The following is a 72,089-nucleotide window of genomic DNA, read 5'->3' as shown; positions in this document are numbered from 1 at the left end:
TCCAGAATTAGTGAACACGTGTTTCTTCATTTTGGCTGGGACAGAATAGATAGGGGAAGGGCGTGTAACTTTTCCTGGTCATATGACCTGAGTTCATCCCTGTCTACCTAGAGAATTGCTTCACTGCCATGTACTCCAATGAGCTCAGGGGCCAGTGCCTCCTTTGGGGCCATCTTGCCCTTGGACAGCAGCATTCATCTCTTACACAACCAGGACTAGCCAGGGAAGCTCAACCACAGGGCCTCCCTCTGTCCAATTAGGTGACTAGGGCAACTGCCATTTTGATGTGGGCTTTATAAGAAACATTATGTCCATTCTTCAGTGTTTTAAGGACAAGAATCATATAAAAAATGTCCAGCGCTGTACCTTAAACACTCAGGTCCTGTGTATTCTGGACATTCAAATTTCCTGAACATCTTCATGAGATAAAAATATTGAGACCTAATATTGTTTCCATGTGCATAAAAGTCACAGTGTACAGAGATTTTTCTGACCATACTTTTGATTTCATAGGTCAAGTAGCAGTCTTCTCTCCAATAGTAAATTTAGATTTCAAATTGTTCAGGGACTAATTTTCTCGACTCTCTCCCCTAGTCTGCTGCACTGTGGGGATTTTTCCAAAGCTGCCTAAGTCTTAATCGAAATCCAAATGTTTATAGTTCTTGGTGGGTTTTTTTGGATCTATAATGGTCTTTAAGATTATCACACACATCTAAATAGAGGTTTTTTTTTTTTCAAATTAAGATCAGTATAGTACTTTTCCTCTCTATTAAATGTAATTATTTTTATAAAAACAACATAGGGGCACCTGGGTGGCTCAGTGGGTTAGGCCTCTGCCTTCAGCTCGGGTCAAGGTCTCAGGGTCCTGGGATCGAGTCCCGCATCGGGCTCTCTGCTTGGCGGGGAGCCTGCTTCCTCCCTCTCACTCTGCCTGCCTCTCTGCCTACTTGTGATCTCTCTCTGTAAAATAAATAAATAAAATATTTAAAAAAAACACATAAACTGTTTTATTCCAAATCTAGCATGATGCTTTGGGAAGTGACTCCAAAGATATTCTTTTCAGTGGTAACTCCTCAGTGCCTAGTGTCTGGATTCTGGCTTGCATTCTCTTTATTGTTTCTGGTTTTCATTTACCAAATCTACAGAGATGAAAAATAAACTTTCCATACCCGGGAAGTCATTACAGAGTATAAAGAAATTGAATCTCTTTTCTCATTTTTGTCTGGACCTTTTCAGAGAATGCTATGCTTTCCCTTCCCCTATTCCTTGTGATGCTCCTCTAGCTAGATCTTCTTAGAACTCTTGGGTCCTCACCATCTGGGGTTCTATTTAGACTTGCTTTAGACTGTATGTAATTTATTTCTTTGGACAAATACGCATGTGTTTTCAGTAGATTCACATGCCTAGGAAGACTGTGGGCCCCAAGTGGAAAGCCTGTGGCTTTCAAACCTCTTTCTTTCCTCCATGTGTGATGACTTCTAGGTGGCGCAGAGGCAGACTCCAACCAGTGAAGGAGTCTCCTGTTCTTCTACTCCTATGCTCAACAGGGGCCATTTACTCATTCATTCGTTCTCTCAAGAAAGATTCATTGAGTGTCCACTGTTTCCTCAGAGTTAGGCGGGGTCAACAGAAAACAGCAATCTGTCTTTGGCCACAATGTACATTTAGCCTCGGTCAGTGTTCTTTCTCTTAATTGTAGAGGGATCCAGATAATGAGATATGGAAGGTCAGATTGTGGTCATCACAAACATCAGCAAATAAAATATGTATAAACTCAACTCACATGCTGTGCACCACCATTACAGTCATTATCTTCAATATTTTTGTCAAATTATTACATTAAGTGCTTGCAGACACACCAAGTTCTCATGGTTATGGAGTATATGAATTAAAATATGGAGAGAGAGAGACATGGCAGACACCAAAGACAGAGATGCATAGACTTATGGAAGGCAAACATTTGTTCTTCATTGAGGTCATTTCCAAATGACATGATACAATAATTTGTTTCCTGCAGGTGAAATCCAGGATGAACTCGTGAATTAATGAAAACACCATATGGCTCAATGCAAACTTTTGGCATATTTGACATGTGTATGATAAATCAAACCGTACTGTAGAATTCTGTCTGCTAGATATATGTATTGGTTTTTATCTTCAAAATAAGTTTTGAGACTCTTCTTCTTCTTCTTCTTCTTCTTTTTTTTTTAAGATTTTATTTATTTATTTGACAGAGAGAGAGCACAAGCAGAGGAGCAGCAGGCAGAGGGAGAGGGAGAAGCAGACTTCCCACAGAGCAGGGAGCTCATTCCTGGGATCCTGGGATCATGACCTGAGCCGAAGGTAGATGCCTCACCGACTGAGCCACCCAGGTGCCCCTGAGACTCTTCTTAATAGCATAATTGCTTCAGTCTCTGTCTTCTTCTCTATATGTGTGTGTATATATATACACAAACATAAGGTAGATATATAGGCTTATGTATTTTTATGGACACATGGATCCTTCGTGAGTACCTTGTTTTCCAAAACCAGTGTTTGTGTTGTAATTTTTAAAAAGGTATTTGTTCTTAGCTAAATGATTGCATTAAAAAAAAAAAAAAGCTGCAGCAATGTAACAGACTTATTTTTTTAAATTTACTTTTTGGTTATCAAAAAGTCCCTATAATGGCAATAAGTGGCTCTATAAAAACTTGTACAAATTAGACAAAATACAAATCTGGGCTTTTTAATATCACTAACTAACAAGCTATAAAATAACCAAGTGGCTCTGTTAGCAAGGGTAGAGCAAAAAACTTCCTATTGGGTAATATTGGAAATTATCCGTCTGTCAGTCCAACTCTACCAGTGGTGCCCATACTGCTATTTTCCTCTTCCTGGTATAAGATTGCACCATCTTTATCAAACAACATCTTATGCTGTTTTCAGGCCACTTTTTTGGCCACATCTTCTTTAACTTTTACTTTATTCTTCAACCTGTTGTACATGGTAAATAGGGGACCTCTCAACAAATTACTCAAGTTTTTGAAGAATCTCCTTTCCCAAGGATCTTGGCTAGCAGGTTCGCATGGCGAACTTCAAGATTTTGTGAAAATGTATTGTAATGACAAAACCCTCATCCACTGAATTTCAAAAATGGCATCAAGAACTCACCACAGACCATTGGGAAGGCTGGAGCATGGATTTGTGAAAGTTAATTTTCTGACCTTCTACCAAGTTATGGGACTTATTTTATTTCTAACTTCTAGGTGGGTGAGTGGATGTGATCCCTATGCTAATTAGTATTTTTAAAGTTATTATTATTCCTGTAAATCCTAGGTGGAATGACTTCTGCTGTGCCCAGAGTGAGAGAGCCCTTCTCTTAAGTGATTTATTTTCATTTACTGTCTATCCCTCTTTACCAGTTTGCTATAATCTAATTTAGATTAATGACACGTCGATAAGTAAGCCAGGGGAAAACTTCTTTTCCTTATGGGACCATATGAAGGGGTTCAGGGCAATGACAACTCCAAGGAGAGCCTAACTGGGCTTGAAAGGAGAGCTCCTATCACCGCCAGCCTCCCTGGCACTTGACCATTGTATCCAGAGCCGTTTCTGAGAACATCACAGCGGGTTGTCCCCGATTGTCAGTACATTCTTCAAAAGGTGGGGCAAGGGAAGGAGAGCATTTGCCATGATGCCATCTCTAGTGAGATGACTCCAGATGAAGGTTGTCCCTTTAACAGTCATGTTTAGCAGCTCTTCAGCAGATACCACAATGCATTTTATAAAACACACCAAGATGGCAAAACAGTTCAATCCCATTGGAAGAGAGTCTTTATTTTATATTTCCCCCCCTTATCTAAAATGGGCAATTGCTTTTCTGCCAAATAGGCTCAAAAGGGCCATGAAAACTCAAGTCCTTCAAAGCTGTTAAATGCATCCTCAAATTTACAATAAAATGCAACATGACAAATCTTCCAGTAAAAATCTCTGGAGCCTCATCGCAGCCCTTAAACAGTTTTTCTTTAAGTTAATATTTCAGTATTCAGCACCTTGAGGAACAGGGAAGGCAAACGTGGGCAAGGAGAGCAAAACAAAACAAAAACCAAAACAGGAAAAAAAAAAAGCCACCAACAAAGACAGTGGGGAAAAAATGCAAACAACCACGCCAGCTATTAAACATATGCCAAAGTAAACAATCGGTGTGGGTTTGCCACCGTTGTGCCCTGCAGGTAGACGACAGGCAGCACGGGAGCAAATGGAAGGGAAAAGAGAAAGACGAATGGAAGGGAAAAGAGAAAGAGGAGTGGAGGTGCCGCGCAGCCTAAGAGCAGGACGGCCTGATTGTGAGCCTCAAGACACACCATCAGCCATGCAAAACAGGACATACCTTTCTGGCTTGCTGGTTCTGTCGGCTGAGACAAAGCAGTCCTATTCACAGCGGGAGGCCAAATCAAAATGAAATTTTATTTAGTCTGCACTGTCCCCAGATTGGGTTTCAGAATGACTGCTTTAGGAGATAGCATGGATGTGGCTGATGCATGCTTTGCATATGAAACTGCAGTAGGAAAAGAAATCTACATAATCAAAAAAATCTGTGCTCTGTGTATGTGACAAAAACCCCGGACGCCAGTGATTTCACTGCAGTGTGGGTTTTCAGGCAGGCCCTTTTGGGGTGAAACACATTTAAAAAAAAAGTCTCATACAATATTAGCAACAAATAGTAAGAAATTTGTAATGCTCGATGAAAAGATATAGATTCCTGCTTACAACTCTGCCACATCGGAATCAGCGTGATTTTTCAGTACGATTATGAAGGCATCAAAAATTTGTGGGGGAGACCAGATCGAATTTCAAAATACGAACAGATTATTTTGAGGGGGTTTGTTCTGATGCTTACTCTATCTCTGAACCTCCACAAAATAATGAAAAGCTGATGCAATACTGAAATTAACACTGAGAGCCCCCTTGGACTTTTCTCTGGGAAGACATTTAACTCATTCATATTTAAAGACTATTTTTAAAAACAGGGAAATATCTTTCAAAATGCTGTTTAGCTGTTGGAAATATTTTTAAAAATCAGGAAAAGGGATTGTAAAATGTGTACAGAATGCATATCAGGGAATCTTTGAAAAAATAATAATATATATATTATCTTTGAGAAGATAATATATAGTCTTTGAAAAAATTACACACACACACACACACACACACACACACACGCAGATAAACTATGTTCTTAATACAGGGTTATCACTGGCCTTGACCAGGAAAGGGAAGTGCTATGCAAAGTATAGTGAAACAAGGGGGCAGAATAGAGCTTCTTGATAAATATATATTATTTCTCAAAGAAATACTTATCCCAGCTTGATTTTGATAGATCAGTTCCTTGAGGTTAGATGCTGCCAATCATTTTCTCCAAAGAGGAAAAAAAAAATAAAAATGAAAAAGAGATTGAAAGAAAGAAAACCTACCTGTATAAAATGGTAGCAAAAAAGACCAGGCAGTCTCTCCCACTGCACAGTGCTCTGAAAAACATGGACAATCATCATTGTTTTACGAAGTATTCCTAAGGACAGGAGGAATAAGAAATCTGCCCATGTGAGCTCTGAGGAGGTCGTCTCCAAGCCAGAACCCAGAGCAGCAGAAAAACTTCTCTCAATAATGAGATACAAATAGCTCAAATAGTATGCTGCCACACAGCCCCAGCAGAAATCCCCAACTACGGAACTATGGACGGATCCCCCCACCCCCTTAGAGAAACAGTCAAGATTAATTCTGTGATTCAGGTTTGGACCTAATTTCTTAGAAAAGCTTTCCCCTGCTCCAGCTTAGATTGGCGACCTGTCAATAATAATATTTACAAATGTAAAGGTCTCTTTAAATTGATAATTTTGCATTCGGTAAGATGGCATCGTGTTCGGCTGTGCACGCCACTAGCATAATTAAAGCCTAAAATCCAAATAGAGCAAGGCATTTGTATCCTTTTACGCTCCAGGACCACGGCATCCAGGTCTCCCAATAACAAGGGCACTGCAGTCCTTCTCTGTTGCTTGCAGGCAAGACCCTCTCTTGCCTTGGTTTTCTATTATATCATAATTATGCAGATAGTTATGAGGCAGGAGTTTTGCCTGCGTAGTATTTTTAGTGACAAGACACCCCTTTTCTGAGGAACGGAAAGATGTTAATTCTTAACAAATCCTATATCCCCCAAATTCAGTGCACCTGGCATTCACTTTCTACCTAATAAGCATCCGTGAATATGCAAATGTTCAGTGTCTCAGTAACCTCATTAATTTATTCCTCAGGCAATCATAGAATGTGAACCAGTCCTGTGCCACCAGTGCTAGAAACGGTGTGGATCAGGGCGATGAGAATCAGCTGAAAGCTCAGGCTGCATATTCAAACACTGTTTCATCTTTATTCCGTCCTTTGGCACTCTAATTCAAACAAAGGCTCTTACCTTCCTCTACTTAGCTGACAGCAAAAAGCAAAAGTAGAAAAAAAAAAAAATGCCAAGGGATAATCATTAAGATCTCCCCCTTCACCACCAAATACAAACCAGAGGTGATTCATGGTTGGAGCAAAATCTTCACAGCAAAACTGTTTCCAAACTGTCCAAGTTCTCTGGTTTTGTTATTTATTGGGGGGCGGGTGGGGAGGGGGTAGAGGGCGACCTGCTTTCCATACTACAATGCAGTTGAATCATCTTTCTCTTTGCCCACATTAAAAGCCCTGAATAATGTTTATAAAATGTTAGGGAATCCCGGTAGGTTTCCTATTTAACAAGCCATGTATGACAAATCACAGTGTAATGTACTACGTTCTTAATCTTTAATTAGAATGTGAATATCTGCTAGAGAACGCAGTTAACTTTGACACGTTAAATCTTCTGGTTAAAGTGCCTTACAGGGAGAGCAAAGATGAAACACTGGAACAGTCTCCTGCTTCTCTCCATTCACCCAGACAGTTGGGGAAGGATGATAACATCTTGTAATACCTGCTCTGTAGTAATTAATCGCTGTGGTATTTAGGACCATTCAAGTAGACAAATATGACAGAGACAGGGACAATTAGGAACCTTGTTCAAGCTACATTAACTTTTCCAGCTATTACAACACAGCAGCTCAAGTTTGCTTGTAAAAGCTGCAGAGGGATTGCTATGCATTAGCCGTGCGATTATTAATGAAAGAAAAGGAGAATTGTGTTTATTGTAGTTTGAAAATTGCAAATAAATTTCAATTATCTGCTATGTCATTTTGTTAAACATGCATTCTGGAAATGCCTTTGTACTCTAAATCATGAGCTACTTATAGCAAACTAATACCAGAAACCCTCAGGGAGCTAGGAAGTCAATATTTTTGTTGAAATGCCTTTTTTTCCCCTTTCCTTTCCTTTCCTTTTCCTTTTTTTTTTTTTTTTTTTTTTTTTTTTGGGGTAAGTGAAACCGGAGATGGGCAAAACCACCTGAATGGGTTTCAGGTAGCAAGCTCTGTGGCATCCTGACATTCATTCGGCTGCACCATTTGCAAATAGACCTTGAGTCAGATGTCCCAGGCAGACATCAGGGCAATCAGAACCACACTGTTAAAAGAAACCAGTTCTCCTTCCTTTGGGAACATCCTCAAAACAATTATAAGAAACCGGTTATGATAAATAAATAACTTCTGCCATCTTGCCATCTCTGTCCCTCCCAATAACAAAGTGAGTTTTTTTTTTTTTTTTCCGGGGGGAGGAGACACCTACAGAGGGGGTTTCTCAGCTGTGGAGGTGATGGAGAGTCACTCTTTCTAGAGAATGGTTCATGTCTCTTCTCTTTCATGAGGACAACTGCCAATCACTTTGAATGGCAAACTTGATCTTGAGAGGAAAAAAAAAAAGGAAAAAAAAAACCCAAAAAAAACCAAAAACAACAACAAGAAGCCACACTTGGGAAGCAGAAATAAACACACCCGTTTCTCTACTGCCTTTTGTGAAACTGTTCATTTCTCGAAGCACTCAGACATGTATATCTAGTACCAAACCTCCCCTCGGGGTCTCCCACCCAAACCTTCCCGCAGGTGCACTGGCAAGGGGCTGGCAAGATGTACGTCCGGTGGCCCAGAAGACGTCTCAAGTCTAAACTTCCCATGTACCCCGCTCTGTTCCTACTACCCAGGACCGGCCCATGCCCCATTTCTACCCAATTGTGCAAATTATCCAATTTTACTGGCCATCAGGAACTGAACATGTAAGAATAATTCTGGGATGTCCAGGAGCTGGGGACCTAGTCCAATTGTCTTCTGTAAATCAAAGAAAGACCAGCTTAGCATGGCACAAATCTGCATCCCCACCCCAGAATCTGTTGTCACACACACACAAAAAAGCCGCTCAGTGCTGAGGAACAATCTCCCCTCTCAGCCGAGCTGCGATGATGTCAGCTTTCTGATTACAAACTGCTTATTTATGCTTCAACAGCTGCCAAGAGGAGCAAATAAGTGGCTAAAAGAGTGTCTAGACCAGGCTTTCAGTCCGCTATTGTCTGGGGGTTGTTACCTGGTTGACAGCGATGGGTCCAGCTGCCTGGTGTGAAAGGGAGCAGGGATGGGGAGGCAGTGATTGACAGAAGGGCCCTCCGGGTCAGCCCGGATGGCCCCACGTCTTTATATTCCCAGCTCCAAAGGGAAAGCCAGGGCCCTGCCTTGAGGTTGGAGGTGAAAGGAAATGTTGGAGGGTAATGAAAAAAATCTTTTGGCCAAATTTGCGATCATGAACACTTCCCCGGGGGGATCGAAGCCAGTCCAAGTGGCCTCCGAGTAGCCAGCAGTGGGCACCTGGAGCTAAGGGAGCGGCCATTTCTGGTGAAGCTCACAGGCCCCTGGGCGGGGGTGGGGGAGGGCGCGGGGATACACATACGTTCACTTTCTTCTTTTTTTTTAGCTTCTTGTTTTCATTTTGTTCTCTGGTATGGGGTACTTGGTCCCCAGCGAATGCATCTGGGGCCACCTTTTAAATTCACTGTCCCGAGAGTTCCATGAGGGTTTCAGAAACCTCCCCTCTTTTAGGACTTTCAATTGAAGACTGACAGAACAAGAAACACTCCAACATTTGGGAAAAACAAGGAGCTTTGCAAGCTGACGTAAATGTCTAATTAGAATTTTCCACCACCACTTGCAACCTTTGAATCTTGCTTTCCCATTTGTTTCCAGCCACGCTCTCCATTTTAACACTTTTCAGGGTAGATTTGAATGTACCAAATCGCTCCCTTCATCCCCGTGTCTCACGATTCACTGCCGTTGATTGGCATCAAACATTTGTGGCTTTCAGGCTGCTCCTCCCCTCGCCCCCATTTTATAGTTTGGGGTTCTGGCAGAAGAAAGAATACTGTTCCATATTGATCACCAAGAGGCACTCATTTGAATATAATAATAATAACAAGAATGAAATCTCTTCTTCCATGATGCCCAGCCCCTACTTACTGCTACTCAGATACCGTGTGCCTTCTCGGGGATTGGATAGCATTGTTGTTTCGACACCACTGTTCCTATAAGGACAATTAAGAAGTACTGCTCCCAGGGGGTGACGACTGATGTTTCCCCTTCCACATTTATATTCCTATTTACTTTTTCCCAAGGATTTAAAAAAAAAAAAGAAAAAGAAAAAAAAAAGATTTCTTCCAAATGTTGGCCGTGATCAGTGAGGCAAGGAGAACAAATCTGATGGTTCTCTAGCTTTAAAAATGGTTGCATTAAAGAAAGAAAAAGACGAAGAGTCGGCTTTCTACCATGTGAAAAATAACATCCATTTAACATCATGGTAATCCCTAGAAGTGCCAGACTTGAATGAAATGCAAGAGAGCACCTGAGGAGTCAAAGCTTAATTTGTGTATACAGTTGGCTTTCTCTATAATATCTGATTCAGACTCTGTAACGAAAATGAAATCACGTTAAATTAACTGTAAAAAATAAGTTGATTTAATTAAGCACAGAAAGACTTAATAGATATAATAAAATGTTAAAAAGTCAAATGATGTGCAGTTACATTTCAGTTAACACTGCTCAACAAATATACTAAATTTATTCCTTTCAATAATGACGTGTTTTGAACATTTAATTAGATAAATAATGTCTAATCACTTCAGCAAATCTGAACTGGAAGAATCCTTGTCATCAAAGGTGACTCATGCTCGTTACATCTACCTTTTAAGGGAAGGTAAAGCGGCAAACTTCAGCTCTTTTCAAGGAGATGCGTGGAAACGAAGGTAAAGTCTGTCTTTCAAGGCTCATTAAAATTCAGGGTTTGCTAAACAAACTATTATTTACAGTAAGATGAGTGTTATTCGAAATAGACTTCTACTTGTTTGCCTTTTTTTCAGCATCAGAAACTATAAGCAGCTGATAAGAAAAGGTATTCAGTGTTAGATGTCCTATAATTCATCATAATACTGTTTCCTTTAATAACTACTTTGCTCAAGTGATTGGCATGATTACAAGAAAATTACTTCAAATTATTCATCTCTTATCTTTCCTCTAAGATGTCCTAAGTTGGATGATAGTTAGCATAATGGGGCCCTATTAATTGCTAATGTGGAAAGTCCTTCACAATTTGGATAGAGTTTGTAGCCCAAATAAAGAAAATAGTGCCAAAAGCAACCTTACATCATCTGCTCCTTAAGATGGTGCCACCCACTGTCTATTAAACGGAATGTCAAGGACGTTTATTTCTTCATTTAGAATTTGCTATGATGAACTCAGCCAGCTTATGGAGCGCGGACTCACGCTCAGCATCTATCTATGCACACTCACACATATGCACATGCACAGATACACACGCAAGAGCACATTTGTGCATTGCACGGAAGTATCGATGCACTCTGAGATGTGGAAGATGATTAACATAAAATTACCATTTCAAGCTTCTGGTGTTAATCCATCCATATATTTCTGGGAAAACAAAAAACAAAAAACAAAAACCTTGGTACAGAAACTTTCCACTTAGGATATTGCCTCAAATGATTTGTTTTGAGATATCTACCTATAAATCTATGGAGTTCATCCCAAGCCATAAAGTCGTATGAAATTCTGTTAAACCCTGAGACTATTGTGAATTTATTGAGAGATCATGGTTAAAAGCATTGTTAAAAACTTCCTTTACTTGGAAGGAGAGCGGCTGCATAAATAGAACCCAAAGTAAACATAAAACTCAGAATTTTCATCCGTATTCATTCCAGTCACCCTGTTTTAAATTTTGTTTGTGTGTGTGTGTGTGTGTGTGTTGTTGTTGTTTATCATTTTGTTTTGTTTTTTCCCTACACTCTGCTCTCTGAGATATTTGTCTTTTAGGGCTGCTTATTTTCTATTTTTAAAAAAGTCTTTATTTTTCCTCTGATTATATGAATTTTTATAAACCAATGCTGAGAATCCAGGAGCATGGAAGGTCAAGCCCAGCAAGGTTGGCAACGGAAATCTAAAGGTTATTTTGTATGTAAATAACGACGTTGGCTTTTGGGGGGTAATTGTATCTGCTTGTTAAGTTTCTGACTTAAAGAATCCTTGGAACTTTTCACCTTTTTAATGCATACTTAAATATTCTAAGTGGTTTCTCTCCACATTTGTAGTACCTAGAACAAGCATACTCACATGGAGACAGATCTCAGCATAAAAAACAGAGTCCTGATCAACACTCACAGAGAGCTAACAAGAAAAACTAATATCACTGGTTATACTCATTGGACTTCGAGTGCTTTACTCTCTTATTTCTCACCACAGACTTCATTTTGCTTGCTCCGGCCGTCTAGCAATCGCTGGGCTTTTCATCTCTGGGGACGCTTCTTGAGGTCTCTCTCAGTGTTCTGTCTTGCCACAGTGTTGCTCAGATTTGGGACTAGAAATGGAAAGCTGTGGGATGTAAAATGTACTTCGGTGTATACATCGTGATCAAATATACCATACGGCCAAATGTTTGAGAAGTTGTAGTTTAAGACACAAACACGACTCCCAGTATGGTTGATTTGTTCAGATGTCTGTCACGTAGGTAGCATTTTTCCAAGAGTCATGGGGGAGACAAGAAAATGTTAAAAAAAAAAAATCATAATTGATGGGTCATCTGGGTGGTTCAGTTAGTTGGGTGATGGACTCTTGATTTCTGCTCTAGTTGTGGTCTTGGGGTTGGGATTGTGATCAAGTGCCCCTTGGGGTTCCATGCTCAGCAGGGTGTCTGCTTTTCTCACCCTTCCTCTCCCTCTGCTCTCGTTCTCTCCCGAAAGTGGATAAATGAGTCTTCAAAAAAAAGAAACCCAAAAACTCATAGTTGAGCATAAAACACAAACAAGGGAAATAGTCACACATTATACATTGGTAATGCAGACCACAAAACCTACACACAGGCAAAAATATTTTTATCTCCTAATAGGCACAATGCATCCTGCAATGTAATTTTAATGTGAAAAAGGTGTTCTTTTTGGTTTCATTCTAGTCATTTGCCTGCTTATTTGTCCATCTGTGTGCCTATACTATAGGATTTTGCACAGTAAAAACTTGGAATTTTATGCTTACTTGCAGCAATTTAAGACTTCTATTTAAAATTCAGGAAAGTAGTCTTGTTTGGGTTGCCTTTTCATGTGTAAGTTGCATAGTCTGGAACTTGGCCCTTCTCTGGAATAATTAAGTTCCAAAGTCCAAGCGGGCTTGTGCCCAATCATGAATGGCCCCAAGCAGATCATTAAGTCACTCTCTGCCTCAGTTTCTTCCTTTACAAATGATAGTGTCTGACCCATCTTTTCTAGCAAAACTATTTTTAAAACTCACACTTATGATAGACTAATGTGCCTTGGAAAAAAGACAGTATGTATTGCTAAAGCTCACTATTTTAGAACATAAGAATATGAAAAAATATAGAAGAAAAGAAAAACTGAATTTTATGTATTCTTTGAATGGCCTGATTTAAACTACTTGACATTTCTGTTCATGGTGTCCATTAACTAACTAACTAACAACTAACTAAATAATAATAATAGGAAGAAAGGAAGGAAGAAAACAGGAAAGAAGGAAGGAAGGCGAGAAGAGAACGAAAGAAAAAAAAAAGAAAAGAAAAAAAGAAGAAAGGAAGGATGGAAGGAAAGAAGGAAGAAAAAAAGAGAAAGAAGAAAGGAAGGAAGGGAGGAAAGAAAAAGAAAAAGAAAAGAAAAGAAAAGAAAAAAAGAAAGAAAAGAAAAGAAAGAAAGAAAGAAACAAACAAACAAAAAAATGTGAACTAGGAGGATTTAAGGCCAAAAGACTGGGTTGACAACCAAGAGCCCGCAAATTCTTCCCTAGTGACATACACTTGTGCTGTCCTTGGGAAGTTATTCCACTAATCATTCCTCCACATCATTCCTCCACCTGTACGTTCTGTTCCAATAGGGATATACATGACACCTGAGCTTGAACTAAAAGCAAAGCATAAGGTAACAAAGAGGTGCAAATTTAGACTTTTTTTTTTTTTAAAGACTACAGCTGGTTAAAATATCATGCTTCCTATTTCACAAATGGGCAAACCTAAGCAAGGCCACAGGAAAAATATTTGTGCAGCCCAAATCAGGAAAGTAGAATAAACACAGGATCGTTATGAATTTTACAGAATCTACTAAAAGTACTTTGAAATATTCATTTCAAGTTCGTGGCATGAAGAAGTCTTCAGAAAGCAATGCTAGGTAAGACGGTATTTCAAATTGGATCCTCGCCAGCCACTTCAACTGGGAAGCTTTGGATAACCACTGTGACCCACAGTCAGGATTCCGCTAAAATCTGTTTTTGGGTAGAAGGCATCCAATGAGATATTATGACCCTCCTAAGCAAAGAATTCATAGTAAATTCCTCTTGGTGGAGAGGTTACACACTAATTCCATTTGCCACTGGCACTCCTAGTGTGGTAACAGGGATGAATAAAAGACCCCCCAATTTTTTTCAATTATAAAGACCCAAAGGGGTTATGACATTGGTATAAAGTTTTATCTCCATATTCCTTCTCTACCTGGGAAAACAAGTTTCCTTAAGTCCTCCCTAGGAAAGGAAGAACACCCCCATGTGTCAAAAGGAGTCCATTTGTTTCATTTCTAAGAATAAAAAAAAAGTCACACAGATCAAATATTAGATTGATTTAGAATTGTTAAGTCTGTACATTTTATTATCAAATTTATGCCTCCATTACTTTATTAATGAACACATCTGGATAACCATCTTATAGATGGTAAATAAATAATAGGATCTCTGCATACATTTATTCATTGGGATATAGAACAGTCACTTAACATAGAGCTATTAAGTTAAAATTCAGAATGAACATGATGGCTAAGCTTTCATCTAACATCATTAGTGATCTGATGTTATAGATTTATGTTTATAGTATACTAATATACCTATATTATTAATATATAACATATTATATATATAATATATGACAGCATTATCCAATATCAGCCAAAATGAGAGAGCTGATTTAAACAAAATTTTATCTGTGTGTTTGGCCAATTAGATACAGAGATAAAAGAGTATTTGAAGGGAGCTGGTTACATAAGGTCCATATGATATCAGGGTATCAATAGCCTCTTGTATATTTTTGGGACAAGAAGTGGCACTTCTTATTTTTCCTATTTTCCTATTGCTCATGTTTGTGAGGTATACTGTAATTTAAATAAATCTTGATGATATAATCTGATAAATAAAATCAGATGTACATCTATGGCTCTGTGACACTAGAGGGGAGGGTCCTGAGGTTTGAAGTCAGAAAAGACAGTCTCCTGGTCGGCAAGGGGGTAAAGGGTACTCCAGGCTGAAGTCAAGTTTAGAGAGGTTGGCCACCAAAGAGAGAAGTAGCCAGATGTCTTAGACCTGGGAAAGCCATCCCCGGAGTGTAGGATGTCTGTTTGCGAATCATGATCCTGGTTAGGAAGCTGGCATCCAAAAGGTTGGGCCCAGTGAAAGGTCTGGGCATCAAAACTGAGAAAGAAACACATGGGAATCAAGGCAACAAGGAGCTAAAATCTGGGTAAAATGTCTATGTCATGGTCATAGAAGCACTAACAGGAAGAATGCAGACTAATGCACTAGAGAACTTCAAGTTCTGTTGTATAGAGAACCTTCCCTCACAGAAGCCCTGCTTGAACATATTTGTTGGGGTCTGCCTACATATGGCAATCCCCCTTTCTAGAATGGTGTCCTTGCCCAGAACTATGATTATGGCTGAAGTGGATCTTGCTGCAAATACAGGTGTAATCCTACAAACTAGGTGTTTGCTGGTCTCTCTTCCCTTACCCCACTGCACATAGCATTATTGCCCAGACACATGGACCACACCTACAGAGTGGGCCCCCTAACCCTCCAAATCAGACCTATGTTCTTTAAACCTCTCTGATAAAATCTGGACACTCATCTATGAATATCCCTATAGATCTACATCTTTTTGGCCTTTTAAAATCTGCCTCCTCTCCTCTTCCTAAAGGGTCAAAAGGAAACAGGGAAGAAAGATTCCCTGAAGATCAGGAGATTTGGAGATTGTGTAAGGAGCATAAAGGAAGTGGGGAAGAGACTGTAGGCAGATAAATGATAACAGTGATCATTGGCTTCCATCCAATGACAACTGTGAAGGAAACCTAGCTCCTAAGATACTGTTCTAGGTAAAGATCTGAAAATAAGCAAGAGTTTGAAAAGGCGAAGTGGAGCCCACTGCTCTGTATTGAAATTGATCAAGGTCTTTTATGACCCAAGATTAAACAAGCGTGGCTGGCAGGCTTTGTCTGCATAAGAGAGATGCCTGCTTTCTGCCAAACTGTCTACTGTCTTAAGAGTGTCAAAAGATTGGGGAATGGGACAGAAAAGACATTTTTGACAGCATAATGATTTTAAGGTAACAATATAGCACAAAAGAGAAGAGGTAAGACAGACAATAATGTGGGATTTCTTTAAGGATCTATGCCTTCATTTCTTTGGGGTAATTTGGTGGCATTGGGGGCTGTTGTGTTTCCCGTACAAGTCAGATAGGGAGGGCGCCATTCCCATGTATCCAATTGTATGAAATGCAGAGTAAGTCTCTTGTGCTATCGATAATTATCCTTGGCTGTTAATGTAACCAAGTCACATCATCAGAAAGCCATGTTTCTTGCGAAGAATATTTAAAAAGTGAGTTTAGTTATTTAACTAATTTCTTCAAATTATAAGATATTTCAAAGTATTTATTATTTTTTAAGAACAATACCTGTGAGTTTTAAAAACAGTTATTAAAATGTATAGGGCCATAAGGTACAAACTTCCAGTTATGAGCTAAGTAAGTTCTAACATGTACAATATGATAACTAAAGCTAACAATACTGTTTGGTATATTTGAAAGTTGTTAAGAGAGTAGATTTTTTTTTTAAAGATTTATTGACTTGAAAGAGAGAGAGAGAGAGAGAGAACCCATGTGCATGTGTGTGTGGCAGGGGGAGAGGCAGAAGGAGAGAAAGAGAGAGTCCCCAGCAGGTAGGGCTTGATCTCACGACCCTGAGATCATGATCACAGATGAAACCAAGAGCTGAATCCTTAACCGACTATCCCATCCAACCACTCTCAGAGTAGATTTTAAAAGGTATTATCACGTGGAAAAAAATTTGTAACTATGTAAGATGGTAGATATTAACTAAGCTTACTATGGCATTAGTTTTAAATTAGATAGATAGATAGATAGATAGATAGATAGATAGATAGACACATGTTGTATATTTTCAATTTACACAGTTATATGCTGATTATATTTCAACAAAACTGAAAAAAAAAAGAGCAATTAATACAAAAACAAATGGAGAAAAAGAAACTAATGGATAATGGTAATAAATTATGTATTTCTAAATGTTTTACCATGAAATCTTTCTCTTTCTGTTCAAATTCAATTTTCATGTAAAAATGGCCACTGCTGTCAGGTGGGTGGGTGTTTGTATGTATGTTGGGGAGGAAGAGAACATAAAAAATGACTGTTTCTTTGTTATCTGGCTCTATGAGCCTATACCACATTAATGAAAATAATTTCATATGTTACCAGAGAGATGTCAAGGTCATAATGAATATTGCAGTAAGTAGAAAAGGTATGCCTATAAACTAAAGACACAGGTAGACTGAATGTTGAAGAATAAGAGCAGGACTTGCTTGTTTTTTAGCTTTCTTTCTTAGTTTTTGTTTCTTGGAAGTGCCAACTGGTTAACTTTCCTCTTAACTTAAAGAAGAAACTTAGTTTTAATCTTGTTGGTCTAGCAGAGTATGGTGTCTTTTCAGTCTCATGGAAAGACAGATTGGTCAGAGAATTGCCCAGTGAGAAAGGCCTTCTGGGGAGCCCTGAAATGCTCTGATGTAACCTTTGGTTGATCAGACCTTGTTGGGTGACAGGAATAACAATGGAGGTAGTATGCTTCTAGAAGGAGAAACATCTGGAAATCTTCTTCCAGCTTATATTCCTGCTTATTAGAACCTGTAATTTATGATGGAAGTAGATGTTTGTTGATAGATCATGATGGTTTTCAGAAGTTTCAACAGAGTCAGAAATATGTTGTTACTCCAGACATTATTGTGGGTATTGTTGTTGTTGTTTTATTTTGTTTTGTTTTCAGACATTGTTAATTCACAGAACCACATAATGGATCTGAAGGCAGGTTTTTGATAAATATTACTCCATTGCTCTTTTCCTTGTTTTCTATATTGTTCCTCACCCTATTTAAGAATTAGCAAAAAAAGCACATTATTCTTTGCTTCCTATCCTTTCCAGACCACCGTTGCATTGTGGGTTACATCTGATATGTGCCTAGGCACATTTGAAAAGACTCTACTCTCTTCCTCCAACATTAAAGTCTACTTCACCGTCCAGGATGGTATCTTTTGATACCTTGGCCAACTCTGCTTTCCCAAACCCCAATACTAACCAGGGTTCAATGTAGGGCTGAATGTGCAGAGTGCCCAGTGAACACTTGCAGCTGAGAAAGCAAACAGGGATTAAAGTTCAGCTCTCTTGTACTCTCCAAGCTGTCAGGTCTTCCCAGTTCACACAGAAGTTCCCTATAGGCCGATGGTGACTCCCAGATGAAAGAATATGGTCCTCTACACCCATGCTTTTCAGACTAAAGTCTGGGACCATTTGGAGGTATGAAATTGAGAAAGAACCCCACTCAGAGGGAGACCAGATCACACCTGACCACATCCCGGGAAGCCAGAGCTCTGTGACCTTGCCCGAAAACAGAAAGAAGAGAAATACTACATGAAACCAGCTCTTGCCCGAATTCAGTGGAATCACATCTAGATCATGTAAAACCAGAAAAGACCTTAGAGACAACGCTGCACACTCTCGTCATCTTCTAGAGGAAGAAACTGAGGCTCAAGCTCTCACATCTGTGAGCAGAAGACAGATACCTCTCCTTGGGCGTGGCTTCCTCTCTTCATACCTTCCTGTGCTCCTTGATCAGAGGTAAACATCTCCAGTCTTTCTCAGTGCTGAACACTGTCTGAAAGTAGCGTGTGGCACTCTTCTCGATGTCTCAGATTAGCCTCCAAATTAGCACTGCCACCAGCCCACCGGGGTGTCCTGGGGTCTCCCGATGGCAAGTTGTCTAGCTGCCTAACCCCACTCAGCTCAAGGACACGCACACCTGCCTGGCCTGCCTGTCACATGCTTACAGCCAAGGGGACAGTGCTTGCTGCTGACCCTCCAGCAGGGAGAGGTGCCATGGAGGGGAACTTGCCAGCAGACACACAAACCACAGGCCCCTCTGAGGACTTGAAGAATACCAGGGAGGCCATATTTTATATTTTTGAAATTAATAAGTGAATAGACAATATTTTTTTTTAAACCTACGATTTTGATGTGGAATTATATTTCAATCCTGCTAAAAATAATTTCCTTAACCTTAAAGAAAGGATTTCAGGTTACCACTTGCTAAGATCACCATCATTCTTTCCCAGCAATGTGTTGAAAGTTCTTCTTCTTCTTCTTCTTCTTTTTAATAATTTGAACATAGTTCTCTATTCTGTTATCATGGGATTAATCTCTTTTTCAGATTGGGGGGAATCTCAAGGACTTGGTGAAAACATCAGTTTCTTGCGGTTGAGAATATTTGTTTTCCCTCTTTTCCACATTCTTTAAGAATAATTAATTTTTTAATGATTAAGAGAAGAGGTAACTAAGTGAAGAAAATAGCATAAAACACTGGCCATCAAATGTACATTCTGATGTAGCAGATTCCTCCTACGGGTTCTTCCATCTGGAATGAGGAGGCTTGTGTCCCTGCTCCGTTAGCTCTCGAACACAGATAAGTGGACTTTCTAATATTATTTTACTCAAACTAAGGTCACTTTTTATTCAATGTTCCAGCATCAAATGAACGCTGGGCTCAAGAGATCTAAAAGTCATTTTTTAAAAAATTAATCAATGAGTGGTGAAAGAGATACTGCTTTTATTTTTTTAAAAAATGTAAGTTTTCTATTATGTCTCCTACAATGATACCTCGCCCCCCCCCCCAAACCCCCGTCCTCTTGGTTGGAAATGAAAGCCCGGGGCCCACCCGTCATGGCGGTGAGCAGGCGGGGGATGTGGAATGCACGCCTGGAGCCTTCACCAAGGATGATAAGCCTGCATGAATTTTACGAGTCTCAGTATCAAGGTTGCCCTCGCCCAAGGGATTTAAGAATAAGGGGGGGGAAAAGAGAAGGCAGATGTATGAATAACTGGCATTGTAAATCTTCACCGTGGCAACCTACAGCTAGAAAAAGTCTGTGATGGGTTCATGACTTAAGAAGAAAGCGACATAGCAGAATGTGAATGGATTTTCTTCAGCTACTTAATACACTGCTTAGAGCAGCTTAAGGGGGTGCATGTGAGTGTGTGTGCGTGGGGCATGTGTGCGTGTGGGGTGCGGGGGGAGAAAGCGTGTGTAAGAGGAGGAGCTCTCTGGAAATTCGTTAGAAGGAATTACTAGTGTTATACAGCTTGCCGGCTTTGGGGGCAAAAAGAATACCGTTTAGCCTCGGAATATAAATGACTGGATTTTGCTTGGGGGGAAGCAAAAGGCCGTGGGGGAGGGGTACGGGATTATGAAGCGAGTAACAATGAGCAAATTGGACCCTCCGCAACACAGCACAAGGTCACGGCGAAAGTCACGGTGTTGGTTGGTGGAGGTGGTTGATAGGAGAAAATGGCTCATGATAAATCGCTTCCCATTTTGCAAAATCTGGCAGTTAATGAAAATAAGATGCATTTGAGTAGTCTATATGAACACCTGATTTTTTCCTGCTCTCTCCCTCTCTCTCTCTCTCTCTCTCTCTTGCTCTCTCCCTGCACACATACACACGCACGCACGCACACGCAGGGCCTGCTGATGTATGAAAGCAAAGCCCCGGCTCTAATTGTGCAATTATAAAACGGAAATGATGCAGGTTTGGCAACACGGGGAAAGAAGGCAGCTCAATAACATTGTTTAATAACAAGCAAATAAAGCTCAGAGGGGAAAGAGGTGACTATTTCTGCTTTAGACTCATTAAGGAGCCTGAAACATATTGTAAAAGAGTGATATTTAATTATGGGCTGGACTGATAACAGAGAGCAGGGCCTCACTGGGAGAAAGAGACCCCGTGCTCCTAGGAGCTCACAGCTCCAAACATCAATTACCGTGATTATCTACCCGGTGCTTACAAAATGCACGGGCTCCATGTTCCATCAGCGACCCGTAAACAGGCATTGCTTAGGCAAATTTATGGGCACAGGCAGCCAGGGCCAGGTGGGAAAGCAAGCCTCCCATTGGTGGTTTCCCGGCTAAGGAGGAAAGAAGCAAAGGAAAGAAAAATCTGTCTTCTGCATTGCTGAAAGAACAATTTATTACAGAGCATTTGCAGAAGACAGCATTTGTTGCCCTGCTTTTTTTTTTTTTTTTTTTTCTCCTTGCCTCTGTTGCCTGTCTGAATGAGAAATGGGAGTATCTTAACCAAGTCCTGGTTACAGAGGACCACGTGCTGTGGTCCCATCAAACTTTTTGGTGCTCTAGAGGCCAAGGGTCCAAACTGCGAGGAATTAGGAGTGAAATACTTGTCTCTCCCTTTAATCTTAGCTGCAGGGACTGGATAGGACAACTTCTTTGCTGGCTGGCTTATAACAGAATTTTGGAGAATTACAAGTGACACGAGAGGGGTAGTGTGCTAGCTTGTATACATCAACGGGTGTCTTTTTCTTGTGTCATCCCATTTTCAGTGGAGACTGTGGAGTTCCAAGATTCAGGAATGCTTGGAGATGGTTACATTATCAAGACTGGTCCTCACAAAACAGTGGGATACTAAGGTGGTGTCTGTGTACCCATCAACTAAAAATCCAGTCTTCTCATGCGTGAATCCCTCTGATCACTGGAGGAGGTGTTGACAACATGGCTCAGATGTTTTTCCTGCTCCATGTTTATACTTCTCTCTCAAAACAGAAAGTGTCTTCCTACGTCAACCCTGATGGCAAACATTTTTGCCGCAGTCATTCCCTCTGCAGACATGTGCTCGAACACAGACCATTTGAACTTGGTCAAGCCCATCGGCAACCACTTTTTTGAATGCGATTGTCCAGAAGCAATTTCTGGTGAATGGCGGGCCCCCCCAGACCACAGGACAGGGCGATGAGGACCAGGAGTCGAGGTGGTCAACGGGGCAATGCTCGCCTGGCCTGGCTCTTCTCCTACCATCTGCCATCTGGAGCTAGAATTTCTCAGTGTCTCACTAATTGATAAGGACGGAGGAATACTACTGACTGCCAATGTTCTTGTCAGCCCCATCCTGAAGAACAAAGGAGATTTGGGCTACTTTTTAATTCTACCCTCTCAGCTCATCAACACTTGGTTTACATTAAAATGTAAGAACATTACACCCCACACTCTGCTAATAATCAGAAAGTACCGCTTTGAAGTCTCCCTATTTCTCAGCTACTACCCATGACAGATGTTTGCCAGAGAAAAACTCAGGGGGCATTTTCTTGCAAGCATTTTGGCTGAGAACGGTAACCATTGTGCCACTTAATATTTCAACAATCTCTGGAGTGATCAGGAAATAGCAGTGACTTATTTATCTCATGTCTTGCTCCTTGCTAGCTCCCCACCAGTCCCGCCATGACCTCTGAAAATGCACATTAATTTCACCTCAGTATTCCTATAGCATCAATTAATAAAAACTGACTACGTTTTCAACAAATGCACATGTTCTGATAAATGAGGGTCCTGACTTAATTGCTCTGTAAATTAAGAGCTCACAATAGATAGTGTAAGTAGTGACAACAGAGAAGTTTTAATATTTAAAAACTCATTAAATTGGTGTACTTTTTGAATAACGAAAGTCATGGGACTACTTTAAGGAGCTGATTTTAAGTTCCGTTCTTAAATGTATATCACAGATGAGGACAAGCCATCTACCTGCCAAAACAGAAAAGCTGGGCAATTTTCCGAATTACTAAATTGGGTTACTTTTTGAACTGATTGGTAATAGACTCTGGTTTATCTCTCTGGTTTATCTCCTCTTCTTCTCTCTTATTTTATTTTATTCTATTTTATTTTTTTAATCTTCCGGTGACAATGACTGAATTAAAATGCTGTGGATTGAGGTTGTATTCTGTTTACCCAAAGAGAAAGATACAAAGGCAAAAGGCACGTGGTTGGCGTTGGCATGATCTTTCTTTTTTTCTTTTTCTTTTTCTTTCTTTCTTTCCTTTTTTTAAATCTGAACTGGTCTTTTTTCATTTGCATTTGCTTAGTATCATTTGAAGTATGTTCTAATTTTTAGGTCTAAATATTTTTTCAGGGAGAAAGTTCTGTTGTTTTTGTTTATGACTTACAGCTGTGTAAGATCTAAACACTTAAGTATGTGTCATGATGACAAGGCTTGAAAGGGTCTGTGAAAACCACAAATCCTGATGATTACAAAAGGGAAGCTCTCTCGAAAGAGTTCACATCTAAACTCCTGAATAACCACTAAGTACATGGAGTGGAGATTTTTTCCCCTTTAAATCAGAAGTTTGACTTAAAAAAGCGATGATTTGCTCTAAGAATGATATATGATTTCCCAGCCCGGTGTTAACAGTTGGAAAGGGATATATCCTAAACTGATGGGGCTTCTGTGTCGTCTTTGCATATTTCACATTTCTTGTTCCTCATGTCCATGTGTCAATGTTAGCATTATCATCGATATTTAGGCAGTGGTGGAGCTGACATGCTAGGTCTGCTCAGTTTTAGGAGTTCACTGGACTTTCTATAGAAGACAAACATAAGAAACCCTGTTTGGCATTTGTTGTTGGAAACTTACGAGCTATTTTGGAAAGAATTATTTCATGTGAACTTGATAATTCTGAAAATGAAAATGAAAATGCCTGGTGTGTGTGTGTGTGTGGAGGGGAGAGGGTTTGATTAAAATAGAACATGGATCTGTCTTCCAACAATGCTGACCATGGAAAAGAATTGTGTCCAGAAAGGAAGACAATATTTCTAAAGCATTTTTTTCTCGGGGCAGATGAAGTAGATTCTCTAGGATATGGAAAGAGATGAGGGGCACATATATTCTTCTTTAAACAAGTCCTATTCCCATTATAGTCTCTGAAAAGAAATAGATGAATGTGGTAGTGATTCCAAGTCTGTGTTCCTGTGCCCCTCTAATAGAAGAAATTGTAAAAATGCAGTGGAAAGTGGGTAAGAAAAGCACACACAAGATAAAAAAAAAAAAAAAACATTTTTATGTCATCAGTTCATTATCTCAACCCTGCTTAATGTCCCTCTGTCTTAGACTAGGGGTGATCATTCTAGAGTTCTCAACTCTAAGAAAACTATTATATTAAAATGCTCTCACAATGAATCCCATGGGATTGGGGAAAGCTATGTTGCAAATGGGATTTTGCACTGTGTGAATTGCCAATCCCAAAAGATCGTGAAATCCTGTGGCTAGGCACAGGTTCTACAAAATGTGCATTTGTGAAAAGGGAATGTCATCGCTACATAATATTTTTACCTTTGGCAAGAATTTTATAAAATTTCAGAGTATATTACACTCAAACATACTTCTATAAGGGTCACAAAATTAAAGTGAAATCTCTCTGGGTGCCATGCCATTGTGTGTTTATTAATTTGTTCTAATATTGTCTTTGTTGAATTTGTCTTGGAAAGTAAGTAAAAACTTGAAGTTGCTAGTTCTTTAAAGTCATTAATCTCTAGAAAGCAACAGTGTAGCAAATACTACCACTGACTTCAGAAAGGAAAAGATAAGAAAAAGGAATAAAATTTAAAAGGATGGATGCCAGGAAAAAGAAAAAAAATACAGGGAAGAAAATAATGGGAGATCAAAGTATCCTTTCTGTTTTTAGCTTCTGTTTTGGATATAAGCAGATGAGAAGGGAAAAGGAATTGATACAGGGAGAGAAACACATGGTGGAGAATAACTCAAGACCACAATACACAGAGCCACTTGTCCCAATCGAAATGTCACTTCACATATTAAAGGACAGAGGAAGCACAGAATTGCCCATATTAAATGGTTACTTTGTTACAAAGCGTTCCCTAAAAAGAAAATTGGTTAAATCTGACCACATTACAGTTTTTTCAGAAACCTACTTTCAGAAACCCATTGATAGTGGGCATGTGGAAATGCGTTTCCATCCACCAGGGGGCAGAAAGGAACCCTTTGATTGGCCAGAGATCTTTGGACTTAACTTTGATTTTGAATAGTTTTAATTTGCATAACCTTTTCACTGTCAGAGTTCACTCACCAGGGACGGGGGCGTATAGACTAACCTAAGAACCTCCATAATTCCGCCTTACGCTCTGAACTTCACGGTTCACTTTCCCTGTAAACTTACTTTACATTAAAAAGATGGAATGAAGGCGCTGGTGTTACCGTTTGGTGGTCTTCCATCTCGGTGGATTTGTCTTTTGAGCACAGGGTATGCTGCCGTCAGTGTCTGTAAGACTTCTTGGCCTGTGAACTCTGCGGCTCTTACAAGAACACAGAAGCAGGACTATTAACGCTTTGAGCGCCCGCTATCTTGTACAGCATTTTTTTTACTGACACTGTTTTCTTTTTTAAAAGTCAAATTCTTCGTCTCTCTGAAGTCCTCAGAAGGTTTTGTTGCTGTGTGTTGGTGGTGGTGTCTATATCATGTTTTGGTTGGGACGTGAGCAGCTTCTCAGAATGCCGTAGGTTCAGTAGATGCCCAATGCCCTGGGGGTGGGGGAGATATAGGGTCACCTTGCCCTCTTCCCTATCTGGGATGGGGTACCAAGGGCTCATGGCCTTTCTTGATGGAAGAATCCAAGAAAGAGTGGCCATTTCAGGGGAAAAAAACTAACTGTTGGAGATAATTAAAATGACTATACATGATATATGCTCAGGGAAGCCATGAAATATAGTTTTCTATGCTCGTGCCAAAAGTCTAGGGGAACTGAAATATAATCCCTCAGCATCTGAACAAGTGAAAATAAAATAAAATAAAATAACCCAGAAAACAAAAACCTGGTTCAGGAATGGTCATTACAGTAGGTTGTTCTCCACATTTCTAAACAGTTTACATCTGTTGACCAGCCCTAAATCCTACTTACCATATGAAATCTGAGAGATCACAGTCTTGAATGAATAGATGTGAAATGGATTGTTTAATTAGCGCATCTTTATAATTCCAGTCGAAGATTTGGCATTTAAGGGAAGCTAGAGCAATATTCAGTAGCACAAAAACTCTAGTACAGAGGATTTCAGAATAAATCATAATAAGAAACATAAAGCCCATTGAACTCCACTAAAAAGCTAAACCACATGGAGGTAGCCAGTCAAAAAATATAGCCCTTGGAATTTAGTCCAAAAACCTGCCAAGGCAGCCATGTCTCTTGTTGAATCACATATGACATCACTGTGATCTTTGCAGAAGAAATAGAATAATAAAACAAATCCAGGTGATGTCAGAACCATCCTTATTTCCTTCAAAAATGAGATATAAAAACATGCTCTTGAGAATGTTGGTGATATTTTTCTGCCAGGCATGGTCTCTTGTCTCAAGCCCTGATGTCCTGGAAATGGACCCCAGATACATTCACTCACATTCCCTTTGTGGTACATTATCTATCCCTTGGAGGCTCTGGTGACAGAGCTGTTCCTTAATGACTCCCCGAGATATGCATGACATTGATTAGGCACATGTACTTGAACATCATGGTAAAATCTGCTGGTAAATACCATGGTCAAACACATAATAAATAAATCCTCTGATAACATACATAAGCAAGATGGCCATAGCTCAGTCTTTTCTAAAATTACGTACTTATTAAAATGTTTACCTCATTCAGAGCTTGTCTATATATCATTTTGAATCTCAATTCTATTGCTTCAATATTCTATCTTCATGAAAATATTTCTATTGCTTTTCTAGGTCTTCAAGCTGTCCAGCTTTAAGATTTTGATTAATCGTAATTTGGGTTTTCTTCTAAAAACAACGAGGAGGTTCCAAGAGCCCCTGCTAAAACAAGGCTACTGGTTGGGCACTAGTAGGCCATTTGGTTTGAGTTGTTTTTCCAGATGGATTGATACTGATTATTTTCCTTGTCTTGTACCTGGTTTTGTCTGTCCTCCCCACTACTATTTTTTCCAACAATGATATGTATTGTGTTGACTTTTGGCTTTGGAACAGACTGAAATAGGTCTAGTTTGATGAGAATGTTCATGATTGGTGCCCCAACAGCCCAGTTCTCTATTTAAGGACCAAGCCATGGGTGCCATATTCATCTGATCTTCTCCAATAATATCACACTTTCACTTGGATGGCTATTAGATACTGCTGAATCATAAAGCATCCCATTTCTTAAAGTTATCTGTATAATCAAAAATGCATCTGTGGAATTTTGAGAGGTAGTTTCTCAGTGAGGAAGAACACAACAGGCATGTAAAACCCATTATAGTTACAAGCATCTAATTGCTTGCACATTGAAGCCACTAGAAACCATCATTGCACGAGGCAGAAGCAAATCCGGCCTTGGGTGTCCTGTGACTACAGTGAGCTCAGCACTCTGTTGGGGACTGACCTCTTCGATTCTATGGCTCCAGAGACATTTGTGTATTATTTTGGGGTGCTGCTGGATTGTTGGTGTCGAAATTTTAAGTAGCTTAATGTTCCCTGAATAAGACAAAATTGAAGAACCTTAGAAAAGGAAATGTTTCTTTGATCGAAAACGCAGATCCACCTTGAACTCCAGGAATGTAGTTAAACTCTATAATAATAGAACCAAAGGTACTGTTCTGATGAAAGTCAGAAATTTACAAATCACATTCAGATAACGGATTTCAGGGACACATCTTGGACTTTTCGACATGAAGGAAAATTGCAAGTACCATTTTAACCTCTATGTAAGTTAAAGGTAAATGGCCCCAAATTCTATTTTAAGAAGAAAACCTGGTCAGCAGGAGCTCTGAGTCTAAGAACAACTCCACTATAACTCGGACAATATTAAGACTGCCTTAGAAGCAAGAGCTGCTCTCAGGAGAAGTTCTTTGCAAATGCTCAGCGGGCTAAGGTATTTTTCTAAATCTCAAAGCCAGATTTTAATGGCTTCTTGAAACTTTTTTTCTGAACATCACATGCAACTGCGTTTTGCTTTTTCTGAGATTGTGCTGTGTCCAGCAGCCTTGCTCATCTTCCCCCTCTTCTCTGATCACACACTCCTAATAACCAAAGGACTGTGCTCGAAATAACTAGCAGAGAGGCTCAGAAGTGATTATTAAAGTTCTAAACTATTATTTATCTCATCTCTGCTTCTTCACTGTTCATCTTTGACACAGTCTCCTGTGTCTTCCTTCAACATAAAATTTCTGAAGAAAACAATCTGCATATTATCATCTGTAATTAACTTAAATGCAATGATTCGAGTACTCTCCTTTGATTTCTTTTGGTGGCATGATCAGTGACTCCATTAGTAATCAATACAGTTAATAAGTGTGTGTGCGTACTTGCCATCACACCCGGAGTTCGAAACAACATACCGTGCAACTCCGGCCGTTTCCAAATCTTGATTATTTAAACGAAAGCAGATTTTACCTCACAAATCTTCACAAAGATATCCAACAACCCAAAGAAACAAAACAAAACAAAAAACCAAAAACAAATGGTTACTTGGTTTCAGTCTAACTTGGGGATCTTTCTGGCCTTAATAATTTCCCTGTCTATTTTTCATTAAAAAAGGAGGTAGCAATACAGTCTCTCGTGAATATTAACAAAACTTTAGAACCTTGTTTGATCGCGTGGACATCAGTTTATACTGCTTTCATCCATTCAGATACTGGTATTATTTCTGATACAAATTGCTCTGTAACTTTGTTTAATTCGGCAGCTGGGGTTGTGAACACTACCTGCTTTTCTCAGGGTCTCCCTCCTGTCGGGAATTTCATCTTCAGATGCACTGATAAAATGTTGATTGCTTAGAAAACAAAGTTGCAATATTCATCACTTTGTGAGCACCATGACAAATTACAGAGCATTGTTGTTTAAATTAAATGTTAAAGTAGGTTAGTCCAGACATTTATAATGGCGCATGTAATTAGCCCAAACACCGAAGAAATATCAACAGATTAACTGTTTTTGAAGAAAAAAAAAAAACCACACACACAGAGTAATATTCAAAATACTCCAGCATGAGCACTTGGGCCTTTATACAAATGATGTCACATAGTCTGGGAGGCTTTGTCATGTTCAGTAAATTAGCATGGTCTAACCACAGCAGAAAATTTCCTTGAGCTGCAATAAAGACTAAATGCTTTCAGACTCCCATGATCCTTTGTAGTCATCATTTTAAAGCACTGCCTTAGTGAGCTAAACCTGTAAAGTTTTCTTTTGAGCGGCTGTGAGTTGATTAGATCTATTTCAGCCTCGTAGTGGTAATAGGCTCCTCTCTGCGAAACTGCTTACCCTCTGCTCCCCCGGCAGCTGGAGAGACTGGAATTAATCAGGTCTGCTGGGGACTTCCTCAGCGTCTCCGCAGGCCAGCGACTCTGGAATCATTTACCACGGAATCTGACTGTCAACTCTTTGTCATTTAGGCTTTTGATTACGCTTTCTTTCTCTCTCTCCTTTCCTTTCTTCCTTTTCTTTCTTTTTTTTTTTTTCCAGAAAAAAAAAAAATGGAAATATATGACAGATTATCCTAATGCAGAATTTTATTAGTTACTTATACAGGTATCCGTGATCACCTTTGATTTGTCCTTTAAAACATAGAGGCATATGCTAAGAGAGCGAAGACCTGCTATTAGAATTAACTTTTTTTTTCTTATTAAGATATATATCCACCAAAAGAAAGGCAGGGACTCATAGGTACATTGTCTTTTGATCTGAAGAAGGATATATTTGGAGATCTCACTTGGAAGGACCTTTATGATTTCCTTCAGCAGCATTCCAGAAAACGCTCTGCCTCTGTCTCCAGCTCAAATTTGTCTGTGTTTCAACATGTGCAGAATCACTACTTAAAACACAAAGCATATTAGCATTCATGGCAAAACACTTCCAAGTACCCATTGAAATTACAAAGAAACAGATTCAAGTCCACATAAAAATCTATGAGTCTAATTTCAGTATTTGATTTTCTTAGATGCAAATATCTTGATAATTGAGTTGCATGATTTTATGCTTAAAATTCAAAAAATTGCCCATAATGTCATAACAGAAATAAACCACCCAAATCCTAGTACAATTTTACATTAAGAATTTTTATCCAGGGGCAACTTTTTCTTCAATTTAGCAACCAAGAATATTTTCTCTTATTTCAGCATTCTAATTGTTTGACAGGGTACTCTTTCCGAGGGAAACATATACCCAACAGATAGGGTAAAGACATTTAAATATCTTCTCTAGGGTATAACCATAATAATTATATGTAAATGCTGGGACTTAATGTTTCTAAAATTGTGATACATAATATTCTAGGATAAATGTAATCCCCCTAAAAGTATTTTTGCAAACAATATTTTCTTTCACCTAATTGGTATGAAGGCTGTAATGAGTCAAACAGAGAAACACTGTATATTGTAAATGCCAAGATGTAATGAATACGTCGGTATCACGTAGCCCATACCAACGAAAGTGTTACTGAAACAGACAACAGACTAAATGTGTTTACCTTCTGACATGAATGTCCTGCTTTCTGTATGAATTTTCAGAGCCCTGCACCAAGTTTCAGCCAAGGAATTGTGAATTATGTAGGGCTTGGGGACCCTCCATAGAACGGAGCTTTCTCATTTGTTCTTTTGACACTGTTTATGTCTGGTTGAGCCACATACAGACATAAATACAGCGCAGATTTGAGGGCGCACTGGATATGTGTGTGGGGGGGGTGGGTGGGAGTGTGGGTGGAGGGGGGCACATGCACCTAAACTTTCTCTAAGGAGGGGAGGGAACAGGCGTTTGATGGCAGAGGCCTCGAATAAACAATGCTAAAGTCCCATAGCCGATTTACATAGCACTGGCATTTGGGTCTTACACAGTTTTGAGAATTACATTATCCTTTAAAAAAAAAAAAAAAAAAAAAGCCTTACTTAAGACCACGCCGACCTGAATGGGTTGGCAGAGTTTTGCTTCCTGGCCTGCCTGCCCTCTTTCTCCCCAGTCTTCTTTCTGCCATCCATCTTTGTGGTCATGGGCTGGGGCTCCCATTCCGGCTGCCCCTGCCTCACTTTCTTCTCTTTGGGCGGGTAGTCTACCCAGGTGCCTCCAGAGGATCATCACCTACATTGCTCATTAGTCACCCTTCTGGAGGAAAACCCATCCATCCGTGATCCGTGATGTTCTCTGCTGCCTCGAGGTCCCCACAGGGCCTGGGGATCGTCATTTCTCTGCTGCTCTCAGGTGTCCCAGACATCGGGTCTATAAAGGGACGTTGCTAGGCTAATTTGGCATTGCCCCTTCCAACAATGCAGCAGGCACTTGGCAAAACTCAACGAGAGGAGAGGGAGAGAGAGATGGAGGCAGAGAGAGAGCGGGAGAGAGAGCGCACTGCTCACTAATTGAGCTATTTAACAGACTGGAGAGCCACCTGGAAAGCAGCCAATCATTACTCAGTGTCTTAATAGTATAGAGACTCTTGAATCATTCCAAGTAAGAAGTTTCACATATTTGTTTGTTTATTTTCGTTTGTCTTTTGGGGTGATTGGGAAGAGGGGCGGTTGGGAAAGAGCATAGAAGGGCGGTGGGGGGGGCTTAGGAAGGGAAAACTGTGGCACATATGTAAATCCAGATCCCGAAGTAGGAAAAGCCAGCCTGTGCGCTCAGACGCTCAGAGGGGTGGGAAAATAATTCACAATGGAAAAGAAAAAAAAAAAAGTGGGGAATTTGACAGGACTCTAATTGTCTTTACAAAGTTTCTTTCTTCCGCCCCTTTGAATAGGTCACCTTGCACTAGAGTGGGACATTCAGTTCTTTGGTCACTTTCTGAGTGGGCCCGGAGCTGTCTCGCACTTTCCTTGCCGGTAACTCAGGCTGTGATGGTTTGCTTCGGGAACCGCCCCTTGGATTGGGAGGATTTGTTGATTGGCAAGATGGCTGGAGTGGGAAGTCTCTGCCAACCCATACCCCTCTTTTCTTTCTGTACTTGGCTCTCCATCTCCCTTTTCCTGGAAGCTTCTGGGACGGCTCCCTCTCAATTTTCTCCTTTCAATGCTTTGTATGCACATTTTACCTCAGTGGGTTCCCATGGCATGTATTTCTATTCATTGATTTCTTTTTGAGGCATGGGTGTCTGCTTGATCTTCTTGATCGAAAGGAAGCCTGCTCTGTGTGGGAACCGTATCCTCCAATTCTTTTCATTTTTTCCCCCGCAACACTTTCCCTTAATACTTTGTGGGCTTAAAAGCATTGAGGAAGGTTTATTTCCTGTACTGCTGTGGAGAATGGTAACTGTCAGATGAAGCTTCCATTTTGCTGAGATCTTGGCCAAGCTGTTAGAATTCTCTGCGCCTCATTTTATCAATATTAAGAATAACCACAATGATGCATTTTCAAATGTTCTATGAAAATTAATGGATAATTAATGGCGACAGTGCAAGATAGTGATTAAGAGGGCTGGCTCGGGAGCCAGGCTGCCTGGTTTGAATCCTGGATCTGTACTGACTAACTGTTCAATAATTATAATGCTCTGAATTTACCATTCAGCGTAAGGCTTAACAGTTATTGAATGTTTACTCTGTGCCAGGCACCGTGACAAGCACTTTAGAAGCATTCTTTTTTTTTTTTTAATTTTATTTTTTCAGTGTTCCAAGATTCATTGTTTATGCACCACATCACCATGGCACCCCAAAGAAACAGATAGAGCCATTATTCTCATTTTGCACACGAGGAAGGTCAAGTGCTTAACTTAGTGCTTGACATATTGGACATACTCGATAACAGTGCAACGAAAGCCCTTTGATGATTCCCGAGTTTGCCAAAAGCTGAAATTAGCAGAGAGACCTGACTCAACGTCTCCTTTCTCTGGTCTTCACCGGCTGATTCCCAGGTCGGGGCAGCAGACAGCAACGCGAGCCTGGTACAATGTATATTCAGCCCCAAGCACAGTTTACAGTGATGGCAGAAATAAACAGAGTGGAGCCTGCCTCGTGTTCTCGCCAGCCCCGCCTTCCCTGCACACCACATTCCTATCTGAACGTCCCAGCCAAGGGCCCGTAAAAGGGTTTTACCACTGAGATTGGCTTCTCCTCAAACTGTCACAACTATTGCCAAGTGTTACTGTCAAATAGTGGCACATCTTTCCCTTTTAGGATTCTGAGATTTTTCTATGGCATAAAAAAAAAAAAAAAGAGTACATTTGTATGTGTTTGTGTTGTTTGTGTTTGTCTGTGTCGCGTGTGTTCTCAGACACGGGAGGTGACTGATGGTTTGGTCTAATTTATAAATGATGACATCAGTAACGGGACTTGTCTGAACGCTGAAGACATGCTGGAGATGCATCTAGAATTTGGTGAGCTCTTGGTGTACCTTAGAAACTCTCAGAAAGTATTTCTCATAGTTTAGTACTTTTGGTGCAAGTCCCTCTTGTAAATATTACAATGTTTTTATTTTAAACTTGAGGAACATTTTACTTTTTATGATTAAAATAGATACAACACCATCTTCTTTATTTCCAGATCACTTGGTTCAATTTTCTGAAATTTTTAAGATGCCCAGTATAAGACCTTTTAAGATTGAAACCATTTTAAGATTTAAACTCATTAAAAAAGAAACGAACCCAATTCATTCCCACTTTGATTAATTTAAAAAACTACTGAGATTCCAAGGTAGTTAGGATGATTCCACAATCGTTAAATGGGGTATTACTGAATACTTGCAATATTTTCAAACAAGAACGTTTTCTAGAAGAATTGTATCTTCCATTTATGGGGCATTTATTATTTCATTAAGACCTAATAAAAGTTGGAAGAAGAGAAAAAAATCCCACATTTTACAGATGAGGACAATGAAACGAAGAGGAAGAGTTCCTTCTGGGCCCCATGGTAGGTTCACCCATGGGCTCTGTGACGACAGGCCAAGCTCTGTAACCGTCCTGCCCTTGGGCATCCTGCTTTCATAGTGAAAGTCCACCAGCTCAGACCTTGTGTACAGTCAAGTCTGGACTGATTACCACTTCTAAGCAAAATTCAGGGCACTGGTCAAATCTTAAGTTTAAATAAACGTCGAGTAATTTTTCAGTAGTATGTTTAGTAGCATCCTGTATGCAACATATACTAAAAAAAAAAATTACTCATTGCTTATCTAAAATTCAAATTTCACTGGGTATCTTGTATTTCTATTTGCTACACTGGCAATCCTAGCCAGAATGTACTCAGAAAGGGAGTACTTAGCAAAGCCAAGGTCTCCATCTCTGCCTCCTTGAAATTCTCTCGGTGTTACAGGTGTCTGGGGGGTTCTTGCTTTATTTCCTGGTTACCCTTTGGAGTCTGGACTTCTCTGGCAGGTCTGTGCTCACTTGCTGTGATAAAGCCCCTGGGCACTCCAGATGTCAAACGAAGTCTCTCTGCAGCTGGAAGCCATTGCTGTGGACACCCAGGCCTTCCGGAATACTTGCTCTGGAGGGGGTGGTACCTGGGCTGTTTCACCAATGATTCTCCTGCCAAGGGTGTCACGCGATCAGAGTCTGCAGAGATTTAGGAAGCTGCTTGGGTAGGTTCTGACTTTGCAACCCTAGGTTTTAGGTGGGGTCCCTGAGGCCGGAGCCAGAGAAGCGCTTGAGTATTAAGCACGATGCTCTGCTCAGATGATATGTCCTTGAAGCACACACAGAGGACACCTTCCTGCAGGCTCCTCAGCTTCTGTGTCTGTGACTTCCACCTGCCAGCCCCCAGATGTGCCTGTGTGTATCTGCGTGTGGCACGTCGTGGTATATGCTCCGTCTGAGTTCTCCTACGAGCCTGCCCTCGATTCATTTTGGGGTCCTCTTCCCTACCTTACAGAGCAAGGGCTTTGCTTGAATGGGGAGATCAGTTGTGATTCATTGAGATTTTCTTTTCTTTTCTTTCTTTCTTTCTTTCTTTCTTTCTTTCTTTCTTTCTTTCTTTCTTTCTTCTTCTTCTTCTTCTTCTTCTTTTTTTTTTAAATTAACAAGCCGGATATGAATCTCTGAGGCACAGATCATAATTGGCGAATAAAGAAAGTTACTCAATACAGTGCACAAGGCAACAGGCCCGGCTGGAAATCTAAGTCTTGCAGTTATCATTCGCGTGACATCAGACAAAGGAAATTACCGGGTACTCCGAGTGTACCCCATGGGATCAGGATCCCTAGCCATTCCTGAGGCTTTGGGATAAAGGACCTTGCTGACTTGATCCATACTGTCAGCCATTCCATCAGCAATGATTAAATTCCTGAGAAGCCATACCATCCCTCATTTTGCAATCATGAGACATCCTCTGGTCACGGCTGCATGAAGTCCAGCCTAGATTCATTTGAAACCCCACAGTGCATCTAAGTGCTTCAGCAGCCAAGGCCAGCCCTCTCCCAGTGGTGTCTGGGATCACGTGCTGGGATGAGTACCCATGTGGTGTGTGGGCAAGAACACAGCTGAGGAGGTAGGTCTGGATTCAATCTAAACTAGAGACATTTTTGGCACCCTCGTGCCATTGGGCAATGTCTTCTATTTTTTTTTTTTAAAGATTTTACTTATTTATTCGATGGGTAACTTCTGATACTCAGTTTCCTCACCTGTACATTCTAAATCATGGTTACTTTGCAAACCCTGTGTGCTATCCTAGAGCTTCAATCACAGCAGGAATTAAAGGCATTCCAGCGCTATCATGATTAGAGTTACTATTACTAGCTTACCAAGGTAGGCATGCGTCTGCTTACACACACGTGAGCAGATCTTTTGCCCAGGTTGTTACATTCTTTAGAGCTGTGTGGGCCCTCGGTAGCCACGAGCCTCCTGGGACTCTTGGGCACTTGAAATATTATGTGCTGTCTCTGTGCAGTTCACACGAGATCTTGAAGGCATAACAGGACAATAATAATTTAAGATATCTCAACAAATGATAATCATTAGAAAACACTGGCTGGAATAAAATACAGCATTAAAGTTAATTTCACCTATGCATTTTTACTCCTTTTGAATGTGGCATCTAGAAAAAGGAAGATTACAGATGTGGTTCCTGTTTACACTGTGTCATGTTTCCCATGGAATTCAGGGTCGAGACTTCAGTGGAGTTCTTTTCATTTCATTGCATTCCCCCCCCCCCTTTTCTCCATGTTCTAGAGAGACTTTTTCCTGTACTATATATATATATTCCCCTCACCCTACTAAACAGAAAAAGTTTAGGCCACCCAGGGTGAGATATGTAGGAATAATCAAAACAAATGAGAGAACAGAATTTGACCCATGAAGAGATGCTCATTGTTACTTAGAAATATTTGTAAAGCTCTTCACCAGGCCAAAAGAGCATATAGCTAGACTTCTCGATTCTGACATAGCTAGAAACTTTCAGTGAAAAGACAAATGGGAAACACGTAACAAACAAGATGATAACACCTGGACTTTGGCTGAAATATTTGAAGAGTTCTAGAATTCACCCAGCTGCTGAATTTTTTGTAGAGAAAGAATCAAATATGGTGTAGATATAACTGTGTGATTCCTAATTAAAATAGTCAAGGTCTGCATTTGTGAGCTGAGATCCAATACTTTCCCCAGTTTTATAGAAAAGTGGAAAAAAGCTGAAAATACCTGATATAGATTACACAAGGCAAATAGGTGCTAAAATTTCCTGTGATTTACTAGGAATGTGAAATTCTGAGGAAGCATTTTTCTTTTAAATATAAACACGAACACTACAATTATTTTTCTGCTTCACCTCTCTGCTCTATGCAATGCAGTTGAACTTGCCCTTTTAAAGATTAATCAAAGCCTGCATTTGCAATTGGCTTAAAAGTGTCACTATTCATTCTGAGCTCATGTCATGTGATAGGAATTAATTTGATTAAAACAAAATTAAAATGTGTGCAGTCCACAATAGTGGACCACTGTTGCAGGCTTCTTAGTGCCATGGCTGGTGTTGAAAGACTTTCAGGGGAGTGGTTTTGAATCAGAGAGGTGATCTTACCAATTAGTAGATGTCAACGCTTATTGGTGGTAGCTGGGTATTTTTCCTGGAACATCCAATACTCTCTTGATAACCGAGTTTTATTAAGAAGCATGAAAAAAAGGAAAGTGGTAAAATAGTTTCAAGAAGCCTTACCTTTTATCTCCCTGACACTCTAGCCACAAGGAGTGGGTCCAGTTCTGCTATACATATCCTCCTTTTCCATTTCCTGGGAGCAGGGGTGGGGGAGGCAGCTCCTCTGAGGTTGGGACAGAGCAGTGGAATAAATGTGTCAGAGATATTCTTACATACATGGTTGGTTCTGCCATTTCTTAATAAATAGAGGATGTTGTCTGGCTGTATAAGTTGTATTATTTATCACACATTGTCAGTTTGGGATCTTAGAGTACATTCCAGCTCAAAATTAAAAGTCTACTCATCATCTTGTTGATGTACTTTGGAAAATCATTAGCACCATTTATCAAATAGTCACAGTTCTCCTTTTGGGCACATGGTAGAATTGCATTTCCTTACCTCCTTAAATTAGGTATTATGCAAGGTTCTCCAGAGAAGCAGAACCAAAATGTGTGTGTGTACAACACACACATGTACACACAGAAAAAATTTATTGGAAGGAATTTATTATAGGAAATTGACTCATACGATCACAGAGGCTGACAAGTCAAGATCTGTAAGCTGAGTCAGTAAGTTCTAGACCCAGGAGACGATGGCAGTGTACTTCCAGTCCTGAAGCCAGCGGATTGGGACCCGGAAGAGCTGATGTTTCAGTTTGAGTCTGAAAGTAAGAAAAGCTGATGTTCCAGTCTCAAGACAATCAGGAGGAATTCTCTCTTACTGGGGAGAGGGCCAGCCTCTCAGTTCTAGTCAGGCCCTCAGTTGATTAGATGAAGCCCACCCACATCAGAGTGAGCAATCTGCTTTACTCAGTCTACTGACTTAATTATTAATCTTATCCCAAAACACCCTCACAGGCACTCCCACAATAACATTAGACCACAGTGTGACCTAGACATATAAACTTAACTATCACAAGCATAGCCATGCCTCTGCCAATAATTATCTCACTTGGGGAGGGAAGTTTTCAGAGCTAGTGTGTGATTTACTGCATTTGCATTTTAATATCTAGGGGATCATGGAGGAAAGTGTCTGCTTGGAGTCTTCATGAGGCTGTGTCCCCAAGTGCCTATGATAAGCAAACCCTCCTTGCTGTCTTTGGATTAGCTATGTAACATATAAGAAATAAAGACTTTTTTGTATTAGTCCACAAAGATTTGTCACAGCAGCAAAATATTGCTTATCCTGACTAACACAGTATTGTATAAAACATGAGGAGCCAAGACAGGAGCTGCTGAATCAGAACTAGAAGATTGAAATCCTCTCTATGTGAGATGCTAAGAGGTGCCCACACTGTACCTAGCATTGTTCCTAGAAGGGCAGGAACATGTGGAGCTCTGGAGTCAAACCCATATATGAGGGAAGTTACAATCTTTGCAGGACACCTACTTTGACTCTTCACATATCTTGGCTCACGTTTTCTTTGTTGTATTTTCTTTCACTCAAAGTTATTCCTACCATGGACACAAATTTAAATATTCTAGTTGTTTTTCAGCGATCTGTGTTGCCTTTGAAAAACTGTATTTGGGATCATAGTTTCTTCTCTGGGTTCTGACCGGAAGTAATAGACATGTCCAGGTAGGTGCCTGAATAGAGCAGGTTGGATTCTGATGGGATGAATGTGCTGTGATCTAATGGCCTAAAAACAGTCAGTGATATATCTTGGCAAGCAAGCAAGTGGAAGCAATGGCTCCTGCCATGGAATCAGAGCACACATTGTTCTTTGCATGGCATCAGACTGAATGCAGTACTAAGTACATATCTGATTGATTATGTGTGGAAGTGCCCTGGATCATTATTGCTCCCCTTTATAAAGCAGCGAAAACAATCACGTGGATGTATTTTCAAAGCATTTTAAGAGAAGGATGTTAGAACCTACTCACCTGTGGTCTACATTCTCAGCATGGGCTAATCAGGGATCTGCTAGGGCCTGCGTCTATTCAAGGCATGAGTTTAGTGTTGAATTTATCTGCTAGCTTAGCCAGATGTGTGGTAGAAATCATTTGATCCTTCAGTTGGCCAGATTCCTGAGGGAAATCATGTCATACAACATTCAAGAATTTTTTACTTGGGTGTTGCTCTCTAAATATAAAATCATGGATCCCACACTTGTTAATTGTTCTGAATATTGGCAGTTTAAATGGAAGGTGGTTTTGAACAAAAACTACCTACTCCAAAATAATTAGTGGTCCAACAAGCATTGGCCATGTGGAACTAAATCTGGGAGAATCTCTGGTCTCAAACTGCTACTTAAGTGCCTATGGGCTAAAAGTTGCAAAATTGAATGGACGAGTAAGTATGGTCATTAAAATTTAAGTAGATGAAAATTGGATAATTGCATGCTGCTTTTTATCCTGACACACATTGTATCACAAGTTACTGTGTAGAACCGTCTTCTTGGGAAATAAATAGATGAGATGATTAAAACAGTGACTATTTCTAAATCCTACCAGGAAGAGCAGAGGAGCCAAACCACATTCTCTCACTGCCCCATGTAATGCCCAGCTCAGGGGCCAACATGTGACAGGCTCTCAATAAATATTTGTTGAGTCTATTAATGTATGAATGTAAACAAAAATCTTATCTTTCCATTAAAATTGAAGTGAGTACAATGGATGAAATTATTTTAAAATATAGCCCAGAATCAAACACAAATCATCTCAATTTAGCTCTTAATGAGCGTGAAGAGTTCATTGTTGCCATTAGTTTGCAAAATTTGTTTAATGATCATGAGATAGTTGGGAGTATTTTTGGTCTGTTCCCTAGGTTGCATTAATGGAAAAACGATATCATTCTTCTCCATTGCATGCATGTATTTGGCACTCTTTTTCGGAAGGGTCTGAAATATCATTTTTAGGGTGCATTTTAGAATGCTAAGGGACATGTCTGGGCTATAAAATCCAAACCAGAATCTCCTTTTTAGCTTCAATCTTAAGAAAGTAATCCAACATTTAATATACATGCCTCTCAAATCTTCCAGGGCCTGCAAATGTTGGAGATTGTTTATATAGTCTATGTAGTTTAATGCTCAGTAAGTGCTTTCAGACAAAAAGATTAACTAGTGAAAGGACTCAAAGTAATAAGTCCAGTCACTTGTGATTGTCTCCATGATCTGCAGAAAGTAACAAAACAAAACCCTCCTCTGGCCGGTTGGGTGAAAGATGAGTAATAATAGTGTTTATTTTATTTCTTTATCTTAAAATATTTTATTTATTTATTTGAGAGAGAGGGAGAGCATATGAGGTAGGGAGGGTCAGAAAGAGAAGCAGAATCCCTGCTTGGGACTCCACCCAGGGACCCCAGGATCATGACCTAAGCTGAAAGCAGATGCCTAACAACTGAGCCATCCAGGTACCCCAAGTACTAATAGTGTTTAAAAAAAAATAGGGTCCCGGGATGGCTCAGTCAGTTAAGCATCTGTCTTTGGCTCAGGTCGTGATCCCAGGATCCTGGGATCAAGTCCCATGTGGGGCTCCCTGCTCAGGGGGGAGTCTGCTTCTCCCTTTCCCTCTATTGCTCCCCAGCTCTCCCTCTCTCCCTGTCAAATAGATAATTAAAATCTTTTAAAAAATAAAAAAAAAAGTTATTCAAAGAAGGAAGACTTGCTGAGGGATTTTTTTTGGAAAGAGAATCTCTAGAAATGAATAGGTACATGAAGAGATACTTGACATCTCTGATGATCAGGAAAATGCACATCAAAACCACAATGAGATAGCACCTCACACTAGTCAGAAGGGCTATTGCAAAAAGACAAGAAATAACAAGTGTTGGTGAGGATGTGGAGAAAAAGGAACCCTCTTGCACTGTTGATGGGAATGTAAATTGGTGCTCCCACTATGGAAAACTGTATGGAGGTTCCCGAAAAAATTCAAAATAAAACAATGCTATGACCCAGCAATTGCACTTCTGGCTATTTACCCCAAAAAACCCCAAAACACTAATTCGAAAAGATACACATACACTTGTGTTTATTGCAACCTTACTCACAATAGCTAAGATATGGAAGCAACCCAAGTGTCCATCAATGGGTGAATGGATAAAGAAGATGTGGTGCATGTGTGTGTGTGTGTGTGTGTGTGTGTGTGTGTGTGTGTCTATGTATCTATACAGATCTATCTATATCTGTATACACACACACACACACACATATATATACAATGAAATATTACCCAGCCATAAAAAAGAACGAGATCTCGCTAGTTTGGACAACATGGATGGACCTAGAGAGTCTTCTGCTAAGTGAAATAGTCAGACAGAGAACAACAAATATATGATTTCACTCATATGCATAATTTAAAAAACAGAACAGGCGAAGAAAACGAGACAAACAAAAAAATAGACTCAAATACAGAAAACAAATTCATGGTTGCTAGAGGGAAGGGGTGTGAGAGATTGAGGGAAATAGATAAATGGGATTAAGAGTACTCTTACAGGGGCGCCTGGGTGGCTCAGTGGGTTAAGCCGCTGCCTTCGGCTCAGGTCATGATCTCAGGGTCCTGGGATCGAGCCCCACATCAGGCTGTCTGCTCAGCAGGAAGCCTGCTTCCCTCTCTCTCTCTCTGCCTGCCTCTCCATCTACTTGTGATTTCTCTCTGTCAAATAAATAAATAAAATCTTTAAAAAAAAAAAAAGAGTACTCTTACAGTGATGAGCTCTGAGTAATGCATAGAATTGTTGGATCACTGTATTGTACACCTGCAACTAATGCAACACTGATACAATGATCCTCTCCCTTGATTTACCTACCTATCTGTGGTCTCCTCACTTAATCCTTATTTCCCAGAATTTTGGTATTTAATTTAAGGTAAAAGCACCCTTTCATTTTCTCTTCCCCAGCAAAACAGCATGGGCAGCTTTAAGTACTCTTCTTAGATCTGGTGGTTATACCAGTGTTTTTCCTCATCCACCCCACAGCATTTCCACCTCTTTCTCCTTGACCATTTGGACTGTTCCTAAGAGGCAGGTCTCCACACTGCCAGTCTTGAAGATCTGATACCAACCAGCCCAAAGCATCTTTCCCAGAACAACCCCCAACCATCCTTCGGGTCTCAGTTCGGCATCTCCCTATGGAGACTAAACCCTTAAACTAAAGTAGGGCCCCCTATTGAACACTCTCCGAGCACTCTTTACTTTCCCTTTAAGGGTTTGTTTAGGGCTTGAGGGTAAATATTGGAGCTGCGAGCACTAATATTCGAGAGCATCTCCCTTCTCCACCAGAGGCTATAGGAATAGGAGGGCTTCAATTGCTTTGTCCCCCACTGAATCACTGGCTCAGGGCAGAATACACCGCCCTAGAGTGGGGGTCTGAGCAGGCTCCCCAAGGTAGGGAGAGGCAAGCTGTGGCTCGACAAAAGGTCACCAGCAGCAGCGTGAGGGGTCTTTGCGGGGAGTGGGCAGTGGGACAGGCATTGTTGGAGCAGCTGCAAAAACAGCAGGAGAGCTGGAGCTGGAAAGGGAGGGGAGGAGAGCAAGGGGGACGCACAGTGGCCCCAGAGTCATCGTTGATAGTCGCAGCCGATTCCCATTCCATTGAGCTTTAACTCCATGTCAGGCTCTGCTACTTTCCGATGAATTCCCAGACAGGCCCATATTATTGTTTATAATCCCCATTTTGCAGATGCAGACACTGAAACAAAAATGGTGGAATGAGGATTGAAAACCAGTGACTCCATCACTTCCCTAACTCCTTCTTGACCTGGCCAAATGGACAGGAGTTGTTGGCATTCAGATGGGAGCCAAAGCCCAGGGGGAGGTTAAAAATCTCCTAGGAGGATGTAGATTGAGAAGACCAAAGACCAAGTCTGATTCCCGAGGAATTTAACATTTAGAAATGGGGTGAACAAGGTGCTAGGAAGTGAAGCCGCAGAGGAGCAGAGAGCAAGAGGAAAACAAGGAGAGACAGACATAAAGAAGCAGAGAGAAGCCAGGCATTCGGATGGAGCGGTCCCACATGTGTCCTGGCAGATAAGTAAGCGGAATACGAAGAAGTGTCCGTTAGCTCCAGGGACATGAAAATCACTAGTGACCTCATACATCTGATATTTTCAAAATTCATCATACTGAGATGCTTGCAAACATTTACCTTGAGACTTTTAGTCTCTAGATTTCGAATTTTAGAGCATATCAAATTCTAAAATGGTAATTACTTAACGTACACTGGTATTCTGTTTTCATTTTATCATGCATCCCACTTATAAGTTGAAATATACTTATGCACTTAAATAAGATTTTCCTCTGACTAAATTGCCAATCTCCTGAGAAAAATCTGATAAACTAAATTTTAATTAATCTCTGTTATACTCTTCTCATCTTTCCTCAAATGAATTAATTTTTTCCCATAGCAACTTAATACCTAGTTCACTTAAACATTAAGTTTTACTTTAGGCCCTTCCTTGTTTCTTACATTTTCTTTGCATTAATTTTTTTCCCCCAAAGGTCACATTCTTAACATAGGTGCTTCTTTCTTAAGATCTGGATAGTGTTCTACTTTTCTCTATTTTTTACCTTTAATTAATTCATTGAGGAAATATTTATTAAGCACCTTGTAGGTGCTGAGTCCTGGAGCACAAAGATTAAGAAGACATAATTCTTGCCATTAATGCTGACAACCAAGTAAAGAGGCCAGATATCAGAGTGCGTAGCTGTAATACAATGGTTAAAACAGGGACACTGAGTCTTAGAGAAGTTTCTAATCCCACCAGGGAAGCTAATGCTGGGTGCCATGTCTTTTCCTTTTGCTTCCTCCCTTCCTTCCTTCCTTCCTTCCTTCCTTCCTTCCTTCCTTCCTTCCATCCTTCCTTTCTTCCCCTCTCTCTCTTTATCCTTCCTTCCTTCCTTCTTTCCTTCCTTCCTTCCTTTTTAAAAATGCTTTCTTGACCTAGAGCCACTATGTACTCACCTACATCTCCCTGAAACCAGATTCCAGACAATGAGGGAGAGCCCCCATATTCAAGAACTTCAGAAAGTATTCAAGTTAGCCAATGTACAGAGAGCCGTGAAACCCAAGTAATCCTCCCCTTGGCCATACATCACTGCCCCCTAAAACTCCAGCTTGCTCTTTCCCCATCCTTGGCGGCAAGTCCCTATGTGGCTGTGCCTTCTCCAGTTTGAAGCTCTAAGTGAGAAAGAGCTCCATCTTTCATCTACCTGTGTGTCCTTGTGTTGTGTGCCCCACCATCCAAAGAACCCTTACATATTATAAGATATCTGGATGAATCTTAAATCTTAAATCTTAAGTCTGGGCTATTGGACAGGTTAGGAAGCAAGGGCCAGTAGGGAAGATGGTCCAGGCAAGAAGGAAACTGTGAACAAAGGTGTGATGAGAACTTGGGTGCAACAGAACTGGGGATGCAGGTACGAACATCACCAGGACAGTGGAAGTCAGGAAGACTCTTTATGCAAGAGGAGTGTAGGTCAAGGGAGGAAGCCTAGGAACAGTAGCATCTGAAAGACAGCAAGAGAACTAAAATTCAAGGAGGTGAGAGCACAAGGACATCCTGAGAGATGTGAGATGGCAGCATGGTAGAATCGGACGGAATGAATGAGTCTAAAGTGGACAGTGACTTGCAGTATCAAATGCAGGGAAGTAGCTGAGAAAGGCCAGTGTCAGGAAGTGTCTGGAGAATTTGGCTATTAGGAGGTGGTTGGTAGTCTTAGGAAGAGCAGGTTCAGGGTATGGTTGCTGCTCAAGACAGATTGTGGGGGTGTAAAGCATAGGTTGGAGGAGAAAGACTGGAGCTGGTGAGGGAGAACTAGTGTAGGGAGAACTTGAAGTCAAGAAGAGAGGAGAGAGTATTTGTTACAAGGGGATGGCAACTCATGACAATGCCTGTCTCTCCTGTCTTCCTCACGCCCTCCCTCCTCTCTTTCTTTCTTAGAGACCTTTGAGAAGACTTACCAAAAAGAAGGGCTGGAGGTAGAAGGACTTGGAGCCAGAACTGCAGAGGCCTTTCCACCTTACAAAATGTGTGTGTGTGTGTGTGTGTACAGTTAAATCTCATTCATGGAGGATTCCATATTTCTGAATTTGCCTACTTGCTAAAATTGATTTGTAACTCCCAAATCAACACCCACGGTACCTTTCCAGTCATTTGAGGACATGCATGGAGTGATGACAAATTAGAGCCATCCAAGGAAAACGTTTCCTGCCGAGGTGGAACAAAGCGACACTCTGCCTTCTGGTTTCAGCACAATGTCACAATGTCAGTGAGTGTCTTTTTCACGGTCTTGCTTAGTGGCACTCTGGGTATCAATTTGCTGTTTGTTTGTCATGTTATTTTTATTTTATTTTAAAAAACTTTTATTTATTTATTTTATAGAAGGAGAGATTGAGCACAAACACAGATTGCTTCAGGAAGAGGGAGAGGGAGAAGCAGGGTCCCTGCTGAGCAAGGAGTCTGATGTGGGACTCAATCCCAGGACTCCGGGATCATGACCCGAACCAAAGGCAGATGCTTAACTGACAGAGCCACCCAAGTGTCCCTGTCACATTGTTTAAAATGACTTGTGAGTATAGTGCTGAAGTGCTGGATAAAGTTTTTACACAGATGAACATGGTGTATCTGTTTCTTTTTACAGAGAAAACACGTGTCTTAGATGGGTCACATTCAAGCACGAGTCCTAGTGTTGTTGTCTGTGAATTCAAGGATAACGAAACATCTGTATAAGGGTGTCTTTAAGTTAAACATAATTAAAATGAAGCTAGGTATTGACCAGTTGATGAAAATGGTGTGACCAGAGGCTCATAGGAACCTAACCCTGTATTTCTCCTAAGAGCAATGATTCAGTATTTGCTCATACAATATTAGCAGCAACTTTGTAGACCATAAGTACTACAAATAATGAGAGCTGACTGTTTACACACACACACACACACACACACACATACGCTGAGTATATATGAGCTGTATGTATTAAATAATTTCATGACTTAATAGCTCAGTTAGTCCTTATACCATCCTTGTGCAGTAGATCCTTCTGTTTTCCCAACTATTTAAATGAGAATGTGGAGACTCAAAGGTTATCAGTTACCTAATGTTACAAACCTGGAAGTAGCAGGATGAGGATGTAAACTTGGTGTTGTGGCTCTAGGGTCTGTGTTATCAGTCACTTTACCACATGCCTGTTTGTGGATAGGTCTAGAACAGGAAAGGGGCCTAACTAGGGCATTTCGTCATCACCTTAGTCATCTGGTGGTATAAAGAGAAAAGATGACTGGCTCGGTGGTATGAGGAGAAAGTGAGGTGCTTCCAGGGTGAGAAGTCTCTGTTCAATGCATTGTCCAGAAGGAGTCAGAGTGGAGAGCAAGAACTTTCCCTAGATCAAGGGTCAAGAATTACTTGCTATTTAGAGAACCAAGACCAAAAGCAAACCAAAATGAAAAATGTTTGAGCCCCTGCTAAGTACCAGCCACTGTTCATGGCTCTGGGGTTATAATGGTGGATAAAAAGTGGTCCCATCTTCAAGGAGCATAGAGTATCATCTGGGGTCCTGAATGACACAGAGATATCAGTGAAACATTGACAGTCATGCCCTACTCAAGGCTTTCCTTATCCTGTCAGCTGAGAAGCAGCTTACTGTAAGAAAAGCCACTGGAGTTCAGTTAAGTAGGATGAGTAAGGTGTGCAACTTGGAGCCTCCTGAAACTTCAAATGCCTAATTTTGAAATGGGATCAAAATAGTCAAACAGAGACTGTTATGAGAAGAACTTGGATGAAAGCATTCAGCATGGTGCCTGAGACATAGTCAACCCTCAATGGAAGATGTTAGTCAGATTCCTTACTAAGCAAAGAGTGGAAGGAAGTATATCTAAGGTGGGTGAAGAACAAAAGGGAAGACACAACATGGTTCACTACTTGGGGGCGGGAAGCAAGCAATGCTTTTGCTGAGGACAGGAGGTGACCTGGAGTAGGAGGCAGTGATGAGAGGCAAAAAGTCATGGTGTCAGATTTTATAGACATCCAGGAAAGATGGATCTTTAAGTGAAATAGGATTCTAAGGCAGAATGTCTGAGTAAATTTTAAGTGCATGCTGTTGGTAGTGACTTGCTCACGATAACCATGCTGGGTTTTCACAGATTTCCATGACCCACTCCTCTGTGAAACACTGTTTTCCAATGTAATCTCCTACTGCTGCTTTTCACTATGTCATCAGATTCCGTTTCAGTCTGGATCCTCAGGAAGAATGAGTGGGTCGTATCATCTCTGGACACTCCATTTATTCATTTATCTATTCATGCATTTGTTCATCAGACATTCATTGAGTAACTGCCATGTGCAAGACTTTCTTCTCCATGCTGAGGAATACAGAATGAGTAGACATAAAGGCAGTCAGAACCCTGGCAGAGAGAGAGGAAAATAAGAATAGCACAGCTTTGGAAAACACTGCCATAGTCTTAAGAACAAGCTATTAGAGGAACCTATAGGAAGAACTTGACAGAGGGTCATTTGTAAGGAAGCCAGTCTGTTGGGCATGTATTTGTGAGTAAAAGGCAGCTCTTAAGAAAGCCTTGAGAGATTCGTGCTTGACCAATGCAACTGACATGCTGCTTAGGTTCTGGCAATCTTTTTCTGATGTGATAACATCTTACATTTGGGGGCAGTAGGGCAGAGCATGCCTCGTGAACGTATGCAAGGCAGAGTTTCTCATCATTTTTTAAGTCACCAACTAGAAGCTGGAGAAGACTTAACCTTTTTTATGGAAAGAATAAGCATATATGAGCACAAACATTTGGATATAAAATTAAAAAGTCACTGGCTTCCTAAAAAGCATTCATGAATTTTGCTTTAAATAATAAAGCTATATGGCATGTTCTGTCTCTTGCAAGACCAACATAGACTTCATCAAGCCAAGACTTGACATTTCAGGAAGGAGTGATGTAGAGGGGAGTTTAGGCCAAGACAGCCATCAGTGCTCTCTACCCACCTCAGGTCACTATGACAACTAGTCTCGGAATTATTGGTGCTTTAATTGAAAAATGTTTCTGAGTAGTGGGAAGGAGAACTTGGATGACCCATTGACTTTTGGGAAGGTACACGCAACCACTGTTGATGAAATAGACTAGCTTGTTTTGATGTGAAGCATTCAGCATCTGATTGCTAAGGTAGTGACTGTTAACTGTGGATGGGTTGGAAGTGGGACTTTTTTCTTAGGAGGGATGAAACAGGGAATGATTCTGAGAAACATCAACTCAATTTTATGTTAATCTATTGACAAGATACAGTCAAAATTCTTTAAGGAAAGTGGCAAAATATTCCATACTTTTTGAAAATGACTTTATGTTGCAGATGGTAGGAAAGAATAAATTAACCAAAATATCTTTAATGTTCTTTCTATCACTGTGACTAGTAAAATATATTTCAAGCCTTGAATAAAAGAGTTGGTGTGAACGTGGCCTATCGCATGTAACCAAAGCGTGTTTCAAGCCCCAATGTCAAGGAATTTTTATGATTGTAAAAGGCATCTCTTAAGACAGCGAACATTCACTAACCCCACCTGCCTCTATAAGTGTTGCTGTAAATCTTCCGCCATCTTTCTAGAAGCCTATAGCTGTTACCTAGAGCTTTAGAACCAACAGTGATTATATTTACTAAGTAGTCCTGAAAATCAATTCTGAGATTGGGAAACAGGGAACATTACAGAAATTTTATATTATGCCAAGTTATCAACTGCACTGAGTTCAGTAATAAAGGACATATTGGGTGCAAATATATTTGTCATGACAAAATTCAATGTGACTTTTATTTAAATTTAATATTTTCCCCAACCTATTTACTCTGGTGACTAGCAGCTCCAGACTCCAGTGTGCATTTGAATCTAAGACCGTGTCTTTCCTTAGGAAAGGAAAGTCATCTTCAGGAAGAAGCTTTGTCTCTGCAAGTAGAATAATTGACTGAACAGGCATAATGTGATTCACTTTTAAAGTATGTTCCTCGATATGACACTTCAGTAGTAATAGTAACGATCTTTCTTATTTTATGCTCCACTAGGGCATATGTGGCCAATTGTATCGCCAGTGTAAGTCTGGATTACTTTCTATTACTTTCTATTGATAATTTTTAATAACTGAAGACATTTGGAACTAGAAGGCAGTCAGTGGTGCTTGCAACAAAGCAGGGGCAATTAAGATGGGTAAGGGTTTTAAACTCTGCTTTGGTCTGTGCACATCAGGAGAGGCAGAGTCAGCCATTAAAAATATTAAACCATTTGGGTCTGGGGTTAAGGTCTGTGAACTGTTTAATGTCATAATTGCCTGCTGCCTCAATCATCAAACTGACTGAACTTCTAAGTTGAAATGTCATAAACGTTCAGCATAAAGATTTATATAACCCAGGTATCCGACCTACCGCCATGCCATGCCTGTGGCAGGAAGTGTTTGTTATGTCTTACTCAACTTTTGGGGAAAAAAATAAATAAATCCGGAAATATGCTTGTTCTGGCAATGATCAAAACATTAAGGACCAATTCTGTTATCTGTATGGTGTGTTCAGAATCCCCAAGAAACATATCCATTCCATATAAAAAAATAATTTAGATCCAAATTCCTTTTATGGATAGGTGTGTGTTTATTAGAACAAATGAAAATGGTTAGAGACATGTTTTCCTGCTGCACATTTTGCTAAAATGAGAGAGGAATGTTTCTAGTTAAAGTGAATTTTATTTTCTGAAGAAGTATATTATTCTGTGATTCTCACTTACGTTTTGCTCCTCCTTTAAAAAAAAAAAAAGAAAAGCCCTGAAATTCCATCATGCATATATTATAAAATACATGCTACATGTAAAACAATATTTTGTAGTCAGATATTATTTGGAATTTCTCCTTTCTATACAATGCATGGTTATTTTAAAGCCAGTGATTCATTTAACTCATAATAATGGCATACTTGCCTATTATAAAAATTTAAAATCAACCAATGTCATAGAGCCTGTTACAAAAGTTCTCTTGTGAAGTTTTAACAAATTTAATATAATGCCAACCTATTAATTGCATTTACCAAATTATCAAAACTCTGTGGATTAAACTCTTATGAATCTATCATAAATAAATATAAATTAAAATGGGCAAATACCTGAGTGAACCTTTGACAAAAGAAACTCTATGAGTGGTTAATGAGTATGTCAAAATATTTTTGGTATCATTTGTTTCCAGGGAAATGCAAATTTAAATGACAATGGAATACCACTATGAATCTATTAGTATAGCCAAAATTTAGGGCAAAAAACCCGCTAGAAATACTAAGAGTTGGTAAGAATGTGGAGCATCTGGAACTCTTACACAGTGATGATGGGAATATGTATTGAGTGTCTGGTGTAAACCAACCCCCATGTTGGGTCCTGACAAAAAGGAGGACGTGTAAGAGAGTGTCCTTGCCCATGAGATTGCTAGTTTGGTGGTGGAGCTGGTCAGTGGACCGGTGATCACTACATTATATAAAGTGTAGGGATTTACAGCAGATGCTACAGAAGCCTATGGGGTGACTCCTTGGCCAAACAAGGTGAGAGATGGAAGAGTAGAGGTTTGTAGGTGACTTATCAGCAGAGCCCGAGTAGTCTACATGGGGTGAGTCAGGGAAAAAAAGGAAAGGAGGTAGAAGCCCATTACAGATAGAACGCCAAACCCAGAAGTGTTGAGCTACATAAGATTATGGCAGATTTGGGATACTTGTGGTTTCCAGAGGGAACAGTAGTGGGGCAGAAGTAGCAGACAGGTGACCACAGGTAGGAACCACACATTTGAAGTACTGGCTAGAATATTTGGTTTTCATCCTGAAAGCTATAAAAATCTCATATAGGTTTTTAAGTGCCATGATTAAATTTGGTTTTGGGGGCAACCAATCTTTCAGCAGCACTGGAAATTGATATCTGAAGGTTCTCCAACAAACATGTGAGTGAACTTTCTTTAGATGTTTATTTTCCTTCCTGAAGGGTATGCAGTCTGTGATAAAAATGCTGAATATCCCTCCACAATACTGATGAGAAAAACTTGGGCAGATGATGACATTATTTTGCCAAAAGATTGTTACCTTTAAGACAATATTTTTTTCACAGAGAAACCATCTTCCGGAAGAGACCATCATAAGCTAAAAGCTTGGGGCAGCCTGCACACTGCTAGCTACTTCTTAGCATTTGCAATCTAGCATAGCTCAGTGGGCCCTTAACACAGAGACCTACTGAGGCTGGAGAATGAAAACAATCTGAAGCCTTTCTCAGACAGGATTAAAGGTGGTCTCTAAAGAGCCTTCAGCAAGGTAGCTTACTCTGAAAGTGCAAACCAAGGAGAGCTACCCCGTGTTGGGTAACTTTGGCTCTATTGGTCAGGATCTGTCAGGAAAACAGCTCGTGTGCCCTGGTGTTTTATTATAGGGGTCTAAAACAAAAGCAAATTACACAGGTGTTGGAAGATCTGAAATCAGGGCTAAGTGAAGCAATCCCAAGATTAACAACTGTGAAGTAGCTACCACCACAAAGATTTGGAGAGGCTGGGTGAGAAAGGAGATCTGTACCATTATGGACCTATGTGCCAGGTCCTAAGACAGGCATGTTTGGTGGGAACAGATTTCTCACAGAGGCAAAGCCATTGCTGAAGAAGCTTGTGAAAACAGAAACAAGGTAGAAATACTATGGTTTCACTTTCCCTTTACCTGCCTACTAATATCCCGCCACTGTTTCCCATTAGCTGAAACTAACAGGAAACCAGTGATCAAGAGATTCTGGGAAATGTAGCTTTCACTAGACCTTGGTGCAACAGAGTGGAAGGAGGGGCGGGTGCTGGAGGGCAGAATGGCAAGTAACCTCTGCAGTGTTTGGTAGGTTTGTAATTAACCTTTGTTCAATTTGCTGGCTTCCAATGAGTGGCCTTCTAAGGTGTCTGCTTCCAATGAGAAGACAGTGAATATATTTCATAGTGAGATCAGAAGGTTTCTGAAGTTTCTCACAGCTCTACAACATGATTCAAATTTATTAATGCAGTTCAAACAAGTCATATTTAATTTATTTAGCAGGTAATATGGTTTTGCTCTCCTACTCACAGTAGGTGCACAATAACATCTTCTAGAAGAATAATTTAAACATTATTAAGACATAGAGGACCTCTTAGTGACTTTCTGAAATCTGAAAGCAGATTTAGAGTTCAAAATTCCTTTATATATGAACAGAAATGGCCTCATTACTAAGGAACAGATTTAATCTTTGAAAAGGGGGCACTTAGCAAGGAAGCAGGAATCTGGATATAGCTACAAAGAGGGAAAGAGGTAACAGCAACCCTCAGATATGCTATGATAATTAATGCACAATTGTAAAATTTTGAGAAAATAAATGATTCAAATAATGATAATGAAGAAAAGAAGCAAAGAAGGCTAACATTAGTACCCTCCTACCACCACCTTATTCAGTGCATTATTCTGCAGCCTGCTCTCATTTGTGTATTATGAGAATAGTGACTGCTTCACTCAGAGGTTCATAGATTACTGGGTGCAGGGTGTTGTGCTTAGCTCTCTCTCCCATCTGATTTTATTTCTCTTTGTGCTTATTCCCTCCCTGAATTTGAACTTGCCTCGATATTACATTTTTGATCTAGCATTCAACTACATGTATTTAATTCTTATTTTGAGTTTGGCATTGTGCTGAGATTATGGACCAAAAAATAAACAAATCATCATCGTTGTCATCATCATCATCATAATCAACGACAAAGCCCCAATAAATCAAGGCATGATTCTTAATCTCAGGGAACTGATAAATCTTGATATCTTCTTGTACTTTTTCTAACAATTTCTTCATTTAACAAGCACACATAGATTAGCTGATAACAGCATTCCTTAAAGAGTTACTGCATATGAGGCCCTGTATTAAACATTTGACACTGTGCTTTTTAAATTTTTATTATTTCATCAATGTTTTAGGTGTGTTATATTATCATCATTTGATATAAGATGAAATAGGAACATATAGAGAGGTTATACTGCCCTGAAGGTGGTGGAACCAGGATCAAAGCTCCAAGAGCAGAGGACGGAAAATAGGGTATGGCATTCTCATGGCTAGGGAACGGGCACCCCGCTCTATATTGCCCCGGTCTACCAAGTGCCAGGCACTGTGCTAAGAACTAGAACACCAGCAGAGCCAGAAATAGCTCTGGAACTTTAAGAGTTATCCTTTAATTCATGAGATTACATACAGAATGTATCATATGGTGCTACAGAGGCTGAGCGATGGGAGATGGTAAAAGTTGCTTAAGGAAAAATAAAGAAAAGTAGGGTTCAGTTAGTTCTACCTAGGCAGTGGGAGAGACTTGGGGCAAGTGATGCTATAGGTAAGTCATGGAGCTTAGCCCCTTGGGGAGTGGGTAGAGGATTATGAGGGAGGGAAGAACATCAAGAGAGCATTAGTAAAGATAGAGTGAGAGTCAGATGACACTTGAAGAACATAGATCATGCAACACACCTAAATGTTGGGTGCCAAAGAAAAAGCAGAAATATAAACACCAAGGAAATGATGACTCTGATCATGTCATTAAGAAGTATAGATTTTGGGGGCGCCTGGGTGGCTCAGTGGGTTAAAGCCTCTGCCTTCGGCTCAGGTCATGATTCCAGGGTCCTGGGATCAAGCCCCACATCGGGCTCTCTGCTCAGCCGGGAGCCTGCTTCCCTCTCTCTCTCTGCCTGCCTCTCTGTCTGCTTGTGATCTCCATCTGTCAAATGAAAAAATAATAAAAATTAAAAAAAAAAAAAAGAAGTATAGATTTTGGGGGCACCTGGCTGGCTCAGTGGGTTAAGCCGCTACCTTCGGCTTGGGTCATGATCTCGGGGTCCTGGGATCGAGCCCCACATTGGGCTCTCTGCTCATCAGGGAGCCTGCTTCCCCCTCTCTCTCTGCCTGTCTATCTGCCTGCTTGTGATCTCTCTCTCTGTCAGATAAATACACAAAATCTTTAAAAAAAAAAAAAAAAGGAAGTGCAGATTTTGACTTGACAGTAATGAGGCAGTATCGAAGGATTTTAAGCAGCACTTGTGTTTAGAAAGTCCACCAAGATCAGTAAGAAAAAGACTGTAGCAGCACATAGCAAAGGTATATTAGTTATATGGTGAGGACATGAAATGAGTCAGTGGAAGTAGTAATGCTTATGGAAGATGCTAGGGAAGTAGAAACCATAGCACTAATGTACCTAGGACCTGAGAAGAAAAAGAGAAAATAGGGGAAAACAAAACAAAACAAACCCACCTGATTTGACCAATGAAAGGAATTTCAATACCATTCTCAAAAATAAGAAAATAGGGGAAAAAATGGTTTAGGAAAGGTCTTTACTCTTGTCCTCCTCTCTTTTCTTTCTTTGCTATTTTCCTCCCTTTATTTGTTAAATTTGTATCTCATTTTTCATTTTCTTTGTCCCTCAAAGTCAAAGTGGTGAGAAGGTGGTGGTTTATGTCCTGTGATTTGAAATTAGCAGGGCAAGAATCTTTGTCCAAAAATTGATACAGAAAACCAAATATTTCCCCATTACTTTAAATAGTGTTTTGTTTTTACTATTCACACAATGAAATGGAAACATGTAAATGAATAAAAAGGTATATTTGAAGTCTGTGATGAGTAGATATGTGGTAATCTATGTAAAGGTATATATAGGCAACAGGTTTCTGGCTTGGATGTCTGGGTGATAGTAATTAGGCTTAACTAATTAGGAAAAACAGTGATTTAGGGGTAAAGACGAAGTTTTTATGCTGAATTTGTCTGCATTTCTACAGATAGGTTAGATACTGGGTTGCTCAACATAGGAGCAAGCTGTGGCTGAGAGTTTGACTCAGGGGTGGCCTTAGTACACAGATGGTCATGGGAGTCAGTGCAACACCCAAAAGATTATGAGGAATGAAGAAGGAAGAAGATGAAAGGTCAAAGGGCACATATCATAATGCTCAGAGTCAAGCAGAGAAAGAGGAAGGAGCAGAAAATATTGGGAAGGAAGGTCAGAGAAACAGGAGAACCATGAGAGCTTAGTTTATGTAAGCCAAGAGAAGGGAAGGAAGAGGTCCATTTCCAGAGGCCAATGTCATTGGCCAAAGAAGACATTGTGTTTGTGATCCTACTGAGGGATCACTACTGACTCTTGACACAGGTATTTCAGGAGGTTGTTGGTGATGGGAAGTCAACCGCAGTGAGTAATAAGGAAGTTCATGAAATCTGAATATGTGGAAAAGTGTTGCCTCTGGGAAAGCTTGCTTTAAAATCAAGCAGAGTTAGAGGCAGGGGAGTTCTACTCTCCATGAATACATATTGCTATGATCATTGGGGGCAGGGGTAAAGAAGTAGAAGTGTCCTGTGCATTGGGCCGTGGAATTTATGCAATGAAGCTGGGGGCTGAGGATGGGGCAAACCACATCAAAGCTTAGATAGCAAAGCTGATTGTCAATGATTCTGTACACTGCCCCACCAAGATCCCAAAATATTTTAGTCTGTCCTAACAGTTCCAAGACCCAAACCACAAAATAGCCTCGGGATGTAATGGCAATCCGAGGCCACGTACAAATGAGATTAGCCTATGTGCCACTCTGTTCCTGCTCCGATGTACTGACCCCACATCTCTCCAGTAACACCAAATCCCTCTAATATCAGTGAAGTAGGTTCCATCTGGGAATGTTTAGATATTTTAGTGATAGCCTTAGGCTGAGATAGATGGTAATATCTACCAAAATGAGATTCACTGTCACAGGAAATTCCAACAGCCATGCTTTCATAGGCCCCACATTTTCAAGCTGGAACAAGTATGTGATAACTATGTGAACAAATTAGTCACCTCACCCCAATAATATAGAGAGAGTCAAGATCACATTGGTTGTTGGCCAACCTGAACCTCCACCTTTAGGCACGCTGCTCAGTAGGACCCTCTGGTGAATCACGGTTCATGGTCTACTGATCTGCTATTAATACAATTTCTGCCGCCCTTTGAGCTTTCAGCTCCACATGTGTAATTCCTCTAAGAAATTCAGTACGTTATCTGAAAGGTCTCTCAATGCCACTGCATCAATGCAAACCAGACTACTCTAAGATGAACAAAGGGAATTTAACTTTCATAAGTTGGTTTTAAAAATGCATTTACTTTGACTGCACTGAAAGAATCTAAAAAAAGATGAAAAGCATCTTTAGCATGCCAAAAACATCTGGTTTCATATTTTCAGACCAAAAGGAAATTGCACGAAGACTAAAATCTTATGTTTTGATTTATATTATTATTGGAGGGCTGAGAAGCTGCCAGTCACCAAGTAAAATTTTATGATGATAAATAAATAAGGAAAACAATCTGACAAAACATGTTGTGGAACAAAGCTGCATTTCAAGTTTAATTAACTGATAACAATGTTTATGATGGAAAAACTGTGCCACCAATTATACAGTTAGTAAATGTATGCTCCCAATGAGAAGACAAGCCCGTAAAACCATAGAAAGGGCTCTTCCTCGACATAACATTTCAGCTTATCCAAGCAAAGTTTTGCTTCATGTAGTAAATTGTGCATCAATTAAGACCCTCACTGAATGCGCGCGTAAGTTGGTCTCCTAGAGGTGTTAACTCCGAGCGCACATTTTAACGGGAACAATAGTAGGAGGGATGCTTTCCTGGTAAGCTGAGGGATGGTGTCTCCTGCATGTGACAGGCAGAAAAACAGCAGAAATACAGCAGTCAGGAAAGAATTGGAGGTGGGGGGGAGGGAGGAGGGCGGCACAGGAAGCAAAAAAGTAAAAAGAATGTTTTCATCTTTTTAGCACTATGCTTCTCCCTCCCCGCAAAACCTCAGACAAAATTCTGACAAAGTGTTCCCTCAAGAAGGCTTTCAGAGAGCCTGCCATCAGCAGCGGGGCTGTAGGTAGAACTGTTCCTTAATGGTGCATGGGAGAACACAGTCCCTTTGCTGTTCTGACTCTTGCATTTAAAAGCATTGCCTTCTCAGTTGTTGCAATTCAAAGAATTAGGATCAGAGCCATTGTTTGTTCTCAGAGTAAACTGTTTGCTTTCACTTTGCCATTGAGACTCGCTCCTGCCATGTTTTAACATTTATTATATGTTTAAAGGGGGACTTGGTTTAGCAGATCTCATAAGTTGATTTCCTCGAACTACTGAAAGAGACAAACCGAGGCTGATATGTATTAAGATTTGAAGTCCGGTCTTCCCTGGTCTTTGGAATGCTGGACTGTTACCAGATTTAGGAAATATTTAAGTCCCTTGACTCCTGGCCCATTAACCATTCCGCTCACACCCCTCCTAGAATCCTTTCAACAGCAATAACTGTCACTGTGCTTCTGGTCTCCCTGACAGTGAGCCGCACACGCAAATAAGATCAGTTAGCACATTAAGCAATGCATTCTAAATATTAGGTGGTTTCCCAATGGAAGCCTAATGGAATTTAAAATACATATATATCTGATATTAAGGGGGATAGTATTCAATCAAATGCTTTTGTTGGTAAAACTCAATATTCTGTAGTCAGACAAAAGGCCCCCAGAATGCAGAACAGTTGTGGAAAATTCCTGGAACTTTGAGCTTAGATACAGTTGCCATCAAAAACATTCTGAAGTGCATTTGTTGATTCAGGAGGAAGCACAAAGCATTTGGAATTTGGGTTTTCCTAGAATCCATTCACATTTGCACATGGCAATTTCCTGTGTGATTTCTCTTTTCTTTCCTCCAGTTGTGTCCCGCCATGAGTTAATTTCACGTGATTTCTCTCTTCCTATGAGAATTATTAGTATTCGGCTCAGTTGTTTGGTCAGCTAATTTTTTTGTTTCTCTCCTTTAGCTCTGGGTGGTAATTGCCACCCCTTCCAGTAACGAAATGAACTTTTCCATATGCGGTAGGCTGTGTTGGTTCATCTCGTGGCTGTCTGCGTGCATATATGTGCATGGAAAAGTTAACATCCTGTCTTCAACACTGTTGGGAATTACTACTGGCATGTTTTGACTCATTATCTTGAATCTTAATCAGCTGATGAAAAAAAAATTAGTTTCATCAGCTGATGAAGGCTCAGGGTAATGAGTCAAAACATCCTGATAGGGCTTCTCAGCCGCCAGATATGTGACTCGAGGAGCTCACCTGACAGAGCTGTCTCTCAGCGCTGTCCAATGAATGATTTATCCAGTCTCTATATTTACCCGGTGTAACAACCACAATGTGGCACGAGAAGCAATTGGCAGAACACGAGCTCTATCATCTCCCAGGAGGATGAGTTGAACTTGTGTCATTTTCTCTGTGTTGTCGCAAATACGCATAACGTGAAACTTACCGCAACCGTCCCCACTGTCTACTCCAGGATTTTGTCAGCTTTCCAAATTGAAAATCTACCCCGTTAGACAGTAACTCCTCATCTTCCCCAGCCCCCAGCTCCTGACAACCGGTTTCTGCTTCCCGTTAGTCCAAGCCCCTCACGTAAGCGGAATCGTGCACTGTTGTCTGTTTTCTGTCTGGCTTCTTTAACTTAGCATGATGTCCTCAAGATTCATCCGTGCTCTAGCCTGTGTCAGGATTTCCTTCAAAAGGCTGAATAATAGTCCATTCTATGTATATGTCATATTTTGCTTATCTTTTTATCCACCAATGGACACGTGGATTGCTTCCATCTTTTGGTTGTTGTGAATGTCACTGCTATAAACATGGGAATACAGACCCTAAGACCCTGCTTTCAACTCTTTGGGGCAGGTTATCCTGACGTGGAACTGTTAAATCCTATTCTATTTTTATTTTATTTTATTTTTTCAAGAATTGTGTCATTCGACTTTTCAAGCAATGAGAGCCACCCAACCTGGGGATCTTCTGAGGGTGTCTGTAAGTTGCAAGACCTTCAATACTTCTCCTGTGATTCACGGGCTTCCCATTAAGGAGAAAATGTCAGTCATGCCACAAAACTGTGGGGGGGGCTCCTTGATGTTTTGTAATCGGAAATTGTAGTGAAGAAAAGCCAACTGGTAACCCTCAGTTCTCAAGAAAAATAAAAACGTAAGCCAAAGTTGAAAACTGTACAGTGTTCAAAACATGTTCTGGAAGAGTGGGTAATCAGCCTGTAAACATGCTTGAAGAGGATATACTGAAGAGTAGAATATAAGGGGGTTTCTTTCTCACGCAGCTCAATTAAAGCAGAGAATGAACTGTCCCCCACAATACTGCGTTTGCTCGTTATTCATTTATGACTGTCACCATTCCTCCCTTCTCCTCATGTTCCTTTCCCAAATTGGCACTTTATTTAGGTCAAATCTCCTTGGTTCAGTAGCACAACCAGAAATGCGCTCAAAAAAAAAAAAAAAAGATGAAATAAATGAGAACACAGGGGTACTTCACTTACACAGGAGGAAAGTCTCAAGAATAAGTACTGTAAGAAAATAAAAGCAGTTGTCAGTTTGAAGTAAAAAAAGATAGCGCACGGTCTTAGAGACATTGAAATGGGAGCATAGATGCCGATGATTGGGGGGAATGACTGCCTATAATTTTTTAACATTATAAATACTACCTTTGGAATTGTCAACGATAATGTGACATTTGGGACAGTGAAATCTTTGAACCTAAGGGGCTTTCAGCAGCACCAGATCTCTTGTGAACGGGAGGAACCAGACACCTTGCAGTCACATAACTGTTCTCCACCTAGCTGGAATTGGGAGACGCCAAGGATTTTTAAAAACCTGCCCAAAGAACAAATCGATTGCTTTTCAGTCTTAGTATGTGACTAGAAATTCTTTTTTTTTTTTTTTTTTTTTTTTTTGCGGGCTCTTCTTGTATGTTGTGCTTCATTCTCCTGCCTAAACAAATCCACATAGAAACTTTGACTTTTCCTTTGCTCCCGTAACAGCTTCCTCGTGAGGCACTCATGCTCCACCTAGATCTTTCAGAATCCTACCCATCACGGACAGTGATGATGTCATAGTGTCCCATGGTCCATTTTCAACTCTTCCTAAGTGACCGTTCTCTCTCTTTGCTGGATTTCCGTGATCCTTTGTTTTATATTATTGAATTAATATCTCAAATTTCCCTCCTACTCATCCTGCTAGGAGGATCATGGTCTGAAATGCGCTTATTCTTACAGCTCCCGACAAATGTAGTGTTTAGTGGGCATTTGATGAACTGAAAGAGATATTGTAAAAAGAAGTCCGTGAGAAAGACACCGAGATTCGTTCCTATCCTCAGTGCTCTAATACGGTGTGAGAGGGAAAAAAAGATCCTTCCCCCAGGTTATCTGAATGTATCACTAAATTAGATTTTACAGAGAAAAAAATCAATTTTCAAAACAAAGGTTATACACTCTATTTGTCCCTGTGTCACCATGCCATTTATATTCTTTATAAGTATGATGGTATCTCTAACCCTCTAGAACAAACGTGACTTTAGAACTTCCTTCAAGTCTTAAACGTGACCTTCTTGATGGGGCCTTCACTGAGTACCTGTCAAAAAATACAATCACAGTCGGTTGACTTCCTCTGCCTGACACCACCTCATTATTTCTCTCTGTGCACACGGTGCACAAAACCTTATAAACTTCTGTATGGTTCATTCTTAAAATTTTATTTTATTTTATATTTTTGGTTTCATGTTGTTGTTGCCCATGAACTTCAAGGTAAATCAAAGTGAGAGTTTGTATTTTTTTCTTGTTTTGTTTACTGCTATATCCAACATAGATGTTCAATAAATCTGAATGAATGAATGGATATAATTCATTATATGTCCTTTATATTTAAATCCATTCTAACACAAACTATGTCTGCTTTTTTTCTGTATAAAATCTTTGAAACAAACCCTCTCTCCATGTCTAAAATATTTTCACTCTTGGACTAGAGAAACTGTCTTCTGTTGAGCTACTCTATTCCTTTCTCAAGCTATTTCTATATCCAAAGTGTCACCTTTTTTGATGGCTATAAGACCAAGGTAGTTCCTCTATCCAATCTTTCATTAACACTCAGTGAGTTAATGAATCAAATTGAGATAAATTTTTGGTGTTTTTAAGTTTTGTCCCCCCCACCTTGTGCTCTAATGACTGTTTCTCAATGTCTCAGGTAGACAGCCCTCCCATATGCTTTGTCCTCCCATGCCAACCACATTTTCTGCTTATATATAGAATTTCTACCATTTCAAGTACTTTCTCCCTAACTTTCCCACCAAACTTTGTCTCTCCCTTCTTTCCCAGCTGCCAAAACACCACTCCTGGTGTTGTGGACTGAACAATTTCAGTCCAAAATTACCTGATTGTATTCACTTTGACCATTCCAGAAGTGAAGGCCAGTCAGTCATTCCAAACATATGTGTTGGGAACCTGTTGGACACTAGGCACTAGTCAGGGTCCTGGTTATATACTGATTATATACTGGAAAACCCAGAAAACAAGTTGAACAAACAAGTTGAAATGGAGATGAAATTCCAATTTTTAATTGCTGCCTTCCCACCAGGTGTTAAGGTCTACCACTAAACACAACGGGGGCCATGTCCCTGGGGCTAATGCCTAGGTAAGGACCCTAATCTCAGGTATGGTTTGAGTCTCAGTTTCTGGGAGTTGCACTTTGTATGTGTGTATCTGTGTGTATAAAAAATATATTTATTTTTTAACTGAAACACACATTCCTTCCTTACTATATGTAAACACGTGCTCCCGGACTGTATCCTTGCTCACCTCTCCAGCTCTCAGTATTTTCGTTTTGCCATATCCTGAAGCAGTGTGGGACTCTAAGGTTTGGGAGGGGAGTAAATTGCTTGCCAGTCAGAGTGATTGGTCTCTAATAAAGCAAGTGAGAAGCTTTAAAGCAAATGCCAGGTATCACTTTTCACATAGTTCCTTTTTGGGGGAATGATGTGAAGACATTTCCATAACTATCGTGTTACTACGCATCAGACCGTGCCAACAAGCCTGCAAGTGGCATGGTCAGCTCAAAACACATTTAGACCTTGAATTAAAGCTTGAAATTTAAAGCGTGATAACATATGAACAAGGTGCAAAATTCCTAGAGAGAAGATTCAGTTAGTATAACATCACCTATAACCTCTGAGCTGCAAGAAAGTATTCTGGAACCCTTCTTGTAATGCCATGAAGTTCTCCAGGTCTGCTCAGTGTGTGTGTGTGTATGTGTGTGTGTGTGTCTGTGTGTGTATGGTCACCCATGTGAACACAAAGCCACTCTTCACCAACATCACTACCCAGCCAATGCTTCTATCTTCTCTTATATGTTAAGTGTATTTTTGGGAAATACAGAATAAAAAATGGATTGCCTTCATTGCCAATCCAATGCAGTATCTGGAAGCTTGGATGCAAGAGGAGCATGAATGTGAGGGATATATTGAATAGATAAGTTGCCACAATCAGTTGAATCAACAATCTTGGATAAAGTTGAGCTTTTTATTTTTTTTTTTAAGATTTATTTAATTTTGAAAGAGTGAGTGTGTGTGCATGCACAAGTGGGGAAAAGGGGTAGAGGGAGAGAATCTCAAGCAGACTGCCTCACTGAGAGAGGTGTTCCTGGCAGGGGCTCCATCTCCTGACCTTGAGATCATGATCTCAACCAAAATCATGTGTCAGACACTTAACCGACTGAGCCACCCAGACGTCCCCAAAGTTGAGTTTTTCAAGTTACAGGAAAAATTAGAGTTCTGGGATTTGCACTAAATTTGCATCATGTATATTCTTGGTTGTTCTGGCCATTACTATATATGATGGCTATTTCAATTTTTTAAAAAGTGGATCTAAAATTTGTCTCCATTTGCTAAATTCATTCTCTAAAAATCCTATATTTCAATTTAGTAAAGTGACCTTCAGTGTTCGGCCAAGGCCTTTAGAATTTTAGCCCTTTTACTGATGGTGTAGTGGGGGAGAAGCACCACCATGATATATGTTTTCCTTTAAATCCTTTCCTGTTGAAGGGAAATGGTTCAGCATTGAAACTCTCAGAAGTTATTTTTGGCATCATTTCTTTGTCCTATCCCCAAGTGATTTTGCTATATCTATTATTCTTATCAGATTATGAAAATGGTACCTTATTTCTCATTTTGAGCGTAGAAAAGGAAAACAAAAAGAAAATTCATCCACAGATCCTGAAGTACTTGGGATGTGACCATAATCTCTGCTCAATTAAATTAATAAAGTTAATGATTCTTTTTTTTTTTTTTTAAGATTTTATTTTTTATTTATTTGAGACTGAGAGAGAGGGAGCACACACATAAGCTGGGGGAAGGGGCAGACAGAGAGGGAGAAGCAGACTCCCCTTTGAGCAGGAAGCCTGACACGGAGCCCAATCCCAGGACCCTGAGATCATAATGTGAGCCGAAGGCAGATGCTGAATGGGCTGAGCCACCTGGGTACCCCAAATTACTGATTCCTCATAAGGTAGCACCCAGTTGTGCATTTGAAGAAGTACAGGCCAAACTTAATGTTATTTCTTCTATTTTCTTAAAAATATTTGCTAATGGTCCCTCCCAACCCATACACACATATGTATGCATATATCCATTAATATGCATAGAGTATTTAAAGAATCAACAGACTGAGAGCATATTTGAGTCTTTTATTTCCTCATAAGATATCATTACTGTTAAGTCTAAAAGATATATTGAAAGCATGTATACATACTTTTGGCTCTCTTCCTTTCTACAATTTATTACAATTCAACCCCATTAAAATTTCTACTCATATTTTATGATAATGTAGCCTGGCCACAATGTTAGTAATATTAATTTTGATTTACAACAGATAAGTTTTGTATTGTGTAAGATACTGTCAGTCATATCTTCAGCCCTGCTAAAACTTAAGAGCTTCTTTTTAATTAAAATAGTCTTTGATGATTCTGCATATATCTCAGACAATCTAATCTTAGTTTATTGAACACATTGAATCAATATCAATCTCATTCATAAGGTTCTGAGATTTCTAAATCTTTATTGTTTAAGTGATTTGAGTTTGAACTTGCACATTTTGGTAAGAACTGATTTAGGAGCTCATACCCTGAAGTCCTTCTCTTTAACTTTCATGGTAATTTCTAGCAATACCAAACTTCCTCTATACCTAGACAACATTCACTTATTGTGCCTTCTTAATCATAAATTCTCTTTGCTAGGAAATAAACAACTATTAAGTTCAAGCAAAGTCTATTTTGCTGATCATAAATTAATTGAGCAGAAGATAATTTGTCAGCAATACCTATGTAGCATTGGCTCTAACATAACAAGGTTTCAAATGCATTCTCCTTTTCATGATTTCTGAAAATTTCCAGAGCCATCAACTAATCAGAAACTCCTTATGCAGTGAGTAAGCCCTGTTTACAAGTGAATTTTTGTTGGGAGAACAATCTGCCTGGGAATTTTGTGCACAATCTTTATAATACTATAAATGAATCACTGAAAATGGGAAGCATAGAAGTCTATCGGAAACCGTGGGATTTGCCTTAAATTTTTTTTCTCTTACATTGAAATTACATTTTCCTGAATACAAACTTTTTACAAATTTGAGGTGCATTTTTACAATTCTGGTCATGCACAGGAATCTGGTTTGCAGATGCTTCGTTCTCTAATTGTATTTTCACATCGCATGAATTAATTACTATGATGATAAAATGCTCTGTTGTTTCTACACTACTTCCATTAGCACCATACCTTCACTCTCCTGGTGAACGATTAGAGATCTTTCTGGAAAAATATGCTAATACCCACTTTTATTTAAAACAAACAAACAAACAAACAATGGAAATAAGAAAAAGATAAACTTTAAGCAGTCATACCTGAAATACTGATCAAGTGGAGATGAGTATAAAATTGTGTGTGTCAAACAGTGAAAAACTTTGCAAGTATTAACATGGATAGGGATGTAACTGCAAGCAGTTGAATCTAAAATCACTTAGGAGGGAAGGGGGTGGGGGGTGGGCAAAATAGGTGAAGGACAGTGGGAGGTATGGGCTTTCAGTTAAGGATTAAATAAGTTAAGGGCATGAAAGGTACAGCACAGGGAATATAGTCAATAATACTGCAGTAGTGTTGTATGGTGACAGATGAGAGCTACTTTTGTGGTCAGACCAGTATAACATAGAAAGAAGTGATCATAAATTAATTGAGCAGAAGATAATTTGTCAGCAATACCTATGTAGCATTGGCTGCAGTAGTGTTGTATGGTGACAGATGAGAGCTACTTTTGTGGTCAGACCAGTATAACATAGAAAGAAGTTGAATCACCATGTTGTACACCTAAAACCAAAGGAACATTATGCATCAACAATATTCAAATACAATAAACAAGCCAACAAATAAATAAAATCAAGTAGGTAGAGAGGACAAACTTAGAGATTACCATGAGCTCGGTTTTACCTAAGCACTTATGGTTTTCCTTCGCTTTCAAGTTGTTTTTATGAAAAAAATACATTTTTATAGCATCAGAAGACAGAAATAGAACCGTGACGCATTTCAATATTTATATGGAAAACCTCACAATGTTTTTACCATTTAACTACGTTTCTACTCTGAAAAGTTGGCAGAGGTCGCCATGCCTGCTGTGTGAGACTAGTGCCCGCGTGGACGCAGCACTTCTGCCATACGAAATAATGCACAGTTCCCACAAAGCTGCCATGTTCTGTTTCTGGTCTTGGCTTCCTGCCTTTATTCACCTAAAAGATAAGCTTTACCTCCTCCAGATAACTTTCCTTGGTTTCCCTTCTGCCCAACCTTGGAAAAAGATGCACTCAGATGAATCGGAGGAGGAAAGGGACTGCTTCCCTTCCAACTCTATGCTCCCAGAGCTACAAATCCAGACTCTGGTGGAGCCCAAGGATTGTGGGAATGCTTTGAACCAGAGGGCATGTTCAAACTCTTGATTCTTTACTGGACTGGACTAGGGTATAAGAATGACCTGGAATTTAGAAAATCAGAAAAGAAGAATTTGACAGAATAGTTGAAGCAGTGGTTGAAGCAGGGAATGACCCAGTGAGTTGAGAGTCCTCAAGGAACCAGATGGCTTATCTAATTGTACGTGGGGTTGCATTGGATATGTATTCCAGGAGATTTTTTTTTTTCTTTTCTTTCTTCTTTTTTTTTTTTTTTTTAAGATTTTATTTATTTATTTGACAGACAGAGATCACAAGTAGGCAGAGGCAGGCAGAGAGAGAGAGGGGGAAGTAGGCTCCCTGCTGAGCAGAGATCCCAATGGCAGGGCTTGATCCCAAGACCCTGGGATCATGACCTGAGCCAAAGGCAGAGGCTTTAACCCACTGAGCCACCCAGGTGCCCCATATTCTGGGAGATCTTAAGAGTATGTGTTCTGTATTGTGAGATGAGGCTGGAGGAGTTAATACAGTACTGTGCCTCAGAGCTGTTGGCCCTTGGAGTCTTGGGACATTAGGTCTGAAGGCAGTCAGTCAGGTTTATGAGAGCCACCTTTATTTACAATATATTGTTACTGATTGTGGGAGGAAGTGAGAAAGTGAGAAAGGACAGAAAATGGGCATGAGGTTCTTCAGCTACATGTTAGAGAACATGGAACCAAGACGTGGGCTTGGATAACTTGCAGGTATAATTTACTGCTTTTTTCCAGGTAAACAGAATGAAAACTATCTGTTTTAAAGTTCTCTGTAGTATCTCTGTGGAGCCCTTACAGGTTGAGATTGCATTAGTTGATCTAGTTTGTCTGAGATGAAAGGTGATTTTTGCAGTGCTCCTTTTCAGACACCCAGGGAGATCCTTGCTGGACTTGGGACATCTGGGGAAGTCTACCATGTTTAATTTCTATATTTCTTTGATTTATTTTTATTTTTCATTTTTAAATTTATTTTATTTATTTTTTTAAAGGATTTTATTTACTTATTTGATACAGAGAGAGAGAGGTCACAAGTAGGGAGAGAGGCAGGCAAAGAGAGAGAGGAGGAGGAAACAGGCTCCCCGCTGAGCAGAAAGCCCGATGCAGGGCTGGATCCCGGGACCCTGGGATAATGACCCAAGCCAAAGGCAGAGGCTTTAACCCACTTAGCCACCCAGGTGCCCCAAATTTTTGTTTTCTTGATCAGATTCCCAAGCTTCAGAATGACATGAGTCTACAAACGTCAGACGGTCCAACCCCTATGATAGTTTTATGTTCCTCATCCTTGATGAATTGCCTTGCCCCAAGCCATCTAGGCACATATACACACACACACCCAGGGTAAAGTAATCACCACAAATCTCAACTGGTAATGCTGAATTGTGCCATGGTGATTTTTATAATCAGGATCACAGAGAATGACCTATTTTGGGTGAGTATTTATATGCATTGTAAACATCTTCCCTTAAAACGTTATTACCTTCATTACCTGTTTGGGGAGACTAACTGAATAATCTCCCTATGAGAAACCAATATTCTATTTTGGATAGGCTTATTGGTGATTATATAGTTTCTTTCTTCTGTCTCTCCATCAGTTGTCAACACAAAACTCAGGCACTAAACAGTGAACTCATAGGCAGACATTCAGAATTATTTGTTGACTGACAGCCTTCTAAGAACAGACACCTTCATTTGACAACACTGTTTTGTATGACATTTGTCCTCTTCATCCAGGCACAGACATCTGCTCTGTATTCAGTGTCCTAGTGTCTGTACACGGCAACACATTTCTGACCATAAGACTTCCCTCTTTTTTACATGAATACATGGCTTGATTTGGTGTTAAAAAGAATACTCCATGGACCCCTGGGTGACTCAGTCAGTTAAGCATCTGACTCTTGATTTTCGCTCAGATCATGATCTCAGGGTTGTGAGATAAAGCCCTGAATCAGGCTCTGTGCTCAGCGTGGAGTCTGCTTGAGATTCTCTCCCTCCTCCTCTCTCTCACCCTCTGTCCCTCCTCCTTCACTTTCAAGTAAATAAATAAATATTTTAAAATTGATTTTACTTCTTTTTAGATTTTATTTATTTGACACAGAGATAGAAAGCACAAGTAGGCAGAGTGACAGCAAAAGGAGTGGAAGAAGCAGACTTTCCACTGAGCAGGGAGCCTGATGCTAGGCTTGTTCTGAGCCGAAGGTAGCCACTTAACTGACCGAGACACCCAGAAGCCCCAAATAAATCTTTTTATGGGTAGCTTAATTAGATAAGAGCGAGGGCTATAGATTTGGGGAGCCTTTGCTTAGGCTTTATTATGTCAGAGAAGTTTAATCAGAAGGTTCTGATGAATCTGGGATCAGACCAGGGTCTTATGGAGAGTCTCAGACAAGCCATGGTTTGGTCAGCTGAACTGTGCCATTTCTCCCCACAGGAGGGCTCAACCCTGGGGCATAGGAACACTTATGTGTGGGCACTGTACCCCATGATCTGTGCTGCTTTTCTGGCAACAGCTCCTGTTGGGTTCCCTATGTAGTCTTCTTCCCTCTCTTCACTTAGTCAAATCTAGTATCACAAAGAGCAGTCGGTCTTTTAACTCATCACTTGTTAGAAAAATACCTACTCCCTCCCTTTAAAGATTTATTTATTTATTTCCAGAGAGAGAATGAGAGAGCACAAGCAGGAGGACCAGAGGGAGAAGGAGAAAGAATCTCAGGCTGACCCCATGATCAGGGCAGAGCCTGACTCGGGGCTCGATCCCACAACTCAGAGATCACGACCTGTCCTGACACCAAAAGGTCGACACTTAATAGACTGCGCTACCCAGGGACGTCTCCCTCCTTTTAAAGAAACTCAGTTACTCCATTATTTTACCTGCTCTGGCCCTGAGGAATGCCCCATTATAGACATTGTAATCCTACGCCGGTTCAAGGGGGGCTGAAGCTGTGCCTGGGCTGCAGATGGGAAGTTAGGGACAAATGTAGGCACTTCCAGTAGCTCTTGAAAGGGGTTCTGCACCTCCCAACCCCCACCCTGGCAGCCTGCAGGCTAACCACACCATCTTGGAAAAAGGATTTTGAGACCCCGCCATATTTCCATTACTCAATGTGTTTGAAGGTGGCCTAGAATAATCAGCCATGCCTCAGCCAGAAGCCCAGACAGCTGGGTTTACTTCTCTTGGTTTTCTTTCGATCAGAGTCATCTCTCCAGGCTTTGAATGCTTCATCCCTAAAGTCTGCATAATACTAACTTCTGCTCAACTATGCTTTGGGGCTGGGGAGGACTACAGAAGAAAGAGGCAAAAGCTCTGAAAAAAAGAAAGTCTCCTTGAAACTGCTTATACCCAGGTTGGATTTCAAGAATTATGTTCAGGGATCTACATTTGCAGAGGACGAAGAAGAATAGGAAAATGGGTTTAGCTACAGAATGAAGACAAATCTGAGAAGAAACAGGGTGGAAAGTTGAGGTGGAACGATGTATATATTTCTTTAACTCTATTTCATTTTGCTGACTTTATGCATTAGACTAAGTGTGTAAGATGAGAAGTGACATGGAGGTCTTTTCTTTCTTTCTCCCCCAACCCCCCAGTATGTTAGATTGCAGTGCAAACTGGAGGATTCTGAAATAATCAGTCTTGGTGACAAAGTTTCTATGATTTATGATTGATTATAAGATTTTTCAATCACCGCGTATGTTACATTTGTTTTTGGTTTAAGGAAAAGTTTCCATTAAGTCGCAGATAACCAGAAAGTTTACCTATTACAGCAGTTAAAATTTGTTAGGCTAAAAATCAGACATACTTCAGTTTTAGATATGATGACTTCATTTTCAAAATTTTATTGATAAATCTTTTGTTTTACAAACTATCATTGACTTCAGAGAGTTTTCCTTTCGGGGTATAAAGCAAAATGATTTCTCAGAGAAATACTACCCTCACTAGAGTTTCCAATACACATATAATTTATCTGAATAGGATTCTACCCAAACTGAAATTACTGATGATAAAACAGCTGGATCAATATTAAAATAGCTAAATTACGGTTTCATTGAAATCATTGTCAACAAAATTTAAATTCATGTACCTGGTAGGAATTCAATTGACAACAATTGAAAGATGTATCACATTTTGGTAAACATGAGTTGATTTCTGTGTTCTCTTAAATTGTGATAATTATAGCTAGTTTCCTCTGAAGAATATGTTTTCATGTATATTATCCCATTTGTTACCATAAGATCCCTGTAAGGGACAGATGTAACAGTCTTCAATTTACAGATAAGGAAAGTGGGGTGCAGATGGCCAAGTTCGCCTAAAGTAAAGTTGGACTACCACACTGGCTTCCACTGAGACTTTTATGGATTTTGATGTTAAATGCTTTGCTTAAGCAGAAGGAAGGTGTGTAGAATATATCGCAAATGGTAACTGTTACCCAATCCCTACCTTCTTTCCTTCCGACCTTCTTTCCTTCCTTCCTTAAGACCTTAGTAGATCATCATATACCTGTCCCTCTATAAGATGGAGGCCAGCCAAATATATATTGCTACCCACCTGATAGTTTAATTAAGGACAGATGAATTCACAGCAGAATTCCCTTGTCTGTTAAAAACAATCTAACTCAGACTACATGTTGGAACTATCTGACACTTAGGTTTAGAATCTTATTCAAAACCTTGTCTGTCTCAATTTAGACAAAAGAAAGGGTGATCTTATTCAGGGATGGCAAAGTTTCCAACTGATATGTCAGCTCCTATGATTGGAAAGAGATGACCAGAGAGAGTCCTCATGGAAAGGTTTGTGAAGTTGAGTCAGTACTCAAGGAGAAAGTGTCGTGACCCATCAGGCGTACCTTGTGATGAAGGGAGGTCAGCTGGGGCAGCAGGTGGGATAAGCAGTAGTGATAGGGATGTGGGTCAATTATAATAAGCTGCTCCTAAACCTACTGGCTTAAAACAAAAACCATTCATATAATTTTGTATTTGGTTTAGGTTAGCTGGGCAGTTTTGACCTTGGCCTGGGGTTACTTAACTTCTCTCAACTGTGTCTGTTCTGAGACTAATGATTCAAGATGGCCTGACTCAGAGGTCTGGAAATGAAGTGAAGTTGTTGACTAGAGTAATCTCGTATTTTTCTTGTGGCCTCTTCAGTTGGATAGACTGATTTTTTTTTTTTTTTTTTAAATAATGTTGGTGATAGTGTCCCAGGAAAGCAATCCTCATTGTACAAGTGTTTATCAAAGGCTTTGCTGGAATCACATTTGCTGATGTCCCATTGGTCAAGGAAAGTCACATGGCCAAGCTCAGAATCAATGTGGGAGGGAACTATACAAAAGCATGGGTACTGGGCACTATGGGTCACCAGATGCCATGGTAAAAGAGCATCATCACTTCTGCTCTCTTGCATTTTAGGATCCTTTGTCATGCCATATCTCAGAAATCTTTATGAGAAGGGAAAACCCAATTATAATGGTTCAGTTTACTGAACATATATTAATTGCAAAGTATTTTATAGAGAATACTAAAGCACAAATGTCAAGTTCTGACCTTTTAGGAACTGATGGTAGAATGAGAAGGAGAGTCATGTACAGAAAACAATAACAACAAAACATACAGCACAGGTGGGTTTTCATAAATGTTTTATGAGTTTTATAGACAATGAGTGCTATAGGACTTCATGAAAAGAAATGCTGTCTTTGGGGAAATCAGAGAGCAGTTTATGAAGATCATATGTAAAAAGGGCTTGGAAAGATGGATCAGATAAAGATGGATTTGTTTTGTTACAAAAGTAATACACTTTTATTGTATAAAATTTGGAAAGAAGGGGAAAAATGCAAAAACCCTTCATTTTTACCATGCTTCTATGCATAGATGCATATATATTTAAAATGTATTTAAGAACAGAATTTTGCTAATAACAATGCATTGCAAATATTTTCTACAAAATTAAATAGTTTCATTACTTTCCACTTAAATGGTTGCATTGCATTACAACTAATGTTATGCACTATAAATAATTTAACTGTCTATTGATGAATATTTAGGTTATTTATTTCCCTGTCCTTAAACAATGCTGCAATAAAAATCCCTGTGGGCAAATCTTGGCTAATGATTTCCTAAAGAGAAATTCCTAAAGGAGAAATCATTAAATCAAAAGGTATATAGATCTATATTTAAAACTTTTTAGGGTAATACACATAATGACAAATTACATACTTGGAAAAGCTGCACCAACTTATGGTTTTATTACTTAAAAAAAAGATTTTATTTATTTATTTGAGAGAGAGAGTGCATGTGTGAGAGAGAGTCGGGGAGAGAGAGAGACAGAATGCACAGACGGGGCTCAGAGGGAGAAGCAGACTCCTTGCTGGGCAGGTAGCTTGATGTGGGGCTTGACCTGAGGACCTGGGATCATGACCTGAGCTGAAGGTAGACCCTTAACCAGCTAAGCCACCCAGGCCCCCCTATGGTTTTATTACTATAAGAGTTTGCATTATAGTAAAGTTACAATACTTTACCAACATGAGTATTATTGATTGGGTTTTTAACTTTTTGGTTTGAGGTTAAAAAAACTCTCTTACCTACTTTTAACTAGTGCTAATTTAATTATTTTCTGTGAATTAGCTATTCTAAACCTTTATCCATTTCCTTGGTGCT

This window comes from Mustela nivalis (genome assembly GCF_964662115.1).
Source record: "Mustela nivalis genome assembly, chromosome: 8".
Classification (NCBI taxonomy): Eukaryota; Metazoa; Chordata; class Mammalia; order Carnivora; family Mustelidae; genus Mustela; species Mustela nivalis.
Note: the sequence above shows the minus strand (reverse complement) of the source record.